The 72,089-nt window shown below is 34.5% G+C and overlaps 4 protein-coding genes across 15 annotated transcripts; 3 read left to right on the top strand and 1 right to left on the bottom strand.

Annotated features, from left to right (window-relative positions):
• Window positions 1–17,312: 17,312 nt before the first annotated feature.
• On the top strand, window positions 17,313–22,149 carry LOC139861930 (actin-related protein 2/3 complex subunit 2B-like). Of its 12 annotated transcripts, none has more exons than XR_011764008.1 (9): window positions 17,313–17,495; window positions 17,691–17,731; window positions 17,811–17,990; window positions 18,264–18,374; window positions 19,149–19,198; window positions 19,437–19,603; window positions 20,288–20,333; window positions 20,459–20,752; window positions 21,889–22,149. XR_011764008.1 is itself a non-coding variant. In XM_071850453.1 (9 exons), exons 4-8 carry the CDS (start codon window positions 19,168–19,170, stop codon window positions 20,736–20,738), a joined length of 414 nt encoding a protein of 137 aa, XP_071706554.1. In that variant the 5' UTR covers window positions 17,313–17,495; window positions 17,811–17,990; window positions 18,264–18,374; window positions 19,149–19,167; the 3' UTR covers window positions 20,739–20,752; window positions 21,889–22,149. The 12 variants fall into 12 exon arrangements, 3 of the variants coding, with proteins under 3 accessions (XP_071706554.1, XP_071706555.1, XP_071706552.1); XM_071850453.1 differs by lacking the exon at window positions 17,691–17,731 and having other exon boundaries at window positions 20,459–20,527; window positions 20,638–20,752; XM_071850454.1 differs by lacking the exons at window positions 17,691–17,731; window positions 21,889–22,149 and adding an exon at window positions 20,856–21,046 and having other exon boundaries at window positions 20,459–20,527; window positions 20,638–20,752.
• A 1,066-nt stretch (window positions 22,150–23,215) lies between these two features.
• Window positions 23,216–28,332, top strand: LOC139861962 (calcium permeable stress-gated cation channel 1-like). The gene is made up of 11 exons (XM_071850494.1): window positions 23,216–23,572; window positions 23,659–23,805; window positions 23,921–24,056; window positions 24,191–24,292; window positions 24,418–24,537; window positions 25,387–25,467; window positions 25,558–25,898; window positions 26,250–26,495; window positions 26,642–26,966; window positions 27,058–27,291; window positions 27,800–28,332. The coding sequence occupies exons 1-11, from the start codon at window positions 23,259–23,261 to the stop codon at window positions 28,082–28,084; spliced, it is 2,331 nt and encodes a 776-aa protein (XP_071706595.1). The 5' UTR covers window positions 23,216–23,258; the 3' UTR covers window positions 28,085–28,332.
• A 1,979-nt stretch (window positions 28,333–30,311) lies between these two features.
• On the top strand, window positions 30,312–36,915 carry LOC139864510 (leucine--tRNA ligase, chloroplastic/mitochondrial). Its single transcript, XM_071853091.1, has 20 exons — window positions 30,312–30,658; window positions 30,900–31,044; window positions 31,128–31,184; window positions 31,288–31,407; window positions 31,493–31,597; window positions 31,718–31,941; window positions 32,033–32,099; window positions 32,190–32,344; window positions 32,603–32,864; window positions 32,937–33,131; window positions 33,557–33,636; window positions 34,032–34,094; window positions 34,173–34,254; window positions 34,355–34,432; window positions 34,503–34,604; window positions 34,686–34,858; window positions 34,958–35,135; window positions 36,015–36,092; window positions 36,244–36,375; window positions 36,450–36,915. The coding sequence occupies exons 1-20, from the start codon at window positions 30,312–30,314 to the stop codon at window positions 36,690–36,692; spliced, it is 2,886 nt and encodes a 961-aa protein (XP_071709192.1). The 3' UTR covers window positions 36,693–36,915.
• A 10-nt stretch (window positions 36,916–36,925) lies between these two features.
• LOC139864509 (uncharacterized) lies at window positions 36,926–38,406 on the bottom strand. The gene is made up of 3 exons (XM_071853090.1): window positions 37,620–38,406; window positions 37,382–37,420; window positions 36,926–37,107 (listed from the first exon to the last, which is right to left on the bottom strand). The coding sequence occupies exons 1-3, from the start codon at window positions 38,404–38,406 to the stop codon at window positions 36,980–36,982; spliced, it is 954 nt and encodes a 317-aa protein (XP_071709191.1). The 3' UTR covers window positions 36,926–36,979.
• Between the last annotated feature and the right edge of the window lie 33,683 nt (window positions 38,407–72,089).

The following is a 72,089-nucleotide window of genomic DNA, read 5'->3' as shown; positions in this document are numbered from 1 at the left end:
ACCGCGCGGCGCGCAACAGGCCAGTTCCAGCTTCTTTTGCCTTTTAACTAATACAAATAGCCAACGCAACCAAAACCCGAATGTTATAAGTACATAAGTACGTAATATAAATATTTGGGTCTTACAATATTACAGAAAGAAAGAGAGAAAATATATTGAAGAAGGTGTACATTTATCTGTGTGCATGTGTTGCTTTTATAGGCACAAATAATTCACTATTTTGAGTTTGAAAATTGGTTGAGAAGTTTGTTGATACCAGCTGCCGACGTCCATTCAATTAATATACAGAGCACTTATTTGATTTATTATTTTATTATATTATATTTATTATTATATTATATTATTATTATTATGAATTATATATATTATATTATATTCTTGTGCATAGTTGACTTGTAATTTTAGCTCCGTTGACTCGTACGTTGATAGTTGGTTCATGTCTCGGTTCCAGATTTTCGAACGTCTTTTCGTATGCTTAGATATCTTGTACTTTGCGTTTCGCGGCTTGTACTCTTGTCATTTTTAGACGTTAATCATCAATAAATTGAACCACTTGGATTGTATCTTGTACATTTGAGCTTTTTGGACGTTTGCGTCTTCAAATCTTCCTTTTTATTCTTTTGTCTTCACACTTATTTATTTAAACGAATATTACTTGAAAATAGAACAATTGCAACTGAAAACTTTACATATCGGAAGGATATTGATACTAAATATATGTTCATTTGGAGCACTATCAAGAATCTCGATCCGAGACGAGGTACATTTCCTTAAGGTATATTGAACAAGTTTTCATTTCTCAAGAATTTCGCGCCGCGGAAGATTTATCGGTTTCTAAAAATGTTTGTTAGAGCAAGTTTCTTATCGGTTTCTGAAAATGTTCGTTAAAACTATTCACCCTCGAGGCGAATACTTAGTATAACGTGAAGAGTCTATCTCTCCATTGGGAATTTAGATAAAAGATTTCCTTATACGGAAGTACGAGTTTAATGCGAGAGAAGTTTCCGCCTCGATGTGAGCATATCAAGCATATTGTAGTTCGTCGATAAAACTATGCGAAAACGAGATAGTATACACGTGTAATATATGTTTTGAAGTTGAAAGAGTTTGTTATTCATTCAGAAGCATAAATATGATTCGAAAATAATCGAAGGTGTGTCCTTGGTAGGGTTGTTATCAATATTCTCGGAGTTTTCGGATGGCAACAAGGAAAAACGAAATCATGTACATGGCACATGGTGGTGATTAGGTTGATCGAGTCCAATCACCATCACGTGTCATTAGAACTTTGGTATGACTTACCATAATATAACCACATTGATCGAGTGTCGTTATATTACGCTAACTCATACCTCCATTCCCACATCACTCCATAGAACTAAGTTTGTGCAATCGTGAAGTTTTAAAATGAACAAAGTGTAACGACGTCTCTAACGTGACTCGTATTTAATCGAAAGAATTAGTGCAACTCTGAAGATGCGTTCCCCGAGGGAAGTGTATAACTGGTTGTTCACGTCAATGCGGTTCAAGTCAAACAATAATGTCTTTAGGTACAAAAGGAGTAACGAATTGTGATAACGAGTAGTACGCAACCGTAGTGATAAGTAGTGATGACGATACTCACCTAGAGTAGTGATGGTAGTAACAAGAAGTGATAGATAGTGAAGGGCACTGGCGTAACATCGCTAGTGGTTAGTGATTGCCATAGTGGTGGAAACTTTATAGTACTTGTGGATAGTAAGCTAGGACGGTGGAACATGGGAGACAAAGTTCCCGAACTAGTGTGACTAATAAAGTCGTCGTCCTCCTTACACGTATGAATCATGAGTTTACGTGTGTTACCAGAAAGTGGTAGAATGGATTCGTATGATGAAAGTTTGGTACCATTATGGAGTTCTCCTAAGAAAGATTCAAGTATAAATGAACAAGTAGTCAAGTAAGTGCTATCTATATCAAATGCAAGTCAAAATGCAATGATTAACAATCCGGTTGTAGTCTAGATTCACTAATGCATACTAACGACTCTGTCAGACAAACTAATGTATATCCTAGTTCCCTACAACCAACACTCTGATACCATCTGTAACGACCCGACAAAATCTTCATTGACGGCGCCGTTAACTTAGGTCCCGTTACGTGGCCGTAGTCTCTAAATGAGACGCGTTTGACCAAAATTATGTCGCATTCATTTGAAACGTGTAAGACTTGCAAAGTTTTAAGTTTACCCACATGATCGACAACAAGTTTAAGTTTACATAAGCTGTAAAGTATAAATGAAAATAATTTGCGACATAATATAAGTTGTAAATCTCGAATGCTATCAATAGCGTATGTATGTATGTATGTATGTATGTATGCTTGACCCCAAGCAAGTAATCAAAGTGTGCGCATGTATGCTTAACCCCAAGAAAGTATAAGTGTACGCAGAAGCACATATCAAGTAGCCAAGTATGAACCTGAGAAACATATAGAAAACTGTCAACGAAAAACGTTGGTGAAATCATAGGTGTATTTGTAAATGTTGTTTTTGAACCACAAGATTTTGTATAGTTGATTATCCAAATCGTTTGCATTCCAAAGATGTTGTACATTTGCGAGCACCTAATTATCAAGACTTAACTGTATACGAATCCCATTGAATTAGTGTTAGAACCTACACTATACCCGAAAATATATTTCATCAGCTAACGGTAGCGAATCGTCCGAATGAGGGCTCGTCAAGCCCATGTGATCACATAACATAAGTTCACGTTTACACCCTGCAAGTGTAACTAATGATAATTGAATTGAGGCTTTTTGTTCTAACTCGCATGGAATGTTGTTTTCGTACTTGTGTTCAAAGCATAAAAGTATAAACCGTATATGTTTCTCATCCCATGATTTAAAGTATAAAAGTTGTTAAAAAGATGGGACTATGATGTCACCTTGATTGCACGAATATAAATGTACTTCACAAAGTAACGTGTGCAAGAACGAATGCTAGTCTTGACCTAAACAAATAGGTTGTATCAATATCGGTAAACACGGTCGGTCAAAGTTGTTCAATTAGTCTTATGGCTCGTTACGACTCAATTATGTAGCATGTGAATCACGTTGTCAAGTTTCATGCAAGATATAAGTATAAAAGACGGTTAGAACGATTGCATAAGTATTTGGTTAAGTTTGACTAAAAGTAAAACTTTGGTCAAAGTCAATGAAAAAGTCAACGTGTTCGGGTCGGGTCTCGAACTATTTTTCTGAGCTAATAATTCATATATAAGCATGTTAGAACAAGTTACATGTTAATCGGAGGTGCGTAGCATAGTTAGAATTTTTCGTATAATTGTCAAGTTGATCAGTCCCTGAACACGGCCATTGTTGCACCGCGACAAATGAGGGCCGCGCCGCGACATTAAACGTGAGCTGGTGCCTGGGCTGTTTTAATTGTTCAAGTCTCATCCAAACTTCAATTTATCATAACTAATGAACCGTAAACACCTAAAATGCATACCATACATCGTTGGAAAGGTAATTTAACGAGGAATACAATTAAAAACATTTCATTAAACAAAAATATCATTTACAAAAACCGAAGTCTCGCCGAATGATCATTATTTAACGTTTCAAGCTCAAAAATGCAATTGGTGATTCGGGAATCTAATTTACACATACGATATGCCGTTTCGAAGTTAATTAAACATACAATGCAACTAAACACTTATCAACAACATTAACAAGTATTCAATGCATCAAAAGTTCATTTTAAGTCTATCAAACCCTAACCAAAAATCATAAAATCAACAATCATGCTAACGAAGTTTTTTGAAATCAACCTACATACCAAAACGAAGCTAACAATGCTAGTAACACATTTCATACATGAACTTTAACATTTAAATAACATTTAATCATCCAAAACTCAAGATTAAACACACCCATTTTAAGTTCATGCTAGTTTATGCAAAATAACAGGATCGAGCAAATAATTCACATATTCATGCTAGACTCGAGCCATTGACACTAATTAACACACTTTTAAGTTTAAAGGTCTAATTTATGAAAATTAGAGATTTTGAAAAGCTTACCCCAAGCTATGAAATTGGTACCAAAATGAAGAAGATGATGAGAGGATCACGAATATGTAATTTGTTTTGATGCTTGCTTGCTTGAATTGATTTAGATGATGAATCTTTGAAGTTGGGTGAAATGGTGTTTCTTGAACTAGAGAGAAAAGGGAAGTGGGAGATGGATGGAAATGAATGGTGGGGAAGAGTGGGTTGACTAGTTGACCTAGTCAACTAGTTTGCCCACTTGACAACTTCGGTCCCTCAAGTTTAAAGCGGGTGAGTGAATTAACCAAACGAATAAATTTAAATACCCGAGAATAAACGGGAGATGTTATAATTGAATAACAGAAATATTAAGAACGTTAGTTAACGAAAGACACGAATTTAGATAACGAAAGATATTATATAAAAAAAAGACGGCGTTAAAATAAATTTAACAAAAAAATGCGGGATGTTACATCAAGTGCCGCCAAATTCCTTGGCGCAAGTCACAGATTTAACATGCATAAGCATAGGTCTGTCATATATTCTGTTAGCGAGAGATTTGGCGTAAGTCACAACCTGAAAAAGTGAATCTATGTTTTCTTATTTTGTACTTTGTGTATAATATGTTATACCATACTATATTTAGGAGTATATTTGTGGGTACTATTTAACCTTGTGTTGTAGCTCATGTGGTAGTGGTCTGCCTCTCTTGGCGAGAGGTCAGAAGTTCGACTTTCGTGGGGTGCAACATTGCACACAAGGTTTCCCCTTAACCATTGAGTTCCACCTAAGGGTGCACTTCGCACATCGCGTTGCGGGGGCAGTGGGGAAAGGGGGCCATGCTCTTGGATTTGGTCGAGTTTCCTCCTAGGTAGCCGTTGAGGGCGGATTATGTAACTGCGGGAGATGAACGTGTGTGTGGTTTAGTCCCTTAGGTGATCCCGAACTGTTGTTCAAAAGAAAAATAATACGCTTATTTTCTTTTTCGAGATGTCCCAATTTAATTGTCAACTCCAAAAATATATAAGAATAATAAGGTAAAGTTTATTTATATCTCTACTTTATTTATAAAAAAAAAATAGGTAAAAAGTAAGGGGTAAAACTGAAAATTGAACAAAAATATACAAAAAATATGATATTTTTTAAATCGTATGTTTTTTTCGAGACTATTAAATTGAGACAAAGAAAGCAAAAGATATAGAGAATTTAGTTTGAGGACTCCCAATGGAGCCGTTAATCCATTTCCAATAATTAGAAAATATTAGACAAACAGTCAACAATAAAAAGTTGGTCAAAGTTGAAAAAAGTCGGTTAAAGTTGGAAAAGGTCATAAAAGTCGATCAAAGGTGATCAAAGTCGGTCTAAGTAGAAAATATTATATTTTGCATTTTGTAATGTTGTTAATAATTATTAATTGTTCATGTTTATTGTGAAGATGGTTTATATTTTAAGATTCGATTTGTATATAACATTATATAAATATACATTTAATGAAACTATTTTAAAAAATAAGCGTTGGTCAACGCCCGACGCGTTCCTGTTGTGTCCCCGTCTCGACCGACTCGTCCCTCCAAGATCCCAACCGAAGCGCCCCCGACTCGCGTCATTTACAACCTTGTTTGTGCCAATCATTCCACACCAATATTTTTCTGAATATCTGGTATAAATCATCACAGAGTGTATTGTTTTAATTGATTGTATATTTGACTTTAAAATTTGTATTTTGGTGGTGAGGAAATGTGTGATGGTTAGAAATGAAATGTGATTAGTTATTGATAAGAAGGAAATGATGATGTGACGCTAATGTAATAGTTTGTTAATTCGAAGAAGGTCGTCGTAATTGAGAATGCATTTAAAAGAATTTTAAAAGTTATTTATGGTGCTGTGAAAAAAAGACTTTTAGTTTAAAAAAAAAAAGTATACCATAGGAAATCATATAAGGAATTTGAATTGATCAATAAAAAATAATTTTATAAATGAGGAATATTCAAATGAATTCAACTTTAAAATTGAGATCCATGGGACCAATCAGGGTGCGACATGTGGCGCGCAATCACATGTGATTGAATTTTTTTTTCAAAAAATGGTTTTGTTTCGAAAAATAATTTTTTTTCAATTTTTTTTCCGAATTTTTTTTTTCAAACACATGTGATTGGATTTGACATGCAGTAAATCACATGTGATTCTGCATGTCAATCACATGTGACTGTAAAACTCAATCACATGTGATTCCGCGTGTCAAAAAATTTTGAAATTTTTTTGACAATCACATATGATTGGATTACCATTCAAAATCACATGTGATTGGATTTAACAATCAAGTGTAATTGGATTTAACATGCTAAATTTTTTTTTTAAAATAAAAAAGTTAAACAAAAATATTTTATTGAAAAAATATTAATTTTTCTTTTTTTCAATCACATGTGATTATCGAGCCACATGTCGTATTCTAATTGGTCTGTTAAATTTTTAGCAAATTGTTGAATTCAGGGGATTATCATATAAATTTTTTTTTTCTTTTTCAAAAGGAAAGAGTAAAAGCACACTATTTTAACGATAAGCCAATAAAGTTTCTGCCACTTGATGAGTTCATGATATGGCACATGTGTAGATAACATTTGCGTCAATACACGCGATCATCTAGGAGCGTGAGATTCAAGTTGGTAAACTATTTTGAGTAGCCGTTGAGACGCAATTTATTTAAGAAAACTAGTGAAATGACCCGTAGAATTACGGGTTTGTTAACAAGAAACAGTTTAATGATATGTTTTAGGTATTAAGTGAACGTAAATGCTAAAGTTATTTAGTTTAATGACCCGTGGAATCACAGAGTCCGACTAAAAACAACGTCAGCTGAACATTCCATCAAACACCTAAAATGCATATTAAACAATCCACATCCAATCATAAGAGATAATATAGGTTGTCATCTTATTTTAAAAGTGTAAATTAAAATATAAATTTAGAATTGGTATCCTTATGTCTAGCTTTTATATTTTCTCGTACTCAATTCAAAATTATTTAATTTTAATAATTAAAATAATTATTAATAAAATTTAATAATAATAAGTAGTAATTAATAAGATTTAATTTTAATTCAAAATTATTTAGATTAATGACATCACCCACCATGCTTAGATTTTTTTCTTTTTTACTTTTTTTTAACAAAGGAATTAGCCTAATTATAACATCATCATTTTAGAATTTTAATAGAAACTATAGATTGCGTTAAATGTCATGAACCTTTTTATAAAATTAATGTAAAACGTATATGTGTATATGTATTATTATTTTTTTGACAAAAATATTAATATGTATATATATAAAAGAACCGAGGTTCCGGTGGTACAACATTTAAATAGATCGTAACGATCTCTAGAGAAACTATGTTCGTTTTAAACAATATGAACGACACATAGGCACTACAAGTATTACAATTGAAAAATTACACAAACACAACCCACCAAACCTAAGCCTAAAACACACACACATAAACCTGATCCCGTATTTAACCCCGCAACAGAACTTCTCAGAACCGCAAATTCAATCCATTCACCGGGCAACCCAAGAACACCTAACCCGAGGCCTATTTACCGAAGTTAACTAAGTCAACAACGCCGGCAACAACATCGGACCCGAAAAAGACCCGGCGACAAATAAAATGGAATGAGTGAACCAAACCCGCAACTACCGATCAGAACCAAGAGCCGAATCAAACCATAAAGGAACCAGTCATCTTTCCCCATTTTCTAAACGACATTTACAAACCCCCGGTCCCAAAAGGACGGATAAACAGTGACCGATTACAACAAGCAAACCCTAGCACCACCTAGAGTATACCAATCGCAACCCACCACCATAAGCCACCGCCCCGGCCACCTGGAAACCAGCCGCTACCGTGACAGCCACCTAAAGCCACCAACAGTAGCCACTACCACCTATCACCGCCGACAGCAGAAGACCACCGGAAACCACCGAATTTCTCACAAAACACACGCACCACCGTCACCACCTCCAACAACCTCCAAACCCCCTCTAAACACAACCTCCAACCAAACAAAAAGGGAAGTAGAGTTCCACCGGAACTCGCCGCCTACCACCCCAACGGAGGAGACACCACGACGGCGAGGGAAGGAGGGAGTATCAGACGATGTAAGCAACACCATCCAATCCAAACACACCCGAAACCCAGAACCCGAGCAAGAAAAGCTCAGATTCGTCGCCTGAATGTCGGAGATGTAGCCTAAGAAGACTGTGTCACCCACAAAACGTCGGAAAAGGAAGAAGGACAGAAAGTACCTTATTAAGAACGAAAAGCAAGAAAAAACCAAACCACCGGCGAGATGCCGGTGGTCGGAGAGAGTAGCAGCAGAGGACTACAAACCTGCGTCACATATCGGAGAAGAAAAGAAACGACGGCTGTAGTGACCCTAACTTTTCCATGTTTATATATATTAAATAAAATTGATATTTACATGATTAAATGTTTCCAACATGTTAAGCAATCAAACTTGTTAATACTTGATTAATTGAAATAGGTTTCATGTAGACAAATTGACCACCCAAGTTGACCGACGATTCATGAACGTTAAAAACTTGTAAAAACTATATGATATATATATATATATATATATATATATATATAACATGAGATTATAATAAGTAAGTATCTCACTGAGTATATTAACAATGAGTTATATACATAAAAATGAGGCTATTGAATTAAGAAACTCGAAACGATATATATAACGATTATCGTTATGACAACGTCTTACTAAATACATATGAATCATATTAAGATATTGATACACTATGTTTAACATGATAAAATGATAATTATATATATCATTAAGTATGTTAACAATGAACTACATAGGTAAAACAAGACTACTAACTTAAGAATTTCGAAACGAGACATATATGTAACGATTATCGTTGTAACGACATTTTAATGTATATATATATCATATTAAGATATATTCATACATCATAATATCATGATAATGTAATAATTTAACATCTCATTAGATATAATAAATAATGGGTTAACAACATTAAATGAGATCGTTAACTTAAAGGTTTCAAAACAACACTTACATGTAACGACTAACGATGACTTAACGACTCAGTTAAAATGTATATATATGTATTGTATTAATATATATTGGTACACTTTTGAAAGACTTCATGACACATATCAAAGTACTTCTACTTAACAAAAATGCTTACAATTACATTCTCATTAATTTTCATCAACAATTCTACTCGTATGCACTCGTATTTGTACTCGTACAATACACAGCTTCTAGATGTATTTACTATTGGTATATACACTCCAATGATCAGCTATTAGCAGCCCTTGTGAGTCACCAAGACATGTGGGAACCATCCTTTATCATCTAGCATGAAATATCTAACAAAATTACAAACTAATGGAGCCTATATGGTCAATCAAAGTTCACGTGAAATGCTACTCACACTAACACTTTCATTTTTCAATTTTCATGCATCAAACTCACCTCTCTCAAGTGTTATCTCATTGTTCTAAGTGTTCTTCATCATCTTCAATAAAATCTAGCTAGTTCATAAATCCTAACCTAGATCAACTTTCAAAATAACTACTCAAGAACACATCAAGAACACTTTCAAGTTTACTAGCTTACTTTCAATCTTGCAAATCCATTTCAAGTGATCATCCAATCTCAAGAAATCTTTCTTATTTACAGTAATATATCTTTCTAATTCAAGGTAATACTCATATTCAAACTTTGATTCAATTTCTATAACTATAACAATCTTATTTCGAGTGGAAATCTTACTTGAACTTGTTTACGTGTCATGATTCTACTTCAAGAACTTCCAAGCCATCGAAGATCCTTTGAAGCTCAAGTTTATTTTTCATCATTTCTAGTAGGATTACCTACTACACTTGAGGTAGTAATGATGTTCATAACATCATTCGATTCATATATATATATAACTATCTTATTCGAAGATTTAAACTTGTAATCACTAGAACATAGTTTAGTTAATTCTAAACTTGTCCGCAAACAAAGTTAATCCTTCTAACTTAACTTTTAAAATCAACTAAACACATGTTATATATCTATATGATATGCTAATTTAATGATTTAAAACCTGAAAACACGAAGAACACCGTAAAATCGGACATACGCCGTCGTAGTGAAACCGGGAGCTGTTTTGGGTTAGATAATTAAAAACTATGATAAACTTTGATTTAAAATTTGTTCTTCTGGGAAAATGATTTTTCTCATGAACATGAAACTATATCCAAAAATCATGATTAAACTCAAAGTGGAAGTATGTTTTTCAAAATGGTCATCAAGATGTCGTTCTTTCGACTGAAATGACTACCTCTTACAAAAACGAATTGTAAATTATATTTCCGACTATAAACCTATACGTTTTCTGTTTATATTAGCAATCTTTGGTTCGATATGAAACCATAGCAATTCGATTCACTCAAAATGGATTTAAAACGAAGAAGTTATGGGTAAAACAAAATTGGATATTTTTGCTTGTTGTAGCTACGTGAAATATGTAACAAATCTATACTAACCATGACATAACTAACTTATATTGTATTATACATGTATTCTAACATATATTATGTAACCTTGATAGACCATAGACACGTATACAATGTTTTGACATATCATATCGACGTCATCTATATATATTATTTGGAACAACCATAGACACTCTATATGCAGTAATGCTCGAGTTAGCTATACATGGTTGAGGTTGATTCCAAAATAATATATATACTTTGAGTTGTGATCTAGCCTGAGACTTGTATACACTGGGTCGTGGATTGATTCGAGATGATATATATTGATTTATTTCTGTACTACTAACTGTGGACAACTAGTTGTAGATTACTAACGTTGGACTGTTAACTTAACAAACTTAAATCATTAAAATGTAATAAAAAATGTTGTGAATATATTTCGATCATACTTTGATATATATGTATATATTTGTTATAGGTTCGTGAATCAACCCGTGGCCAAGTCTTATTTACCGACGAAGTAAAAATCTGTGAAAGTGAGTTATAGTCCCATTTTTACTATCGAATATTTTTGGGATGAGAATACATGCAGTTTTATAAATGATTTACAAAATAGACACAAGTACTTGAAAATTACATTCTATGATTGAATTATCTTATTGAATATCACCCTTTTGCTTGGTAACCTAAGAATTAGTGAACGCCACTAATTGACGCGAATCCTGAAGATAGATCTATGGGCCTAACGAACCCCATTCAGGTTATGGATGCTTTAGTACTTCGATTATTATGTACAGATGAGTGTACCTGTATATTTGGGGATATTCTATATGCATTTGTTAGTGTCGGTTACCAGGTGTTCTTCATATGAATGATTTTTATACAGATGAGTGTTCCTGTATTATATTCTTTTGCAGATGAGTGTTCCTGCAGTTAACTATGAAAAATGAAATTTTGTGGTCTATTAATATAATTTGATATACAGGTTAAACCTATAACTCATCAACATTTTTGTTGACGTTTAAAGCATGTTTATTCTCAGGTGATTATTAAGAGCTTCCGCTGTTGCATGCTAAATAAAGACAAGATTGGAGTCTGCATGCTTGTATAATATTGTTTAAAAACTGCATTCGAAGACTTAAGTTGATGTGTAATATTATTGTAAACCATTATGTAATGGTCGTGTGAAAACGCTATATTTTATATTATCATTATTTGATAATCGCCGTAATATTTTTAAACCTTTATCGATAAAATAAAGGTTATGGTTTGTTTTAAAAATCGAATGCAGTCTTTGAAAAACGTCTCATATAGAGGTCAAAACCTCGCAACGAAATCAATTAATATGAAACGTTTATAATCAATATGAACGGGACATTTCAACGGCAGAAGGGAGATCTGAGAAAAACACTTGGCGGCGCCGGAGATCACAAGAAAATTAGGGTTCCGGTTGGGTTTTTTAAGAGAGAAGGTGGAAAAACTTTTTTAAGAGAGAAGACTTGGAACTCCTTGTTGGTCACATGTATATGTGTATATGTATATTTGCACTTTGGGGCTCGTAATCATAACAATATGTATAGTTACCCCTCTTTGACATTAAAACATCCATTTTGGCTCTTTTTCTTAAAGTTGCACTTTAAAAACGTAATTTTCTGTCTTTCAAATCGCTATATTTTTTTTTTATTTTTTGTAATTTTGTATAATTTGAATTTGAATGGAGACACTTATTAAGGGTGTGTTTGGCGCGTAGCTTATTGGAGCTTATGGAAGCTTATGGGAGCTTGAGCTTATGATTTTAATAAGCTCCAAATCATAAGCTTCGTTTGGTACACAAAAAAAGTAGAGCTTATGAAAATCATAAGCTCTGAAAAAAATAAGCTACTTGTAGTAGCTTATGAAAAAAAGTAGAGCTTATGAACTGAAAAATAAGTTCCGGCTAGTTTACCAAACATTTATAAAAAATAATAAGCTCCAGCTACCAGCTTCAAAAATAAGCTCCAGCTCCAGCTCCAGCTCCTACTCATAAGCTCCAGCTACAGCTCCAGCTACTTTCGTCCAAACACACCCTAAGAAAAGAAAAACGAGAAGGATATGTTTATATAATGACACATTATTACATTTTTGTTTATTTTTTTTTACTTTCTTTTGTACTTTTCTAAAGCATTGATTATTATATAATATATATATAAGTCCTTTACAAGAGAAATTAACTAATAATGTATTTATAGTGTAATATCATGCTATCAATATAATATAAATATATAGATTCTAAATAATTAGACTACATATAACTATAATCAAACATCAACAAAAAACTTCAATTTCACTAGCTTTCACATATTATTTACTAAAATTAATAATTACATGTCTAAAAACTTAATTCGAAGTTTATCAGAAAGCTTTGTTTACTACGTTTACATATGTTTTTGTTTATATAATATCTTCGCATCGACGATTAGATGATAGGCGATATGATATTGGTAATTTTAATGCCATCTAACATTCATTTAGTTAATTGAGATTTACTTGAATGCAAGTGTTAACTAGTTATACATAACAACGAGTTCGGAGATGTGTGAAGTACACGCTCGTAAGACTTGGATACTAACTTTAACGTAAATTGCGGGGTTCAAGTCGCGCCCCCTTGCGGAAAAGTGTCTCCCAATAGATTTTGACTTTTTTGTGCCGTTGGTCCCTCCATTATACACCAAATAGTGAACAGCGTCCCTTTCGTTTTTTTCTGCTTACATCATCCCTTTATTTTACAAATTTGTGTTTCAGTGTCCCTCCGTCTAACTTCTGTTAAATAAGTCCGTTAAGTCATGACATGTGCTTCACATGTGAGGGTAGAATCGTCTTTTTAACCTTTTTACCCATCATTTCATCTTCTTCGCTAAAACCTGATGAACCCTAATATAATTAACAATTTTACTTTTAAGAAATTGGAGCTTCAAATCGATTGAAATAGCATCCTTATGCATTGATTAAGGCTTTTTGTGAAGCATTTCTATTCAAAACAGCATCTTCGTGAAAAATTCGATGAACGAGTTCTTCATTCGAGCTTAAAACTTGAAATCAGTCAATCACAATTGAATGATTTTTAGAATATGGTTTCTTCACAAAAGCTGTAGCAAATCTACTACTGAACGCTCGAAAATCATTAATAGATCCTGAAACAAAACATCCAATTCAAATTTGAACAAAATCAATTCGGTTGACTTTTTACTCAGAAGTTTGACTTCGAAATTCGATCTCGATACTTCGAATTAGGATCTGAAAATTAACAGATAGTTTCACGAGATGATTTGAAAGGGATATGCAATTTTACTTTTCTGAAAATGATCCTCAAATGATTCCGAGACCAAAACAGATTGTGTTTTCGAACAAAGACGAACACGAGATGAAGTAGGTGACAATGAAGATGCTCAAGTGAAGAATGCATACCAACTGAAGAATCAAAATCAAAACAAATTAAATTTTAAATTTGGGCTAAATAAGATGATCAATTGAAGAATGCATACCAACTGATCAATTAAATTTTAACACTTTTCTACAACAATTAAGTACGAAGTTCTAAACAATACAGAGCTACTAATCTATCATAAAAAACTGCAAATCCCTGATAAACACAACTTCAATAAGTTCTGTAACCTAATAATAAGCAGAAGGTGCATAGCACGTATATAATTAATATGCGATCATGAATTTTGAGTTGAACTGAGGTTAATTAATAAAGAGCAATGCAAATCATAAACCCTAATTTAATACGTACCGGAGGATAATCGGTCGGTCAATTAAGCATCCATCGATGAACGAGTGTTCCTATCAGTGAGGGTGAATGGGCAGATGATAGTTGTGAAGGCTTAAAAAGATAGGGTTTAATTATTAACTATTTAATTTATTTGATTAATTGAGTAATTAGTAGTGATGGAAAGTTTGTGATGATTCATTTGATACCATTTTAATTAGGGATTGATTTTATTATGGTTTTGGGTATGGGAGTCACGAAGGGGTAATAAGGTGATCTATGGCTTGGGGTTACGTAGTTTTCAGGCAAACATAATTAGAGATTTAAGAAATACGAGAAGAAAAAAAAAGACTTTTTTTGTGCCGAAATTACCCTCACATGCAAGGCAAATGTCATGACTTAACATCCAAAGTTAACGTTTGGTTGACGGAGGGACACTGAAACACAAATTTGTAAAATAGAGGGATGCTGTAAGCAGAAAAAAACGAAAGGGATGCTGTTCACTATTTGGTGTATAATTGAGGGACCAACGACACAAAAAAGTCATAGATTTTTAGCCAAAAGTTATACATTTTTATATGGTAGTTTTTTCCGCCAAAATGAAGAGTTGCACCCTTTTCATTTTACAACTGTCAATTAAATAATTTTCATAATTCGTTCTTGGCATTCTTGCATACAGACACACAACTTATGGAATACACATTCTCTTTGATAATCTGATTTGTGATTTCATTCCCAAAAACAGAATTTGCGTTATTGTTTTATCTCTGTAAAGATTTCGTGAAACCAAGACAATAATTGAGTCGAAATACTTAAGTGACTACCCGATTCAAGGATCAATCCAGACATTCAAATCATACCATGTTTCTAATATATGAATGATTTGGAGATATCGTAGTCCGGGGCGAACCTAGAGTATGAAGGGTGGGGTCCTATGACCCCACTAGTGTGCATTTTTTTTCATAATGTATACTTTAAATTATATAGGATGCCACTAAATTTAAGGATAGGACTCCATATATTTTTATAGTTCAAGGTTTTTTTGAGGTAAACAACCACTAAGTGTCTATCAAATATCAGTAGTGTTGAATTTATTTCTACCACACCATTGGAATTTCATCCCGGATTCACCACTGATCGTAGTACTGTGTTTTTTAATCCTACCTCAATTAAGAATGAATTGATTTTCGATAGTATCTGTAATTTCTCTTTTTTTTTTTTTCCTTCGAAAGCAAGATATGTATTAACTTCAAATTGAAATTATCCATATATACTAACCACCACTAGACTTTTGGTCGTTTTACCCCACCCCCACCCAAAATCTGCCCAAAACGACAACAGGAAAAAAAGGGAAAAAAAAACCAAATCACTCCCTAAAAAATGTGTCAACTTACCCCCAAACCCTCAAACCAAGGGTACAAAGCGTAAAATCAAAATTTTAATAACAAAATCTTAATCAAACTTCACCCATATTTTCAACGAGAAAATATCTTTCCGCTCGCCTCGCGTTAAATCACCCATATATACTAACCACCACTAGACTTTTGGTCGTTTTACCCCACCCCCACCCAAAATCTGCCCAAAACGACAACAGGAAAAAAAGGGGGAAAAACCAAATCACCCCCTAAAAAATGTGTCAACTTACCCCCAACCCTCAAACCAAGGGTACAAAGTGTAAAATCAAAATTTTAATAAAAAAATCTTAATCAAACTTCACCCATATTTTCAACGGGAAATATCTTTCCGCTCGCCTCGCGTTAAATTTTTTCGAACTCACCGTTCAACTCAGAAAATTTAACGAACACAACGGGACTAATTATACGCGAAAAGGACACTTCTAAAAAAATGCTAAATACCTCGGACTACATTTAATACTCAACAGGACATATCTTTCCGCTCGCCTCGCGTTAATTTTTTCCGAACCTACCGTTCAACTAAAAAAAATCTAACGAACACAATGAGACTAACTATACGCGAAACGGACACTTCTAAAAAAACGATAAATACCTCAGACTATATTCAATACATACACACATCTATAATAGACTCCCCAAACTAAGTACATCATATCGATAATTCTGTTTCCCTTTTTTTTACGCGATCTTACTGCCTTAAAAAACGCATAGGCCATTAGGTACATTAGATACTAACTACGTGTATTTAAAAACACCCGTAGCAAAACGTTTTTACTTCTGTAAATACATAACGCTCCATTAACTATGAATACGCAACCCAAAAGGTCCCGCGGCATCGCGCGGGCTCATTTTACTAGTTGATAATACATGACAGGCTTGTTTATGAGGGTAAGAAAGCAATTAGAAGAAACTTCTAGCTTTGTTCTCTTTTGTAATTTTATCCCTCTTATAGCTACTTGCTAGAATAAAAACTTCATCGGATAAAAAGAAACTAGTGATAAACTATTACTAAATCAAAACCCTCTTTATAAATCTAAAATCTTTTTCTTTTGACCTTTTAAACACTATGAAATACTACAAAGGGGTCCATTTTAATATATTTTAAACATCAAGGGCAAATAAGCATATTTTTTCTCATATATAGAAAATACAGTACTTACTCGTAATTATTACCAATACCATTTTAATTGTTTATACATTAAATTAAATAAATACATTATTACAAATTTCAAGGGACAACTCACATCAGTTTTTATTTATTCTTTTTCCATTTTTCTATTTTTTAATTTACAAAAAACAAAATAAAACACCCTTTGTCTTTATTTCACTGTAAATCTTTTATCTTTATAAATCTCATACATAAATCCGCCACTTGTCGCATCATTATTCAACCTCACAAAACAACTTTTTGTCAGAATTTTGAATTAAAAAATTCATAAAATTCATACATCTGACGCGTGTCCCAAAATTCTTCTATTTCCTGCTAATTAAATCGCCGTTCGTCAACCTTAATTACGCAACGATGTTAATTGCGATTGATTTGGGGTTTTTTCAGCTAATAGATCTTAGTTTTCTAATTTCAGGTATCTTTGTTGACAATTTTTCCAATAATTAATATTCAATGTTTGCACCACCGGCTATGGCAGGACCTGATTATGATTACTCAAGGTTAATTTTTCCAATAATTAATATTCAATGTTTGCACCACCGGCTATGGCAGGACCTGATTATGATTACTCAGGGTTAGCTCCTATTGATTGGCGATAGCGGTTAGTTCCTAAATTTTCAATTTTGTTACTTTTTGATTTAATTTAATTTAATTTAATTTCATGATCAGGTTATTTTGGTTCTGTGTATATATTTATTTATTAAAAAAATCACGCCGTATTACAGTTGTTTTTATTGGAATATGAAAACTGACGATGTATGTTTCTGATGTGTGGGATCTTTTTGTGACTGTAAAGAAATTTTTCAACTGCATCTTCATATTTGCATCAGCCCAAAAGTATGTTTTGGTGTTTCTTTTTGTTTTCAATTTTGCATTCATATTGACATAATTCGTTTTAACATCTGTATATGATCAGGTATACTACCAATTAGACGGATTTGAGATATACAATATTAAAGGCGTAGGTTGCAACTGTCTTATTCATGATCTTCATCAAGACGATACGATGTCGAGGATTTGCATTCAACGTTACCGAAATTGATCATATAAGATGACTAGAATGTTGACGAGTTGCAATCAACCGTTACTGAAATTGGTAAAAAAAAAATTATTGAAATTTGGTTCATTTTTTTGGTTGCAAATGTTCTCAGAGGTGCAAATGCTAACTCTTTTACATTAAAAGTAAACTAATTTGGAATGCTGTGTTCAAATGGGTCAATTGTCACTCGAAAAAACTATGTACACCTAAGGATTCTAAGTTGGATCCTTAGATGAACTCTTTATTTGAAAACATGTAACTAATGAACTATGTTTATTTTCATAAATTGGAAATCTTTATAATGTGCTGTTTCGACTTTGTTGTAAACAGAAATATCTACCCCTTGGAGTAGGTCTTTCAACCAACAAATAAATCAAACACAAGGTACACAAAATGAGCTCACAAGAGAAGAGTATCACCCCTCCACTGGATCCAATAAAAGTAAGCCTTACGATCCACATCGTAGTTGAGCCTTTCTCAAAATGTGATTAGAGTGACAAAATGGGCGGGTATAGATCAAATAAAAGGTCAAGATAGGTTTTGCTAGGTAGTTGCAAGCCACAAACATTATACATTCATCTACGTACATAGCTCTTTACCCCTCTGATGTTAATGTTATTCTTCTTTTGATCATTGTCATTGAATCTACCATGGCCATTGGACGTACTGAATATTGGGAAAGTTAGCAGTATGTATATTCATTCTCATGTTATATCCATTTTTCATAGTTTGCCTCTTTTAGATTTGCTATTATTTATTAAGCTTGAACGTTTATTTTTTGGTATGATTAGGATTCATTTTTTAAGTTTGACTCTTTGTTGTATTTGATAAATCTTTAAAAGTTTTAAGTATTTAGTTATTATAAGTAGTTGGATTTAAACGAGTTTTTGGAACTTATGGGGACCAATATGGATTATGTGCTATATGAATGATACATATGTATATTCCATCTGGTTAATTATGGATATATCTATTTTGAAATGTTTTCTGTAAAAAGTATTTGCTTAAGAATCTTTTTTATTATGTTATTTTCTTATTTTGTTATAGGATCATGAGGTCGATAATCGAAAGTCAAAGTTCATTAAGGTCAAGGCGTTTTCGAAACCAAATCTCGAAAAAAAAAAATTAAGAGTATGATATGTAGTGGAGGTAGAAAAAAGATGAGGTCATCCATGTTGAAATCGATTATTAATTGTTTGATTGTGTTGTTTTTAGGTGCATCTTGAACTTGATTATGCCTTGTGAAGTCTTTTTTATGCTGAAAGGTAATCTGAGACTATGCTTAGCTATTTACAATTGTAATACTTAGCTATTTATTTTATTGAAAGTTATCAATTTGGTGTCCTTATAATGTGGTTTATTTTACTAATTCTTATCGTTTTGAATACTACTTGCACATTATAATATAACAACCCCTACTATAAAAATCACAAACTTTTATATGACAAGTTACGTTTTAATAATATAATGCGTTCTCTATAAAAGCATGTTTTTATAATGTAGATGCAGAGAAGATAATTACAGAGATTTCATCGGTACAAGCTGCAATACTTAGCTCTAAGCTAAAAGAAATTTTAACGAGAATTAGCACCCACGAGATAACTGAAGGGACATGCAAGCCAATCAAACTTGTCTATCATCCTAACGTGCCTTTTTATTTCGTTAAACATGTAAGCTTAAAACAATCACAAAAAAACTCATTGTAAGAATGTACAAAACTGTTAAGTAAGTTCTAAGGAATTTGATTCATATGTTTAACATCCAACATAATTGATTCCATTGTTTCCGAACCAATTGAAAGAGGATTCATATGTAGTTATCGCGAAAGCTTTCTTTCAGGTTTATGTACTTTCAGTTACTACGGGTTAAACGGGTCTTACGCTTTGTAAGTATCCCGCGGTCTAAACTGACTCAAGTCACACCCCTTCACATATACTCAGTTCGCCAGGTGAATATAGAGAACAATTACAATGCCAGTTACAGCTTGGTTCTGACATGTATGTTATCTTATTTACATTCTAACATTCAAATTGAACTTACAGCCATATAACTTGAGTTATTATTTTATATAACTTGTGTTTATACCAAGTAGTCTGAATATCAACATCCAGCTTCTTGCATTCTAATTTATATTTACATACTATGATAGTTTCATATATGATTTGGTACAATGGTCTAATTTATACAAGTAACTCATTCTTTTATTAATATTTTATATCCATTAATCGTTGTGTTTTGTGCATAGCTTCGTTATTCATGTATCTCTTCAGCCGCATATGTACAGTTCTAAATTGGTTAATTGCTCATTAAGCATTATGTTGTTATTTAATAATAGGAGATATGCTTTGTTTCAGGTTGTCGACAGTTTCGCAACACTCTTTTCTGTATCGCTAAAGTCAGGTTCAACATTTGAAGTGTAATTTTGGTGCTTTTTTCATTCCTAGGGGTAGATCTTTGGATGTTTATTTGAATGGCGGGCTCTCTTGAATAAATATTAAATAAGGGTCTCCTGCTTGATTTATTAGGTGGTGGACATAACATAAACATGATGACCATGCTCATGAACAAATTGCTTAAAATGGGGGCGGCTGTTGGTATTTCGTACATGTTTTGGCTCCATTACATTTATTTTTGTGATGTTGCATCTGCTTCTACCACTCCAATGTCGTTACAAATATCAGTTCCATCATCTGTTGGTCACCAGGTTGCAGGATTTTCAGTATTGCTTCTGTATATGTGGGTTGTGTTGAATGCATAATCATCAGTGTTGTGGTCTGTTGGAACCGTTGCACGCTTTCGGGATGATACTTCTAATACTGGTATTAGTCTTTAAGGTTTTTAAAGTCTTCTTTTTATTGTTTTTGCTAGCATCTAAGTTGTTTTATTTTGTAAATTTGTTGTATATTGTTTGGTTGCATCTAGGTAATGGTTGTTAAGGGTGTAGGAATATGGGTTTTTTGCGACTATGTGCTTTAGAAAGCTGTACATATAATTGAGGTTTGAAGCATTGAAACTTCTAAAATATTAACTGGTGCTTCGACTGTCGTTAATATTGGGACTAACTTCTACTCCTTGCTGTCGTTAATATTTTCTATGTGTTTTCAATATTAACGGGTCTGGTGCTCCAGCTGAAGAACCATTTGTGTCCAACTGTCCATTGCATGATCCGATCCACATTCGTGAATAGATGATGTCTCTAATCACTTTCGGTAGGAAGATATATACATGGAGGGTTGTTTATTTGTTCATTCTAATAGTCTTGAACTGTATAATTCTTTACGATGCACCTACATATATATGCCTATTTAATTCTCTTATCTTCTTCGTAATTTATTATTGGGAGGGGCAACTAAGTTTGGTTTATAGGCAATCGTTTTCCATTGGGCTTATATATACTATTATTCTATAGCACTTCTATCCAAAAGTTATTATCATTTAATTTAGTTTCTTTATTTTTTCAACACCCTTAACAACCATTACCTAAACTTTGTATCATTATATATTTATTGTTTTTATTGTTTGCTTGCATCTAAGATGTTTTATTTTGTAAATTTGTTGTATATTGTTTGGTTGCATCTAGGTAATGGTTGTTAAGGGTCTAGGTAATGGTTGTTAAGGGTGTTTTGTCTACAAGTTATCAAACTCTTGGTTATGTGTTTTGTGTAAAAAAAAATAAAAAAATACTTAAGGAATCTACCCACATAAGTACCTATGACACTAACAATCATGTGATGCTTGCAATGGTTCAACCATATGAACTACAACAAGAAGTTAGTGATTCGAATTACGAAATATTAATACCAAGGGGTAATGTTTGGTGAATCTAATTACTTAATTTAATATCACTTTATTTTTATTAATATCTATTATTAGATAATAATGTGTGTGCTTAATGTAATAAAATTAATTGTTGTTCCTATAATTAGATTTCTCTAATTGTATTTTTTGTTTGTAGCGCCTGCCAAACAAATTGATGTTACTTCCGGGTCTACGAAGTGGTAAAAGAGTTTCATGCTTCAATATGGAGAAAGTTAAGTACAAATGGAAGTTGAAACAAGATAAGTCGAAAAGAAAAAAGAAAAAAACTAAATCTATGTGTGTATTATGGATTCAAGCAATTCGAACAAGAAAATCGACTAAAGCCAGGCACAAACTGCGTATTCAAGTACAAGTACAAGGAACGTGGTTTTTATCTTTTAAATGTTTTTAGTTAACATTAACGAAAACTTGTGTTATGAACATTTATATGATAAACATATTTGAAACGTTTTTGTTATATTTATTCTTTGTCCTCTTCAAATTATACATACACCTTTTATTTAGAAAATGTCCGGAAAAAATACATAATTTTTTCGGATGAGTACCCGTCCGTCGGGCTCATAAATCTAGTAAATGAATAAAACGTAAGCATCATACTCATTCATCTACTGTCCATTATCACTTTCCTTTTCAGTTTTCGTTCCTTTCAATTCATCCAAAAAAATATATCAATCACCTGAAATTACTGTTATTATTTTATTATTATTATATTAAGCTCACATATTAAGCATGCTGCATTCACGAATGTTCTTCATACATTTGATTCTACTCTGAAGCTAATTTGGGGTTTATTATTCTCATATTTTTCTTAAAAGGGTAAAGTTATTTTCTTCTTTCTTAAACCTTTGTTTATTTTACCTTAAATTATATGTAAACTCTTTGTTGAATTTTGTTTGAATAAGTCTATATTAAGCATAAATAAGCAGGCACTTGTAGTTTTTTTTTATTATTTATTTTTTGATTTGAAAATAGTTTGAAACTTTATGTGGAATCTTCAACTTTATGTCTTTTTTGTTCATCCTTTTTTGGGTGGGTTTGAACATAATTGAATTGAAGTAAAAATGATTTTTTTTTTTTTAAGATCTGAAATAATGAACTAATTTCATGAATTAGGTGAATGTATGAATTCAATTTTCTTTGATTTGTTCACCAACATATCATCTTCAAAGATCATTGATTTAAGTAATGGCCATATGTTAATGTTTTAATTAATCAACAATAAGCTGAAAACAAATTTGTATGCTTACTCTCATCATACAAATTGAAGTAAACAGGGTTTTGTGTATTGAGGATCTGAAAGCTACAATTTTTTTTTAATAATATTTTATTTTATTAGAATATATGTCTTTCACTTTAAGCAATAATTTAAAATTTAATGTTAACAATTACAGTTTTTTAACATATAGCAGAATTAGTTTATTCAAATTACATTTACAAGGAATTTAATTTTGTTTATTTTTTATTATTTGTTTATTCTTGAACAGGAAAATCTGAAATTGAAGATAAATGGCTACACTAAGTGATATTGGGCTTTCAGCAGCCATTAATATCCTCACAGCTCTTATTTTCTTGATAGCTTTTGCTATCTTAAGACTTCAACCTTTTAATGATAGGGTATACTTTCCTAAATGGTATCTTAAGGGTTTAAGGTCAAGCCCTGCAACATCTGGTGCATTTGTAGGCAAGTTTATAAATTTGGATTATCGGTCGTATATTCGGTTCCTTAATTGGATGCCGGATGCACTTCGAATGCCTGAACCCGAGCTCATTGATCATGCTGGTTTAGACTCTGCTGTTTATTTGAGGATTTACTTGCTCGGGTATGCTACTTTTTCCAAAATTGTTATCATATAATACAATAATTTGTGATAAATGTTATGTTTATTTTCGACTTGTACATGTGCAGGCTAAAAATATTTGTTCCCATACTTTTACTTACTTGGGCTATTTTGGTGCCGGTTAATTACACAAATAAGTGGCTCGAGGACTCGAAAACAACTTATAGTGACATCGATAAGCTTTCTATATCGAACATCCCGCAAGGCTCTCACAGGCATCGAAATTATATTCTCATAGTTTATGAATTTTATTACTTGTTTCTATTTGTAGCATTTCGTTTGGTTGTACTAATCATAGTGATTTTCGTGCAACATGTTTGATGGTTACAGGTTTTATACTCATGTAGTAATGGCATATGTTGTTACATTTTGGACATGTTTTGCTTTGAAGAAGGAATATGAGACTATTGCAAATATGAGGTTGCATTTTATGCAATCAGAAAAACGTCGCCCTGATCAGTTTACAGTAAGTTAATTTGTTTTACCAAGGGCACCTGCACCTGCACCTGCACCTGCACCTGCATATGCAACAAGCATTATATTTTATTTTGTAGTAATTATTTTATTATTTTATGTTAATTTCTAAATTTAATTTCACAGGTTCTTGTGAAGAATGTTCCACCAGATGCAGATGAATCTGTTAGTGAGGCTGTTGAGCATTTTTTCCTAGTCAACCATCCCGATAACTATCTCACTCATCAGGTTAAGTTATTTGTTAAATATTGAATTTGTTAACAATTTTCGTTAACTTACGAGCAAATAATAACTTGGAATTTGAAGGGTTCTATATGTGGTGTTTTTTGTTCATATTTAATCGTAATTTGCAGGTAGTGTTAAATGCAAATAAGCTTGCAGACTTAGTTGAGGAGAAGAAGAGTAAGCAAAACTGGCTAGTATACTACCAGAATAAACATGCAAGAAATCAAGCTAAACGACCCATGATGAAGGTACTCTTCAGAGGGTTTTAGTTGCGTAGTGAAACAATATGTTCATTAGAAGCAAATTGATTCGATATATTTGTTATATTTATTCACAATTTTCTATATCTGAGTGGATTCACTTAATTGTGATTCAAAGTTACAAAATTAGTGGATATATAGGGGAGGGTTCGAAAGGGAAGTGAGTTTTTGGTTGAAGGGGTACGTAAAAGGTTATTTACAAATAATATTGATTTCTAGGCAAAAATTAGTGAAAATTTATCAAAAATATTAAATTTCTGTGAAAAAATCAACATTCATAAAAATAAAAAATAATATATCATTTTACAATAAAAATGTTAACATTTTTGACAAAATCATTAACATGTATTAAAAATAATGTTTTCTGAGCAAAAAAAAATATTTATTATTCATCAGTAAGAATTTTGAAAACATTCATTGGGAATAATGTTATTCTTATTATAGATCTTTGATCAAAATAATATATTTTTTGTGTGTAAAAATATTTTTCACATACATCATGAATTGGTATATAAATACAACGTTAATACAACGTTAAATATATATATATATGAATGGTCAAAAAATAATATTATTTATATAGAACGTTTCCCTTCCTCTCAAAAATCAGCTTCCTTTGGATCTTTTTCCTATATATTTGATTATATAGGTAAATTATAGGTTTTATCAAACTTCTTTATCTTCAATCTTACTCTCCATCAACATATGAATTCAATCTACTCACATAAAAAAATCCTTGTAATTAAAGTTCTCGCAGTTCTGCACCTATTTTTGGTTCTCATTTGAACTTTTGCCTATATATTTCGATCTATAATAGCTTATCTTGTACATGAACAGACTGGCTTTCTTGGACTTTGGGGAGAAAGAGTGGATGCTATTGAATATCACATATCTGCAATTGAAAAACTCAAGACTGAGGTAGTTTTTTTAGGAATTATATAAAATGAAATATATGGAATTATATAATATGAATTATATTTTTTAATTAGTGAACGATTACCAATACAGATAGCCGAAGAGAAAGAAAATGTTATGAATAGTCCGAAGGCGATAATGCCAGCAGCATTTGTGTCATTCAAAACCCGTTGGGGAGCTGCTGTTGCTGCACAAACACAACAGGCCAGGAACCCGACTCTCTGGTTGACGGAGTGGGCCCCAGAACCACGTGATGTTTTCTGGCCAAACTTGGCAATTCCTTACGTCTCGTTGACTGTTCGAAGGCTTCTAATGGCGGTTGCCTTCTTTTTCCTCACTTTCTTTTTCATAATTCCCATCGCGTTTGTGCAGTCGCTTGCAAACATTGAAGGCATTGAAAAAGCTGCACCCTTTCTCAAACCTATCATTGAAGTGTAAGTTTCTCCTATATAGAGATGTGTGTGTGTATGTATATATGTGTGTGTATGTATGTATGTATGTATGTATGTATGTATGTATGTATGTATGTATGTATGTATGTATGTATGTATGTGTGTATGTATGTATATATGTATATATATGTGTGTGTAACTTTATATATGTGTGTGTGTGTGTGTGCGCGCGCGCGCGTGTGTTCATTTTCTCTTGTTATTTGAGGTGTATTAGATTTTGTTTTAAACGTTTTCATTAATTATATTTAATAATCATATGTTGTTTTTATTGTTTACATTTGAAACATGTTTTTTTTTTTTTTTTTTTTTTTTTTTTTTGTAATATATATGCAGCAAAACAATCAAGTCATTTATTCAAGGTTTTCTACCCGGAATTGCATTAAAGATCTTCCTCATTCTTCTACCCACAATCTTGATGATGATGTCAAAATTTGAAGGATTTTTATGCATATCACGTCTCGAGCGTAGATCGGCATCAAGATATTATCTTTTCAACTTCGTTAACGTTTTTCTAGCAAGCGTGATCGCCGGAACCGTTTTGGAACAACTAAACACATTTATAAAGGAGTCCGTTAACCAGTAAGTTTCACTTAACAAATCATTGCTCTCTGCATTTAACTTTATCTTATACCAATAATCATCTCAATACTAACTACAACAAAAGTACTTCTCAAATATAACATTTGCACCCACTTAATTTTTATTTTATTTTTGGTTTTTTTTAGGATCCCCACGATTATTGGAGTGGCTATACCAATGAAAGCTACATTCTTTATAACATATATAATGGTTGACGGTTGGAGTGGTACAGCTGGAGAGATTTTGAGGTTAAAACCGTTAATAATTTATCATTTGAAGAACTTTTTTTTAGTTAAAACCGAAAAGGATCGAGAAGAAGCTATGGACCCCGGAAGCATCGGTTTTAACACAGGGGAACCTCAAATACAATTCTATTTTCTAATCGGACTTATATATGCTGTGGTCACCCCTCTTTTAACCCCTTTTATCCTCGTTTTCTTCGCCCTTGCATACGTTGTTTATCGTCATCAGGTAATAGATTGTCTAATCTTTTCAATTTGTTACAAATGAACATGTTTGAATTGTGTAGTAATAATATATATTGAGTTTGTGTTGGGTGCAGATTATAAATGTTTATAATCAAGAATATGAAAGCAGTGCAGCGTTTTGGCCAGATGTTCATGGACGTATAATTGCGGCGTTGATTATATCGCAGCTACTATTGATGGGTTTATTGAGCACAAAAGCAGCGGCGTCTTCGACTCCGTTTCTTCTCGCACTTCCAATTATGACGATTGGGTTTCATATGTATTGTAAAGGTCGGTTTGAGCCTGCGTTTATCAGATACCCGCTACAGGTACGTGCCAATAATACAAACAAAGTGTTATAAAGTTTTGCTTTTTTGTTGTTGTCTTTTTCGGTTTATTTATGGTGTGCTTAGAAATATGAAAATGTGATATATATGTTGGTTTCTAGAGATTGAAATTTGGTGGTTGTTCAAATAGGTTTTAGTTAAGAATGGGTAATTTTCTTAACGCGAAACACTTGCTTTGCGACCTCGCGTATAAATTTTAAATAATTTTGGTTGTAAATAGTGTCAGACTTGTAATCAGGTTTAGGCCACATCTTCTCTACAGACATGGTCCGCATGGTCCGCAGATCTTGAGACAAAAACATCTTAAAAAATAAAATTAGGTGTTTTTTGTTTTTTAAGATGCTGTTGATTGTATTAAACTAGTGTCAAATACCATCACATAAATTATTTTGTTCTAGCAATTATATATTTAGAGTATGGTGGATTTGGATATTTTATACATTTTAATCTTTCTTTCGGGGCGACTTAATGGTATGCGTACTGTTTTCAGGAAGCAATGATGAAAGACACGCTAGAACGAGCAAGAGAACCGCATTTGAACCTAAAAGGGTACCTTCAAAACGCGTACGTCCCTCCCATTTTTAAGGAAGCAGAATCGGATTCAGACGAAGAGGATGATGACAATGACGGTGAAATAAGTGGCAAGAAATGGGAAAAGGACAACGTGTTGGTCGCCACCAAAAGACAGTCCCGTAAAAATACACCTGTACCTAGCAAAATGAGCGCCGGTTCATCACCAAACCTTCAAGAGATCCATGAAAAAGATAAGCCATAAATAAGCTGAAGTTGTTTCATGAGTCATCATTATTGTAAATTACTTGAGCATATAAGATTTTAGCTCTATTTCCTTGTTATAGCTAGCTAGTACTAGTAAGAGAGATTCAAGGAATGGAAGCCTATGGTTAATTTTTAAGTGTCAAAAGCCTAAATTGTTTAGCTTTTGCATTTGCATTGCATATAAGGAGATACAAGGCATATATGATATGCTTACTTTACTAATGTGACCTTTTGTGTTGATTTTTCTTTCCATCTTTTTCTCGTTATCAATTAATCGAATAGGGGCCGTTCTCCATTACATACTTTAATCCTTGTTCCGCGGTGAACTTAAAAAGAAAAAGAATCCTTTTGAAATTATCATTACCTTCTCGATATCAAATTTCCACCATACATTCACGACAGAAAAAGCTAATCGTATGTTATATACTTCTAAGTGAGAGGTGAAAGGCACGTGAGTATCAAGCACATGGATGGCACATGACAATTACCCAATTCAAATACATTAGCAACGGTATTCTGTGTTCATTGAGGAGATTATCACCTAAATGCCCATTTTGCCTAGTCTTTTTTGCCTCAGAACCCTTAAATTTTTTTTTTTTTGACAATTTGCCCGCACAAGACGCAAGGGTGCAAGGTGCCTTTTTGCGACCTTGCTTCCCGATAGACGCAAGTACGCAAGGTGCCTCTTGCGACCTTGCTCCGCGGGGACGCAAGGTGCATCTTGCTCTTGCCAGCATGTCACAATCAATATTTTCTTTCAGACATTTCATCAAACACCTTACGTAGTTACGTGCACCTTTCGTTATGTATATCAAATATGTTGGAGCCATTGTAAGTAAATGTACACCAAATATGTTGGAGCCATTGACTAATAATAATAATAACTTTCCGCAAATGTTACAACAGGAAAGCAGACAGCAAAAAGAGTAAAGATGTGAGCCTGAAACTTCCAACAACAAGAAGAAAGAAAACACACGTTGTTGATATAAAAGCTCCAAGAAACATCATCAAAAGCATGTCAAAGAATATAAGCATCAAAATAACAAAGATTATCAACTGAGGTACATCATGCCCATGGCAGCTTAAAGTTAATCATCAAAATATATATCATTATATTAATTGTAAGACATATTAATAATACTCATACAAGACATAAGTTTGCATTTCAAGTATAGAATAATCAATAAGGTTGTGCATACATCTCGCGTATTTATTATTTAGAGGTATATAGCATGCACTAATAATATGTTTTCTCTCGTTGCAAGCATTTAATGTATGTACACCAAATAAGTTGGAGCAATTATACGTAAAACGGGAATTGCACAAAAGGTGTTTGATAAAATGTCTGAAAGAAAACTTTGATTATGATATGCTGGTAGGAGCAAGATGCACTTTGCGTCCTTGCGTCTCCGGGAAGCAAGGTCGCAAGAGGCACCATGCGTCCTTGCGTCCCCGGGAAGCAAGGTCACAAGAGGCACCTTGCGTCCTTGCGTCCACCGGGAAGCAAGGTCGCAAAAAGGCACCTTGCGCCCTTGCGTCTTGCGCGGGCAGATTGTCAAAAAAAATAAAAAAAATAAATAAATTTAAGGTTTCCGAGGCAAAAAGACTAGACAAAATGGGCATTTAGGTGATAATCCCTTCATTGAGCTCAATTAGGGCAAACCGTTAATCTGTTAGTTGTTAGAATCAGTTAGCTGAGATCAATAAGTATTTAGTTCTTGTATTCAGTAGTTGATTTTTGGATCAATAGTCATTTGTGACTCTTCTCAATCTCTCAATTCTTGTAATTACAATTTTGATCAATAAACACTTGTTCCCATCTCTATTTCTCGGTCTCGATTTGTGTCAATTGTTCGTAAACGAACGTTCCATCGTAGAGTGTGTTCTTGTACCCCTGTTGTTTCAATAAGTCAAAAGTCCCATCTTTTTGTTGCCATGGTTAATAAACCAGTTGTGTATAGATTAATCAATGAGATTCACAAGAGCAACAAAAATCGAACGAGTTTGGATTTCAGATCGCCATAATCTCCCAGCCGATATGTTTTCTTAATTGGGCCTGTATCCTATATAAGCCCAAATAAAAAGCCCAAACTCCTTTAGCGCCAATAACATTCTATTAATCTATTCTATTTCTATTTTATCTTCAATAGATCAATCTATCCCTGCATACTTGGAACACTCATCACACACACAAAAACAAACTCATTTCTTTCAGCTAACTTAACATGTTGATTCAAATTCAATGGCTACTGCCACCACAACCACTCACTCCACCTCCCTACCACCGCCGGAATCTTTTCTTCTTCTCCCGCCGGCGGTCTCCGCCACGTAAACACTCTTCCAGAAACAACTTATCTTTCCAACCGTGCAATTGTATTATCAGTAGTATTAATAATAAAAATAGTATCAGTGAAGAATCAAAGGAACAGGTAAAAGTTAGGGCTTATCCGTTTCATGAAATTGAACCGCGCTGGCAGCAATTTTGGGATAAAAATCAAACTTTCCGTACACCTGATGACGTTGATACTTCTAAACCTAAATTTTATGTTCTTGATATGTTTCCCTATCCAAGGTATGGATAATTGAATGTTTTATGATATCAATTATTATTTGATTAAGGATATTTTAACTTCGTTTTAATGATTTATTACTTCTGATATTGTGTGAATTAAATTAAATTAAATATGCAGAAACTAATACTTAACACCTAATAAAATTGGAAAATTTATAGAAGTAATTGTTAAGTTTGTTACATAATTAATTGCAATTAAAATGTAGAGACATTATAAGTTTGTTACTTATATTTGTTGCAGTGGAGCTGGTTTACATGTGGGCCATCCTCTTGGATACACTGCAACTGATATTCTTGCTAGATTTAAACGTATGCAAGGTTTCAACGTTCTTCATCCGATGGGATGGGATGCATTTGGGCTGCCTGCTGAGCAATATGCCATTGAGGTTTTGTTATTCGTTTAAATTAATAAAGTTTATAACTTGCTCATCGGTGTTATTGAATAGCACTGCTTGACGGTGTTGTGCAGACAGGTACTCATCCAAAGGCCACAACCATAAGAAACATTGACCGCTTTCGTACACAGGTTTCTCACTATTAACCGTCATTGATTTTATTGTCTTGTTAAAACTAACTACTGAAGTTTTCATATTTATGAACACATTTATGGTCATGTTTGTTCGTTTCAGCTTAAATCTTTAGGCTTTTCATATGACTGGGATCGGGAAATTTCTACCACAGAACCAGACTATTATAAATGGACCCAATGGATCTTTTTACAACTTCTCAAAAGAGGACTCGCATATCAGGTCAGACACTTTGTTCATCTTTCAAAATTATTATTCAATGTTTCATAAATTGTTTACTTATCATGTTTTTATCGTTCATGTTTAGGCTGAGGTACCTGTCAACTGGTGTCCTGCTCTTGGTACTGTGTTGGCAAATGAAGAAGTGGTGGATGGTGTGAGTGAACGTGGTGGTCATCCAGTTGTAAGAAAGGTTTGATGTGCTCTGCATAATGATATTTTCTCACCGTTTGATATTTTTCTTAAATACTTTCTTATTCATCTTTATTGGATGTTTTTATAATTTTACAGTTCATTGTTTATGACCAAGCAGCCGATGAAGCAATGGATGCTCAAGATAACTGCATATGCAGACCGTCTTCTTAAGGATTTGGATGATCTCGATTGGCCTGAAAGTATTAAGGAAATGCAGAGAAATTGGATTGGAAAATCAGAAGGGGCAGAAGTGGAATTTTGTGTTTTGACTAGAGATGGTCAAGAAACAGATGCAAAAATTACTGTCTATACGACCAGGCCTGATACTATATTTGGAGTAACGTATTATCTTTGTGCTCCTTTTTCTTGATCTTAGCTCATTCAATAGTCAAAGTAAAAAAAAAATTCATATTACATGAATTTTTTTTTGCAGATATTTAGTACTAGCACCGGAACATCCCTTGTTGTCATCCGTGGTATCAGAGGCCCAACAAAATATTGTAAATACATTTACAACTTCTTTTTTATGCTAAACAGTTGCATTACTTACATAATTATAAATCTTAAGAGGATAACTATCTCGTTAACAGGTGAAAGAATATCAAGATATTGCCTCTAGAAAGAGTGATCTTGAGCGAACTGAGCTTCAAAAGGACAAATCTGGAGTCTTTAGTGGCTGTTATGCCAAAAATCCAGTTAATGGTGAACCTATCCCAATATGGGTAGCTGATTATGTTTTAGGAAGGTGTGTGTGTTTTTTTTTTAATTCTATTGACCAGGCTATCTTATATAAACCAAAATGTAATTTAAATGCATACAACTTTCTTAATCATTATATTCAAAAAGTTGTATTATTGTTATAGAGTTTTGGGCAAAAGGTGTTTAGGTTCAACTGAATTTGGCATCTTTCGACCCGTACCAAATTCGCCCGTTTTGATCCGTTACCCATTTGGTCCAATCTTCCCATTATGCTGCCTCATGGGTTGATCAATGTCTTTTGCAGCTATGGGACAGGAGCTATAATGGCTGTTCCTGCTCATGATACTCGTGACCATGAGTTTGCATTAAAGTATAGTATTCCGATACGGTGGGTGGTAACCGCAGATGAATGTTGTGATGATTTTGAAAAGCCTTATGCTGGAGAAGGTGATGTCATAAATTCATCATGTTCCACATCCGGGCTCAACATTAATGGGTTACGCAGTAAAGAAGCTGCTATTAAAGTCATTGAATGGGTCGAGAAGACCGGAAATGGAAATAGAAAGGTAATATATAATATATAATACTTTTTCCTGTCTGGTGTATAGTAAAATAATATTATATGTATATCTTGTCAGGTAAATTACAAGTTGAGAGACTGGCTATTTGCAAGACAACGTTATTGGGGAGAACCGATTCCTGTTGTATTTTTGGATGAAAATGGTGAAACGGTTCCCGTTCCTGAAACGGAACTTCCTCTTACGCTTCCCGAGCTTGATGATTTCACGCCAACTGGAACAGGGGATCCACCACTTTCAAAAGCAGTGTCTTGGGTAATATTTCTTTTTATATAATTTGTTTATGTTTTGTATAAGATTTAGGTTCTATTTGTTCAAGCCACTTGACATTTTTTTTATGTGTGCCTATTTACTTATGTGCGTTTCGGTTCCATCAGTTGAATAATGAAAAAATGAAAGATAGGCTTTTGGTCAATAATCACTCAGTTGTTCTGGTGTATCTAAAATAACTAACCATTTAATCTCATTAACCTATTATTGTAAATCATTATTTTTCATTTCTCTTTCTCAAAGGTAGGTCAATAACCAACCATTTAATCTCATCAACCTATTATTAATAATCAACTCAAAGAATATAAATTTATTTTTTGCCATTATTATATGAACCCTTTATTGATAATCAAATCATCAACTAATCTCATCAACTGCAGTCATCAGTATAATGATTTACCGATTTTCAGGTTAAGACCGTAGATTCTTCTTCTGGAAAATCAGCTAGGCGTGAAACAAACACTATGCCACAATGGGCTGGTTCTTGTTGGTAACAATTTTACTTGTCGCTACCTCAAATGTGAATTTGTTTTACAAGAAATTGTCATAAATCAACCTAAATACTAACAATGAGGATTGACTAAAGTTTCCTTACACAAATATTGCAAACTAATCATTACAACATTATTACAGTTGTTTTTGTTTTTGCAAGTAACTTATGGATACCTTATTATATTGGTGATATTACAAAATATCCCACCTTTCATTTTGGGTTCAGGGTTTTGTTATTATCTTTTTATAATTTTTTTTGGCATTTCATTATATTAATGAACCCATCATCATCAGGACCTTGTGTTTTTTATGTGATACAACCAGTAATTTAATTATTTAAGCACCTTCTTTAACTACATCATTAACCTTCACAGATTGTTTACTTATGGGCAGGTATTATTTAAGATTTATGGATCCTAAAAATTCAGCTGAGTTAGTTGACAAGAAGAAGGAAATGTAAGATTAATCATATTTCCCTATAATTATGAGCTGTTAGTAATCGAATAAACCGTTTTATGATCGAAAAACCTGCAGGTATTGGGGCCCAGTTGACGTATATGTCGGTGGTGCTGAACATGCTGTTCTTCACTTACTCTACTCAAGATTTTGGCACAAGGTTTGTTATTATCTTGGACGGTTTTTGATATTACTTAATGTTTATTCAAATCTTATGCATTATTATTGTTTCATTGATGACGTCTTGCATACATTTTCAGGTTCTTTACGATATTGGTATTGTATCGACACGAGAACCATTTAAATGTGTCATAAATCAAGGGATCATTCTTGGAGAAGTAAGTCAAACCTGTTGCATCGATGTGTTGACTTTTATTGTTGTTTGGTTTATAACAAGATGAACTGCAGGTACAATACATGGCTTGCAAAGATCAAAACGGGAATCTTGTGTCTGCAGATTCAGTTGATTCATTGGGAGAGCATAAACAAGAAATCATACCCGATGAAAAGGTATTCTTCTTAAACGGTGTTTAAGGCTTTTATGATCTTAAATTCTTGCTAATGTATATATATGTTTAACTACTTTTGTAGGTTATAAAGTCTGGTAGTTCGTTTGTACTGAAAGATGATCCTAGTATCCGATTGGTTGCTCGGGCCCACAAAATGAGTAAAAGTAGAGGAAATGTGGTTAATCCTGATGATGTTGTAGCAGAGTACGGTGCAGACTCTCTTAGATTATACGAAATGTTTATGGGCCCACTAAGGTAGTAGCCAATGAGTTGTGAATATGAGGTTGAAACACACTTATATTGGTGTTGACTTTTTTTTTTTTTTTGAAAATAATGCAATTAAATTATTTTCAGGGACTCAAAAACATGGAATACAAGTGGTATTGAAGGCGTACATCGATTTTTAGGGAGATCATGGAGATTGATTGTCGGGTCACCGTTATCTGACGGGACGTATCGAAATCAAACGGTGGTAGTTGACGAAATCCCTTCTTTGGACCAACTGAAATCCTTACATAGATGTATAGAGAAGGTAACGATACAAACTTGATTGAAGTTGATAAGTCGGACGTTGACTAAGGTTGACTTTTAGTAATATATATTTATCATATATATTACACATAAATATATCAAACATAAATATTTTAAACAAATGTATAGGTTACAAAATCTTAGTATAAAAATATATATTTTTTTTACATAACTTTGACCAAACTTGACTTTGACCGATTATGACAGACCAAGACCTGACTGAGATAGATTTGACCGACTATGACCTAACCTTGACTTCCAACGATTTGGTTGGAACTTTGACCTGACCACCGACTAATTAGACATTTTTGGGAGAAACAGGACGGGCTAGCCACTAAACCGACTAGTCGGCCTAGACGGCCGCCATTTACAACACTTGCTATACACTTATATTTCTGTTTTCGCTTTTTTACTTTTACCATTTTCATACATTGAGGGCTACAAAACCTTGATTGACTCATTCATAAGTAAACTGTTCTAAATTGTCACCTCGATCGTTATGCGTCTAACATTTTTTTTTTTTTTTTTTTTTTTTTGAACGGCAAGATTGCATCAGTCCGGACCGAAGCCTAGTCATCATTTGCACGCACACACGTTCGGGCAGGAAACCCGAACCACGATCACAGGGATCCGAACCCTTAAACCATCCCGAGGGGCAGACGGGTCGGACCTTAGTCCCGGATCGGGTCGGTAAAACCTTCCCTTTGGGCTGACCTCAATGGAGCCTATTTCAGTCCATGTTTAATTTAGTCATTCAGAAGCCAGGTTCGAACCCTGGACCTCTTACCCGGCGAGGGTGTTAAACACCACCGCGATACCACTCAGGCAAATGCCTCGGTGGTTGCGTCTAACATTAACATGGATTTGTTGAACGTTGCAGGTTACTGACGAAATTGAAGCAACACGGTTCAATACTGGGATTTCTGCAATGATGGAGTTTGTAAACTCTGCATATAAGGTGCCTTAATTTTTTTCTCATTAAACTATAGTAACTCACTTTTTGGCGAACCATTAATAAAATCCATTTAAGTATTAGTTTATCTTTTACTGTTGATAGCTCAAAATCTAGGTGTTGTAACAATTGCCTGTATACTTTTGTCTTGTTTTAGTGGGATAAACTTCCAAAATCAATTGTCGAGCCATTCATATTGTTGCTATCTCCATACGCACCACACATGGCTGAGGAACTCTGGTTTCGGTTAGGACACTCAACCACATTGGCATACGAGCCTTTTCCTAAGGTACCTTTTTTTTCAATTGAAACCGAATCCAATAAAAACTGAACTTACAAAATTCAATAATTTTATATCTCCAGGCTAATCCGGCTTACTTAAAAGACACCACCGTAACATTACCAGTTCAGATTAATGGTAAAACAAGGGGAACGGTACAAGTTGAAGTAACTTGCACAGAAGATGAAGCTTTCAAACTGGCTTCACTTGATCAAAAACTATCTAAATATCTGGACGGTAAAACCGTCAAGAAAAGGGTTTACGTTCCTGGCAAGATTTTGAACGTCATACTGGAGCGTGAAAACACTAAAGTTGGTTCTCGATAACTTATTCAGTATATCCATTTTTTGTTCTCAATTATTCAGCTACTGATCCTGCAGCCTGCTGGAGGAGTGCGTGATGGCGTTATTCATTTACAGTGAACTCAGGTGCGAGATAGTTATGTAAATTTATTGAACCATTTTGTTTGTTATTGTTATTACTCTATGTGGAAAACAGGCCTGATAAATGTCGATTCGAATGAAAGAAATAGAAATTAAACATTTCAAATTAACCGTTAATTAACCACCATTTAACCAAAAAGTATTAAAATAAAATAAAGAGAATATTATAATCAAAAAAGCCTATTCTCGTTGGTTTGAACTCCATGTGTGACTGGTGCAGCCCCTTTAACCTTTCTAAAGTACCATACCCCTGCCCCTATTCCGATTGCTCCTGCTACCGAAACAGCCGTTGCTGTACCTGCATACATACATACATACATACATATATATATATACATATATATATATATATATATATATATATATATATATATATATATATATATATATATATATATATATATATATATATATATATATATATATATATATATATATATATATAGCATTAAAATCAAATCTATTATTATTTAAAATAATAATATCAAGTTGTTAAATCAATCTTATACTCAAAGAAGATATCAAAAAGAAGACTTTAAGACGTAATATATTGAGAGATGTATGTTCCTTACCAGCAACAACTCGAGAACTCTTCCGGTGTTGAGAGGGATCTGCAAGAACGAAATCGGCGTTGAAAATTAATATCGATTAATGAAAATTCGTAACTGAACATCTCCTTAGCTAGTACTATTATTTAACAACCCGTCTCACATCGGATGTCATTGTAAACTTAAAATAATGACTAACTAATATCATTGACATAAATTTTTGGTGAAATCATTCACATAATACTGTTTTCTTTAATCGTACCTTTGCAATAAGTTGTTACGTTTCCTTTGTCACATAAGCATGAAAACTCACGTGTTTCGACTTCAAATCCGCACGTACCACCTCCCTTACTCCCATCCTGACATTGCAGACACCGTGACGTTACAGGAATATCGAAATCAATCCTAATGCCGTACTCTGGGGCTGTGCTATAAGTTTGGGACCCCCCTAAATTTTTCCAATACACACTTGTGTAAGTGTCGCAATACTTTAGCATCGATCTGAGCGACTCAGTTGCTTTCGGGTAATACGAGCAACACGAAGTGCTAACACCTAAAGCGTGCGGGCACTCGGGTAAGTGCCTACATAAATAGCTAGCACTATCACACGTTGAGTCGCATTGATCCGGGAACCGTTCACAAAATATTGGTTTAGGCTCAATGATGACATCTTTTTCGCTACAATTGAAAAAAAGATAGTCATTTCGTGGTGATAGTGAGAAATGGATACTTGTGTCTAGGATAAATGGACGAGGGGGTCGAAAATGGGCCCCGTCTTGGCAGTTCCACATGTTCGGATCAATCACGAGAATGTGAGGGTCCGAGTAATCGATCTGACGAACGGGGTATCTGCCAGACGGGGTTCGTAGTTCGAGGATGTTGGATTCGGTGCATACTAGGATGTTTCTATAATATGGGCTGCCACATCCATCATCTATGCCAAAAGGATAGTTGATATGTATGTCACCACAAGATGTTCTACAAAGTCTTGATTTTGAATTTACAAGTGAACAAAATGTAAATATTAAAAAAATGACATAAGAATCCATTAGAGAGATTTGAGTAGGAAATTGAAGAAGAAAATGATGTAAAAACATGACTGAAGTAAGAATTTAGGAAGAGACATTCAAGACTCTTTAAGGTTGTGTTTGTGAATTTTATTGTCTTTTGCTTTTAGCTTTTTCTTTTTCATTACTTACATTAGTGATCTTTTACCCTTTATTCCCTTTATACTATACTAAATTCGTTTATGTCTTAAGGCAAGGATATATATGTTGTATATTTATATATGGATATATGGATGTAACATATATTTTAATCTTTTTCACACAATCTTTAGTTTAGCTTACAATTTGTATGGTGCTTTTGTCTCTTAGAAGTTGCTTACAATTTATAGATTACACTTCAATTAAAAAGAAGAAAAGTATCAACAAGTAGAAAAGGAAATCAGTGCGTGAAAACGCACTTAACTTTTTCTAAACTCTACAGTACGTATTTAATTTCATTTGGTTATTTAATATATGTAACGGCATCTTATTTCATGACTACAAGATCAAAAAATGCCACATGACTAATAGTGTCTAGCTCGTTTAATTGGTTTTCAAGTAGACTACATCATCGTGAATTAAACTAGACATTGTGGTTGCAAAACTTTATGTTTTCTTAGTAATATTCTAGCTCTTCGCTAGCTCTCTTTTAAAAAATGTTTTAAATAAAATTGTAATGTAATATGCTCTCCTATAATTCTCATCAGATATAATTGTATAAATCATCACTTTGTTTTCACTTTTTTCTCAAAGAACAAGATAAAAACAATGTCATTTGAGCTGTTTTCCTTCAACAATACATTTCTAGGGTAATTGCCTCAAATACACTTTTTTTTTTTTTAAGTTTTATTCGAAAATACACTTTTTAGAAAAAAATTGTCTATTTACACCATTAGGTCGACCACCCTTTGGGTCGACTACCCCATAACATGGTCGACCACCACTTTTTCAAGGTGATCGACCAACTATTTTCAAAGGCTCGGTCGACCACAATACAAGCTTGGTCGACTACATAGTCGACCATCCTTATATTGTGGTCAACCAAGTTTTTGGTCGACCACCCCTAAGTTATTCACTCAGCTCGTGCAAATTCAACACACAATTATGGGTTTGATGGTCTTCGTCTTTTTGTTGGTAATATAAATAAAACCAAAACAATTTCTTTTTAACTTTTCAATTGAATCAGATACCATTTTGAACATGTTTTTAAGCTGTTTTGAACATGCAAAAGGAAGAAGCAGAGTAAGAGTGAGAGCCGACTGCCGAGTGTAGACTTTACAGTTGTTTTAAGAAAAATAACTCCCGAAGAAGAAGCGGAAATAGCTCAATTAAAAGTTCACAATTTAACTCACTAAGCGTGAAAGACGGCTTGTTCCTCACCAGCTTATTGAGACGACCCCAAATTGGAACCGCAAAAGGTAAAGCTAGAGATCATGGAGAAGAAGTTGATGCTATGGCTGCTTGAGGTTTTAATCCTAATCCCTTAAAGAATAACATGTTAGGATCTTAAAAGAATTGGTTTCTGTTATGATGTTTTTAATCTAAGTAGGTGAAATTGTAAAAAACAAAATGCTATTATAATCGAAGTGAGTAAGTTATAAGTTTGGTTGGATGATGTTAAAGTTAGTTGTTGAATCTGAATAATAAGTAACCTTGAAACGAAATGTGTTTGATTTTGGTCAACCATAATACTTATGAGTTTGGTTTTGGTCGACCATAGTAGCTCAATAAAGCACAACTTCATGCAAACATCACACTCTAAAAATGGATTTAGAGGTAGTCGACCAAAAATATGGTCGACCACAATGTAAGGACGGTCGACTATGTAGTCGACCAAGCTTGTATTGTAGTCGACCAGGCCTTTGAAAATAGTTGGTCGACCACCTTGAAAAAGAGGTGGTCGACCATGTTATGAGGTAGTCGACCAAAAACTTGGTCGACCTAATGGTGTAAAAAGACAATTTTTTTTAAAAAAGTGTATTTTGAACGAAAATATTGAAAAAAGTGTATTTTGGCGAATTTCCCTACATTTCTATGCCCAGGCCCAATACAAGCACAAAACTAAAACAAGCCCATGACCAAAATCCAAACTGACTTCATCTTTAGGGAAATTGCCAAATGCCCCTAAATCTCAAAGTGTTTAACGATATGCCCTTAAATTTTCGTAATTGCAAAACTCCTCTCGCACCACGAAAGGTGTCCGTGGTGCTTTGTGATTGGTGTGTGCTATCGAGATAATCACCGAGACAACCTATTTTTTCGCAACACGTTCCAAGCACCACATACCGTGCATGGTACGTGTTGCGCTAGAACATTGAATGATGGTATCTTTTGATTCCTTGCTCCGATTTGGTCACCGTGTTTTTAAATCGTGCATTTTCCCGAGATCTAACCGTTGGAAAACTCCCGAAGTGAAAATAATTTTAAAATTAGACTTGATATTGCGATTTGCGTCAATCGTAGAAAATTTTTGATTTACGAAATGTGCCGTTTATTCAAATTGATTGAAGGATTTCGTGTACTTTTAGTCAATATTGGTGATAACTTTTACTCATTACAAATTAAATTGCTCTATAGCAACTTATAAGCGGTCAAAGTATGTTTAAAAGTCAAAATTAACGAAAACGTAAAGTTTGAAGGTCTTCGAGTCCGAATATCGAAAAAATCTTAGGATAAACCGCCTACACCTGTTTGTCAACGGATAGATCTGAAAAAATACACGATTTTTAAAAAAAGTTGACTAAGTCGGAGGAAGGAATCAAAAGATACGAGCATTCAAAATTATGGTGCAATTCACACCACGCACCACGCTCCGCGCACATGTATAGTGCGAGTTGCGAGGATAATAGGGAGTCTCGATGAATATTTCGGTAACACGGACAACACACGAGCTATCATGCACCGTGCGTGGTCAGAGAGCATTTTTGTATTTACGATATTTTGAGGATATATAGTTAAACACTTTGAGAAATGAATTCATTTATGCTCTTGTGATTTTTTATTTTTTTTTTATTTTTTTTAGGGCATTATCTTTTTCGTGCAAATGGGTTATCCTATTTTTTTTTCTTAGTATATTTTTTATTTTGGGGTGTTCAAATATTCAGAGTTTATTTGATTTGATAAGGCATAAAAGAACCTTATATATTGGGCATGAAGTTAAATACTATAATATAATACTAGCTTAGTGCCCGCGAATTCGTGGGGCTACTTTATTGGAATAAGCAGGTATTGGTTTTACGTGAATAAATGTGAATAATTTTTTTATTTTGCATGTGTTGTAGTAATCTCGACATTCGGATAATATTTCTATGTAGTTATTGAGCAAAGTAGAACCAAAAAATGCATATCTCCGGGTACAAAAAATTCGTGGTATAGTAATTTAAAACTTAGGTCAATATTTCAAGTAAAGGAGATTGAACAAAGATATATCTATGTCTTAAAAGGATATTGAAACACAAAAGTCAATATTTCAAGTAAGTATTCAAAGCACAACAGAACAGTATACAAAGTTACACAGTTTTTATTCATTGAACAGCTAAAAAGGTCCACAATTTGCATGACATCTATTGAACAATCCTAATGTCAAACATTGCTACTACAACATCTTCAAAAAGGATAAGTTCTAGTCCTAAGGAATTAGCTATGTAAGAAACATTGAAATGACTTGGCTTGGCTTCTTATTTTCGTATAAATTACGAAAAATCTATTAAATTGCATACCTATATCTATGTCTTATATATATAATAAATATAAAAAAATATTAATATTAACTAAAACAATATAATAAATGTAAAAAAAATAAATTTAAAACTATATGACCCGTTTGGACCTATTTGACCCATTTGACCCATTACCCGTTTAGACTTGTTACCCAAACCGACTCAACTTGACCCGTTCGGACCCATTAATTTTTTTTACCCGTTTGACCCATGACCCGTTTCAACCCAAAACCGTTTCGACCCGTTACCCAAACTGACCCAACATGACCCGTTTTCCAGGTATAGTACATGTGCAAACGAATATGTTGGGATTTGTGGATTTCCACGTACCTTGGATAGGTCTTTTATAACTGTTGTGCTATAAATCATGAGTAGACTTTTTAATGGATTATTACAAAGTAGCAACGCGAGTTACCTTCAGGACAATTTATAGCCAATCCATTTCTTACCTAGGCGTTAGAGATCAAACACAACCATATAGAACCATTAATGGATATACGTGTCGTGTATACATAGCATTACTTCAGAGACGTTTCTATAACAAAAAAAATAAATACAAATAAATAGATAATGCTAACAATGTTAGCATCTGAAGTAGACCAAACACAAAAACAGAGGCTGAGACCATTGATTTCAAGCCAACAATACAAAATCAATTACAAATACAGTAAGCCTACTATCAAACTCAGTTTTATATAAATATATAGAAAGAAGATAGATATGTAGATTGACTTTTGAATTAGAAAATCCCAACTTGATGTCCATCGTCATTGTGTCATGCTAATTGGTTTCACTAATTTCTCATCCAATGGCTTTAGGAATTCCCCCAATCCTACTATAACGATCAGGCTTTTTCGACTTGCTTTTGTGCTTTGTGTTTTCACGAAACTGCGTATATGTGCGTACTGAGCTAGTTTATGCTCTGGGATCTTATTTAATGATTAATTACTTTCATTAATGCCTTACAACATGCTATTAAGTGTGTAATCACTTAACTTGATCCCCGAAAGCTTTTACGACCGTTGGTGTCACTTGACGTTTGAAACGAGTTATGTACTTGGTACACGTTTAACTTTGGTCATGATCGGAATATTATGACTACGTAATACTAGTTATTTTATAATAACAATTACTTGGGCTTTTGGATGCTTAATTACGCTTAGTAATTTACTAGAACACACTAGTTAGTCTTGTTGGACTTTCTACCTTGTTGGACCTTAGCCCACCCTACACTAGCTAGTGGACTATTTAATTAGCCCAATTATAATAAGTTAGTGACCCATAATAATGAAAGACAAATGCCCATTTATTAGAGGGAACATACTAGCATTTTTGTTAAGCATTATCCTTAATGTTGCATGAGATCCTAACATAAGCACCAACTTTAGATAACCATTAACCAAAAAGCAAAAGTTGGTCCCCCTTGTCCCCTCCCAAAGGCTACGGTTTTGGAGCCTCCCCACCACCCTCATTTCCTATAAATACCAAGCTATTTCCTCACAATTCACACTTGCTCTCATTTACAAATTACACACACTTACTCTCTAATTCTCTCTCTAGTCTTTCTCACTCTAAAAAGTGTAAGTTTTAAATTTTCTTCTTCTTCTTTTCTTCTTCATAAAGTCGACATCATCATCATCATTTAATGGATCTAGCTTTTAGCTTTTGATCTTGTTATATCTTGTAGATTCAAACTTGGGTTTGAATCCTTCAAGAATATGAAAGATTCAAGCTTTCTAGCTTGGAATCTTCATTTACTTGTTAGATCTAGCTTGTGATTTCTTTGTTTTGTTATAAAGATCAAAACTTGTATTTATGATCTTCATGTATCTTAAAGATCCAAGCTTTATGCTTCAAGATCTTCAAGAACACTAAAGATCCAAGCTTTCTAGCCTAGGGTTTCATTATTATGTTAAAGATCTTAGCTTTTTAGCTTATGGTCTCATTACTTTCATTATTTTGTTAAAGATCTTAGCTTTCTAGCTTATGGTCTCATTAATCTTGTAAAGATCCAAGCTTTCTAGCTTAGGGTTTTCTTAATACTTGAGATCTAAGTTATTATTATAGGTCTCACTTACTTGGAACCTTTTTGTGTTTGTTGTGATAATAAAGATCAAGTCTTCATCATCATATATGATGGAGATGCATAAACTTGTGTAAAATGGACAAAGGTTGAAGCTTTATTGGATCTATGCAATAAAGAGGCAATCTTGATGTTCAAAACTTGTAGAATGATAGATTTTACTCTTAGTTGTGTATTGATGGTTGAACCTTGTTCAAAGTGATGCTAAAACATCAACGAGTTGTACACTTGAAGCTTACAAGCATCAAGGATGAGAACCGTGATGAGCATCAAGCACCAAGAATCTCACCGGAGCACTTGTTTTCTATTTTTCGGGGTCTGATCAGACTCCTGGGCTTCTGGAAAATTGATTTTTAGATAGTTCGTTTCGAGTAGATGACTTTCCGTTTAGGCCTCGACTTAATCTGATACACGGTTTAGGATTTATAGCCTTCCGAAAATCACTACGCCTTTGTAACGTTGTGCTGAAATTTCTGACCTACTCACACTTAAACCGTCGCCACGGTCAAACAAAGACGAGTTAGGTTCTGAAAATTGGTCAGCGGTTAGAGGACTCACATACGGAGCCATGGCCACAGACTACACGTCTTTTTGATTTGTATAAAGGTCGTAAAAGCTGTCCGAAGTCAGCCTTTTGTTTCGATCTCTATTCTTGTTAAACTTACCTTAGTGTTGATGAATGATGATGATAATGATGATGTTGATGATGACACTTAAACTTAATTTATTCACTTTTAAACTTTTGGGACAACATACTGACCTAGTGACCTTTGACTTAGGTTGACGACCTTTCGGACCGACTTACTACTTGCATACATTTCATATCGACTTTACTGCTTATTCACTGTGAGTTAAAGCTTCCCTTTTTTACTTATACTATTTTTGGGACTGAGAATACATGCGCTTTTTATTTTTTACTTACTTGACACGAGAACTTAAACTTTATATATATGTGGGTTATATAACGGCTTAAACATTCCCCTTAGCACGGTAACCTTTAATCATTGGTTTTTGAACCGGTGAACGCGAATATTAGATATGGATCCATAGGGTTTGACATCCCCACTCGGGCTAGTCGCGCTAGCATTTAATGGATGTTTGATACTTCGAGGACATACGCACTCACCAAGTGTACTTTTAGGGGGTATTACTATTACGTTAAGTTAGTTACCGGGTGCCTAAGGATAAGCATATACTTTATCATACTGATTCGAATTACTGATTTAAACTGCTTGTTGAAGCACTGAAATCTCGTGGTCTACATTACTGATTACAAACAAACTATAGCTCACCAACATTCGTGTTGACTTTTTAAGCATGTATTTCTCAGGTGCTTAGACGTTGTTGCTTCCGCTGTTAGACTTGCTGTCTTGGTGTTATAGACTTGCTGTTACGGACCTACTGTGTTAGATTTCCGCTGCATTACTTAAAGATGTCTCAATCATGGAACTTTTCTTTTGCATTCGTAACTTACGTTATTTTTCAAACAATGGCTTTGTAACGACCTTTATGTCACATACTTATGTTAATGCTTCTATTCATAGGAAGTACGTTATCTTTTGTAAAACGCTATCATTTTATGAATGCAAAACTGGTTTTCAAACAGCATATAGTGTTTGACCTTGTAATGATCCTGTTGTTGATGAACCGTACACGATGATTTTGTACTGGGCGTCACACCTACCATTGCAGGTATCTGCAACTAACAAAGTCACCAAATAAACATAAGTGTTTCAATCCTACCATCTCAGGTATCAACAGAGAGGAAACGTTTACCACGTGGTATGACACAATGACTTGACCTTCACCATGACTCCTTGGTATATCAACTAAATACATTGTAACTAAACAATCCTTGATCAAATATACATGTCATAAATTTCAAATATACTGAAGTTAAATTTAACAACAAAAAGAAGTTAAGATTCAAAAGATACAGTTAAAAGCGAGAAGAGCCCATCAATATCATTTTCTAACCAATGAGATAACTATGAACAGATCAGGTGTCATTACCAAGGTTGCCACATCATTTATCCGGTGACACAAAGCAAATCATTTTCCAAACGGGAGGAAACACCTAAATGGATAACTTCACAAAAACTAACCCAACTTATACAATACACAACAAATATAACATTGATCAAGGATACAAACTCATAAGCGAACATACACCTTTCTGAACTTAACTCAAAAGCGAACAAAACTAACCTTAGTTTGCTATATGTTGATGAGGATTTTTGAGCATTATAAGCTTCATTTAGCATATTAGTGTAGTCATGAACCTGTCCTCCAATCTTCGCCACATCATAAAAATGTTAAACAAATTAAAGGTCTTACACTTGAGTAATCTGTCGGCTCTCATGATTCCCTCTAAGAATCGTAAGTCTGCCTATTTAATCAACTTTTGAGCACCCACTAATAGCGACACAGTATCCACTAAATAGTACCCAAAATCTGCATTACCCACTAATAGCTTCTGGAGGTTTTGTGCATAGCAATATCAGAATAGTATCAAAATCACTAAGGATCATCAGATTTATGCAGCTAAATAGAAGTCAATCTCCTTTAGTCAATAAGGTAATTTTTAGCGGCTAATCAGCCCATTCACAATTATGTAACTTAAAAAAAAGGAAAAAGGAAAAAACATTTTAATAACTAACATAAATCGCAATCAAATTCTCATTCTGATAAAAGGCATTAACTTTATAACGCATAAAATAAAAACAATTAAGCAATTAGCCTAGAATACTCTTCCCTACCCAATAATGTCATTAGCAGAACAATTCGTATCTACCAAATATAACTATGATGATATGAGTTCAAAAATAAGTCTAGAATACTATTCCCACCCAATAATGTCTTATAAGGCTTTAAGACATTAGGTAAGCAAACCTTAAAAAAAATGGCCATGAAAGCTGAAAGTTTTGAAGTTCAACATACTTGGTTGAGAATGGTGAGTTGGAAGAGATCTTGTGACTATTTCAAATATCAGCTCCGTGCTACAAATCAGAAGACAAACATATTACATATATAACCATCAACGGTTGTAACTACAGTGGAATAGAGCCCACATCGCATCGTCAACGTATTCGAGTAATGATTACAGTTATTGATTGTTCCATCTATTCAGCCTCAAGTCATGCCATTTTCACTTACTAATAACTCTTTCATTATTTTCCTCAGTCAATGAACTAACTTTCTATTTCAATGCAATGTATATAGTTGAATGGAGGTTACCTAAAAACGACATTCCTTAAAATATTATTTATAATAATATTGTTGCTTACACTAATTACACATTTATTGATATTACTTTAAAATATTATTTCGGTTTATTTTATTTTCTAATTTAAAATATAAATTATATTTCAGTATTTGCCAGAATTTCAATTCTGCAATATCCATATTACCTTAAGATACTTTAAGTTTTGAAATAATTTTTTTGCTCTATAGGTTAATAGTCCTATGTAAAATATAGTCACCTATATTACACATTTATTACTCTTATTACAATTCTAAAATTGAATGTATATTTGAATAATTTGATTTGCATGGATATGGTACATAGTCAAATGGGCGGGTCATAAGTAAGTTTCCCACTCTAATGTATTTGAAGTTGACCACCAGGACAAATTCAATACATTTAAAGATCTTGATTTCTTTATACATTAGTATTTTGGTTGGTGTATAACAAAATTCGGGATGGCAGTTTTTAGAACAAAGTGATGGGCACCTATGATAAGCAACGAAGATTGGTACCAAAAGGATAAACATAAACAGCAACATACCTGCATCTTAGTAGTGTTCCTCAACAGCAGCAATAAGCTTGTTCCATACATTTTAAACTCATAATTTCATGACAAGGCTGCCACTGAGTTTGAAATAGCGATAACCTATGCTAATTTTTTCTTCTGAAATGCACATACCAAACAAATATATTTCGAGCCATAATAAATGCAAAAAAAAAAGTCTTTAATAAAATAAAATTTGTCAAAAAGATTTTTGACAAAGAGAACAGTGTATTTCAAATGTCACAAAATACAAAAAGAACGACAGTTTAGTGACATATACATGTCTCAAAATAGCCTGCACACATACACTAATATATACTTTATCCTATATGTATCAAAATACAAAAATAATAGCAATTTAATACCATGCACATATTACATCTCAAGTGACAACTTACCTTGGAATGAGCAATATGCACGTATCCATTCTTAATCGATGGAAAACGGGTAGGAACTTTCCCTCCCCTTGTGCATGCATGTTTAAAAAGGTATTGCATAAAAACATCAAAGACAGAATATTACTGATATAAAATTGAATAAAGAATTCGAAACGCAGAAGCATAAGCAGGAACTTTGTTAAAGATCGTTACTATTTTGACACCAAAAGTTAGCTTAATACTTAATTAACATAATCAGTTAGGCTACTCACCATATCCCAACAGCCTCAAACTTTGTCATGCACGGTTCTTTTCGTTATAACGAACGATTAATTGTCTGCATGAAAAATAGTTGCACATGTAAACTAAGCATAAAAAATCCTAAGGATCTCAAATTACAAAAAAGAAGTTTAAATACATGCGCATCTTTTAATTATTAAACTACAATGGCAACTTACTTGGCATCACCTATACGCATATCCATTTGGTCCTGGTGGAAAACGGGTAAGAACTTTCTCTCTAGTTCTCTTCAAATGCTTTTATAGTAGCGCTTTGGAGTTGCAAGCTAGGATCACTCGTCCCTCACTGAAAGTAACTTTAGTGAGCACCGGCAAGACGACAATTTAAAAATTAGAACTTTCTAAATTTGTGCATCAATATAAAGGTGAGGAACTAAAATTATTGAACACAACCTTACAATTATGATTGTGGTCAAGCAGCAGTCTGTAGTTATTACTTACAAAATAGGATCAAGCTTCTTTTTAGTTGTTTACTTAAGAAAAGAGAATAACGATATTTGTATTAAAGAATGAAAATCATCCACCCAAGACACCTTGTAAATGACTAACCAATGATCATACAACTTCGAATTTACACCATTAGGAAAACTCTTGCAGGAATCCTGCAATCTTCATCATAATCATCATCATCATCATCATAAAAATATATACAAATAAAAGGAAAATTCAGAGCTTAATCGGAAGTTACTTTTTGGTCATATTATTTAAAGTCATTAATTAAAAAAAACTTCAGCCTTTTTCTGATATAATAATAATTCTAATCTAAATTACACACAAATTCAGGAACAATATGGAAAAACTATAAGTTGCAGTGTACCTCAACATTGCCTATAAAAATCACTTGAGGTCTTCATCTTTTAAAGCCACTCTGCAGGAAAAGAACAATTTAGTATAAACAACTTCATTAAAAATTCTACTATCAACAATATAGTATTACTACAACAATTAGGAAAAAGAACAATTTATATTTGTTCAAAATACGTGACCAATTCCTTGCCTTCTATTGTTCCGTGTATCTTATTCCCATGTACACATTGAGAAGATAGTTATACAACATATAATTTCTTAAAACTACACAAGGCACAATGAAGTTGAATAGAATACACATAACTATATAACTTGTCACTTGTATAAACTACATATGATGAATTTTTGCAATCTGATTCACACATAGAATTTACTTTTGCAATCAAAATCAAAGGTGAAGAGAATACACAATTAACAAAAAAAAAAAAAAATCAATTTGATTCAATGTTAAATCAAAGGTGAAGAGAATACACAATTAACAGAAAAAAATCAATTTGATTCAATGTTATCAGGGTTTTTTATATGCAAAAAATACTATCCAAAGAAAGCATACAATTAAAAGAATTACAAAATTGATAATGAAAAAGTTTAGGGTTTTTGATAAAATGAAATAGAATAGAAACTTACACGGTTAATGTGTGAAATTGATTCGCTCATCGATTTATTCATCAATCTGTGATGTGCATCGACCTGTGACATCTACATCGTGATGATTTCTTCATCGATTTGTTTGACATCGATCTAAAAATGCTTAAACTTTCGGATTTGGGTATGAAACCTTTAGAGTTGAAGTTGATTTAAGACTTGTGTTTTAGGGAGAAACTTAGGGTTTTTTTGTTGTCTGACCTCGCGAATGAACGTAATCGATTGATCATTTGACAATCGATTAGGGTGACGAATCATAAACCCTTCATATTGATAGACTTTAGAATTGAAACATCAAAGGACTTTTCAGTAGCGACGATTTCGGAGAATTTTTTTGGAGGAGGACGATATCTGAGTGAAAAAATGAGGTGATCCATAGAACCCTAATTTTCTTTGCCCATCCGTATTTTTTTTTGTCTTTGAGGGTATATGTGTAATCAAACAATTGAAGATTGGGATTATCAATGGTTTAGATCAATGGTTTAGATCAAACATCGGATGATGTATGTTTTAAATGCTAAGGTATGAGAGATGTTTTTTTAATGATAAACCGATGGATTGGTATTTCACTCCCTGCTTTTTGACTATGTGTTGTTGTTGTTGTTGTTGTTGTTGTTGTTGTGGTAGTGGTGGTGGTGGTGATGGAGTTGGTGGTGTTGTTGATTTTGATGTTGTTGTTGTTGATGATGATGATGATGTCGGCGACGATGATGATGATGATGATGATGTTTAAGCAACAACAACAACAGAACTCAATCCCATATAAGTGGAGTATGAGGATGTTTAAGGTTTAGCCTTTTGCCTATACATAGTACATTTGTGAACTCATTATTTGTACTCTTAGAATTTGTCACACAATATACAATTTCTTTCTCACATGGTGTTTCTCTTTTCAGAATTTAATACAAGTATACAACTCTTATTTCGGACTCAAATCTTATTTGATCCACATATCGATTATTTTGTCACCCTTTGTCGAATTTCCATATTGCAATCAGGGTTTGCACGTTTAATGTCGAGTGAACAATCGATCAAAACTACAGTCCCCAAAGAGATTCTTTACTCTGTGCACTCAATTTTATTCACCTGACCGAAATACTGCTGATAAAGGATATTGCACCGGATTGATCTTAGGGAGAGATGAATGGTTTATAATCTGAATGACTCAAAAGTTGTGACTGAACTTGATTCTGAATTACAATAATCCATTTGAACCATTCAACATATTATGTTGAACTATTCAACATATTATGTCATTTAGATGTCAGATTCAAACGTATTGAATATTATAAAGTTCAACATTCAACGTTGAACTGGTACACAAACACACCTTGAGTAAATTGCGTGGAGATTCATTTAAGCCCTTTGTACCAAATGGTTTATAATCTAGCGATATTCTAGGAACCTTTAAACTAAATAAGTTGTTAGGGGTTCAAGCCTCGTTGTGACATTCTATGAATAAATTCGTGTTAAGTGTGAGACTTATCTATAAAAGAATTGTGGCTACTTTGTTATATATGTTATGTCACTAAATCAAATTTCCATTCACATCTTTTTGTAGTATTCTTTTTTCATGAGGTTAGGTTGAAAGCTAGATAATTCACCTAACTTTTTGTTGTTAGCATAAGTAAGAAGACCCTAAAGAATTATTGACCCAAAATTTGTAAGGTCCCAACATTTTCAATGTCGTGTATTAGTATAGGTAATATACAAATTTTATACCATTTTTTGTACCTTTAAAGGCCTCATATTTGAGTTAGTGAATTTGAGTTGGTGTATTATCATTGACATTTCTAGTACAACACAACAACGATAACAAAACCCAATTTCACGTAAGTGGGGTATGGAGGAGGTAAGATGTAGATAATCTTTCCCTATCTTAGAATAAAGAGAAGTCATTTCTCCACTCAGAGTGAAACACGCTAAGAGTAGAAAAAGTCTTCACTCTCAATGTTCTATAATAATTGCTTCCGAATGGACCTCCCGCTATTAAGTAGGTTATAAAAAGTGTGACACGCCATGAAAATGGTAGAATCAAATTTTCAAAGGCTTTAAACCTACTTGAAATTCAATTTAGGTTGTAAGCGACTGTTAAGTCACCAATAAATCGACGGTTGTTGTTAACTCGGTTAATAGGGTCATTGTCATTGAAATTCTAGTCTAGTTCAATAAACCAAATGTAATTCTTAGTGAATTTGAGTTAGCTAGTTTCTTTATATATATTATATATTTTACATACATCAAAACCATATGCTAAATGGTAAGTCCATAAAGGACAATAGTATGTCGGCCTTTAAAAAAGGCAGCATTATTTAATTTCCACGTACCAAGCTATTTCCTATATGAACCGAACATGAACTTTTGCTGATTTATTTGTCGCATACAAGGTGATGCGTTTTCTTCGTGCACACTTTTTCAGTTGTATGAAAGTACTCTATAATAGGTAGTCCGCAGTATTTAGCAAAGTTTCAAACTCAGCTAATCCGGAAGTAATCGATCGGAACTTTGGAAACTATATTCGGTAATTCATAAATTAAACGATGATTAACCGGATTGAAGGTTTTATACATTTCAATAATTATTTTCAAATTATGTGTGTGTTTATAGAAGAGAACTATCTGTTGGTGCATGAATCCTCAGCTGTAGATTGATTCGTTGTTTGATACATTCGGTTATGTAATAATGTTTACTTGTGACTATTGATTACGTTTGTGATTGTGCGTGCTTAATTTGTTAAACAATCAATTAGTTAAACTGCACACACAGTCGACCGAGTGTGTCCACAAACTCGACCGACTGTGTTACACAGCCGACCGACTGAGAGACACACTCGACCGAGTGTGTCTGATATGCAGTATATATACGGGTTGAGACTTCTTTGTTGAGGTTACTCATCCCATTTACCCCAATCGACAGGTTTTCGTCTCTGTCGAACTCTAACACCAAATACCACCCAAATACTTCGTTTAGGCGTCGATCTAATCTAGTATTTGTCCTAGGTTTGATCTATTCGATCCCGATACAACCCATATCTCGGTTTAACCCAATTCTAGTGTATTCCGCCTCTAGGATTGTAAGCAAGCGACCTAAGATCCTTAAATCTTCGTCTACAAAGTGGTATCAGAGCTGGAGTCTCTGATTTTGCTTGATCTAAATCGTTTTTAGGTCAAAAAGTTGGTGTTTTTGGTGTTATTTGTGTTTTGAACGATTAATCCTTTTTCTTACGTTATAGTTTGTGTTTTCTTTGTCAAAAAGTGTTTCTGGAGTCATTGCAGTTGTTTTCTACGTTTCGGTTTAGAGTTTTTCATCAAAAATCGATCGAAAAATCGATTTTAGTCTAGAAAACCCTAATAGTCGACCTGTATATGTCAAGAACACACTCGACCGTGTGTGTCTTGACAATCGGTCGTGTGAGTCCCTCAATCGATCGAGCGAGCTTGTTAGTCGACCGTGTGTGTATTACCAAAGCCGTGTGAGATCAATATAGTTAGTCGGCCGTGTGTGTGTAGTCACTCGACCGTGTGAGCAATACAATCGACCGTGGGAGTTTGACAGTCGGCCGTGTGAGTTGTAATACCAAAGGCATAGTGTGTAACGAAGTGCTGCCAAAATTTTGACAGACAATCGACCGCGTGTCTTACACAATCGACCGTGTGTCTTAGTCAATCAACCGTGTGTATTAATCAATCGACCGTGTGTATTAGTCAATCGACCGTGTGTCTGTTAACCCAGAAACTTAATTTACATTTAATTCTCACATAATTAATTAGAATGTCGGACACTAATGAACAAGCGGCTAATGAACTCAATGCTATAGTGATTTCACCTGGACTTCAAAAATTAATACTTTCTGAGAATGAGTCTGGAACTTCCAATAAGGTTCCCAAGCTTGACAACCTAAAGGAATTTTTGGACTGGAAGGCACGTTTTATGATATATTTGAATGGTATAGATTATAGACTATAGGAGTTTATTGAGACTGAATTTGCATGGCCAAATGGGGCAGACGGTGAACCTAAAGAGACCGCTCAGTTCAATCCTGCTGAGCGTGAACAGTATAACTTGGAGTGTAAGTGCTACGCTCAACTTACTCAGGCACTGTCTAAGGAGATCTTCTCACAGTTCAAGAACAGAAATAAGACCTCGTATACCCTTTGGCTTGCTCTTCAATCAGCCACAGAAGGAACAGCCACTTACCGTGCCACTAAGGGTAAGGTTCTCAAAGATGAATGGAGAGTGTTTGCTGCTATTCCTTCCGAGTCTCTTGGAAAAACTTTGGAGAGAGATCGTCTACTGGTTGCTGAAATGGCAGATTATGGAATTGATTTATCTGATGAGAAAGCAGTTAGAGTTTTGAAAGACGGTCTTCTTGAGAAATGGGACAATGAAATTGAATAGATTCAGAATAGGTACATTGCATCAGGTCGTACGTTAACCTTGACGGATTTTACTTCCAAGTTGATGCAAAAAGGATATTCATGTTGAGGCAAAGAGGAAGAGACTTGGTACTGTAGGTGGTTCGTCCATTATTGGGTCATCTTCGGGAAATCATGCTCCTTTGCAAACAGCTTACATTTCAACCAATGCATCACAGACCTCAGCTTCAGCATCAGATTCTGGTTATTTCATTGCCAAATCTCAAGCACAGAAGTCAACTGCTAAACTGATTGATTCTGGCGTTATGAAACAGACTCAATCACCAGTGATCAAGACAGAAAATATCAAGAAAAGGCCTCTAGAATTGATTCAGGAGGATATGGCTTTGGCTGCTATCGTGGTTAACTCTTACAATGATATGATAAGTGGGCAGATAATTAATGGTCATCTGGAGAATGACGACTATGATCATATAGATGAGGATGAGATTGAGAGAATGGACATCCTGTATGCTATGGGCAGTGTGGTGAGATGTGCTAGAAAGTATTTGAAGAGAATAGGTCAGAGTACTTTGAGTTTGAACCGCAATACTAAGTTTGGTTTTGATATGTCCAAAGTGAGATGCCATAATTGTGATGAACTTGGTCACTTCAAGAGGACATGCACAAGACCACCTAAGCCTGGTTTTCATAATCCTTTTCATAATACTTCAATTGAAGTGACTCCTGGACATGCTGGTCCGACAGTGAACAAGGAAGCAACTTCTAGTGGTCAATCCAAGGCTTTGACTACTACTTATGCTGATGAAGTGTGTGATTGGTCGATCTCAGTTGATACTGAAAAGGCTAACGTGGTTTTTGTTGGTAAGAGTGAAGCTGAAATAGAAGAATAAAGGGTTATCAGAAGAAATGCTGGTTGTATAGGTAAAAATGATCCTGTTTGCACATGCTATGTATGCAAATGTGACGCACGTATGAAAAGGGTTGAAGCAATAATGAAGATGTGTCTTAGAAAGAGAATTAGTGATAGGTTGTATGATAAGTTCCGCAAAGCCAAGGATCTGTCTGATCTTGAATTCACAACTGACTCTTCAGATGATGATGAATCCTCGGGAATGAGTTGTCATACAAGAACCTGGTTTAGAAAAGAACTTGCACATTTGATCAAGGGTGATGTTGAAGGTACTGATGAGAAGATAGTCACGGTGACAAGTTCGGATAATCCTGCTAAAGTTGAGGGCAAAGAAGGTTATGATGCTAATTATTCAGACAGTACAAGTTCAGAGTCAAAATCAGAATCAGATACAGATTCGCAGGTCGGTAGAAAAGATTTCCCGTTCATGGCTAACACATCCAGCAATGACAAGGTATGTAATGATTCAGATTCTTTATGTTTAAAATGCACTGACCTTAAACAGGAAATAGCTAGACTTGAATGTGTGGTCTCTAAGCTTAACGAGATACCTGCTACTTGTGAAACTTGTTCGAAACTTAGACTTGAACTTAAGAACTTGAGTTTAGAAAATCAGACACATAGGAAGAACTATGATGATGCTCTTTTCTACCTTAATAAGTAGAAAGAGTATGTTGATGTTATTAAGTCCTTAGAAAATCAGGTAGGTCATTTAAAATCAACTATTGTAGATGATGAGAAAGTGATTCACCTGTATTTGAGCCAGATAGAAGCACTTAAGGCTGAAAAAGATTCATACAAATTAAAATATGAGTCAGAAAAGGCTAGGGTTGATAATTGGCAGAGAATGTCATACGTGACACAAGCTTTGAAACATCCTAAAAACTAAGGGATAGGCTATAATCAGGTTGCACCACCACTTTTGGGAGAGTTTGTAAATAAACCTGTTGAGAAAAGTGGGGATCCTATTATATAACCGAAGTATGGTAAGCCTGAGAAAAATCCTGATGAGTGTAAAAGTGAGAATGGTGATGGTAAGAAGCCATTAGATGTTGTTTATGAGACGGAGTCCGACACTGATGTCGACACCGAAAAAGACGGGAAACCTTTTGTAGTTGTGACTAAGCCCACTACTATTTTGAAGAATCCAAAGAATGAGGCAAATAGGAGTGAGAGTCAGAAGTCTGATAAAAGGAGTGTTAGAAAACCGAAACAATCTAGGAAGAAAAACACTCAGATCACCCCTGTTAAGTTTGTTAAGGATAGTAGTACTGTGAATGCTCAGGTCGTTGATTCTAAAGTTGAACTTCCACCAAAAGGTGAGAGTTCAAATTCAGGAAGCATGACAAAATATATTCCGCCTAATCGTGACAGACCATTAAACAACAATTCACGTCACCCCCTCCAGCTAGGCAACAGAATACACCCCCGAGGAGACAGTATTCAACTTCTAGGCGTCAAGTGTTTAATGCTAATGGTTTTGATAATGTTAACTGTTTCAATTGTGGGATGTTGGGACACAGGGCTATGAATTGCAAACCCATTCGACAGACACCACACAAGAAGATTGATCTTAGTCCCAAGCGTACTTTTGATAGAAGATCATCTTCACCTGTGTTTAAACCTACTTCTGTCAAATCAATTGAAACAAAAGTTTTTCAAACAAATGACTATTACAGGAAACCATTAATAAAAAATGCTGTTTGGAAACATAAATCAGAAGTGAAAAGGTGTCCAAAACTCTGAAGGTCCTTCCGGATCTAAGGGACAATGTGTGGAATTTCCAGTGGTTGGCATTGATGGGAAACCCACTGCCATTCGGGCATGGGTGGCCCTTTCTAACTAATCTCCTTTTTTTTATGTGTAGGTCGCCTACAATCCTCATTGCAGTACATGGATTGTTGATAGTGGGGCGTCCAGGCACATGACAGGGAACTTGTCCATACTTTCTAATGTAAAAACAGTGGATAAAGGACCAGTTTCTTTTGCAGGTAGTGAAGGAGGTTTTATTACTGCGCAAGGGGTGATTGCTAACGAGAATGTCAGCTTCAATGAAGTCAATTTTGTGGAGCAAATGTCGAACAATTTGCTTTCAGTTTCACAGGTTGCTGACAAAAAGTATACGGTTGCTTTTGATGATAAATTGTGTTATATCTTGAGAAAAGAATTCGTAATTCTGGAAGACATGATTTTGATGACCGTTCCAAGATGTAAGGATCTCTATATTCTTGATATGCGAAAGGCGCATGTTAAAGCAGCTACAGGCCATCAGGCTTTTGTTTCGAAAGCTACTGAACAGGAGTCCATCATTTGGCACAAGCGTATGGGTCATCTGAGTCTAAGGAAGATGAATAATCTAGTTCACAATGGACTAGTTGATGGTGTTAATCTTAAGAGCTTTCATATTTCTGAAAGGTGTCTTCCATGTAGGAAAGGGAAACAGACAAAGAAGTCTCATGTTACCAAGAAGCATCATTCTGTTAATATTCCTTTGGAGTTGTTGCTTATAGATCTCTTTGGTCCAGTTAATTCCAAGACTATCACTGGAGAATCATATTGCTTGGTGGTTACAGACGAGTATTCACGTTTCTCTTGGGTTGTGATGCTGAAGCATAAATCAGATACTTTAGAGCACATTAAAGTCTTGATTCCGAAGCTTGAAAGTTTTTATAAATTGAAGGTTAGAAAGATTCGTACCGACAATGGTACGGAGTTCAAGAATAACAACATGCTGCTGTTTTGTAATGAGAAGGGGATCCAACAACAGTTCAGTCCTGCTTATACACCTCAGTCGAATGGGGTTGCTGAAAGAAAGAATAGGACGTTAATTGAAACCACAAGAACTATGCTAGCTGATGCATGTTTACCTATTGTTTTCTGGGGAGAAGCTGTGAGCACAGCGTGTTATGTGATGAACAGAGTTCTAGTGGTGAAGAGACACAGTAAGACGTGTTATGAATTGTTGCACAAGAGAAAGCCTAACATTAAATATTTTGAACCCTTTGGTGCTCCTTGTACTATTCTAGTATGCGACACAGGGGGAAAATTCAATTCTAAGGTTATCTCAGGTATCTTCTTGGGTTATGGGAATCCAAATAAGCGAGTGTATAATACTGAGTCAAAATGCACTGAAGAACGTTTCGAGGTTGATATTCAGCGTAACGCTCCAGCTCGTGTTAGTAAAGGATTCGCATGGCAATTTGAATACGATAAACTGTTTGACTCTTTTATCTTTCCACTGGAGGCTACAGACGATGAGATACTAACTCAGATGCTGTATGATTCTCAGAACTCCACAGAGAATGTTATCTCTATTCCTAGCCATACTCATGTTCAGACTCGAAGTTCTCATCAGAGTCCGATTCAGAGTCCGCGACAAAGTACGCAGAGTGACAATCCTAATGTTGATCCTAATGTGGAAATGGTGTATGAGACAGATGAAGATAGTGATTCAGAAGAATATGAGGGTGTTAATCGAGCACGGTTGACAGAAGAGCACTTAAATCCTCTTTATAATCAACCTCCAACTGTAACAGGGTCTGAACAGCCAACTGAAGTAGGAGGAGTACGTAGGTGAAATCGTGTTATCATGCCTCCAAAACATTTAGATGACTACTATGTTGATACACGAGGCATACCACATATTGGGATTCCTCATGCCACGACTAATGAAGCATCTACGTCTGAAGCTCCTACTACATCTGAGGCTCCTGTAGTATGTGAGAGTCAATCGGCAGCAGAAGGTGTCGAATCAAAAAGTGTGAATGTGGTAACAGCTTTCTATTCCTCGTTGAATAAGACAGGGAAAGTATTTGTGCATGCTCATTCATGCTATGTGTGTCAAATTGAATCGAAAGATGCATTTGAAGCATTGAAATATGATGAGTGGGCTAGTGCTATGCAGGAAGAGCTGTTACAGTTTAAACATTTGAAAGTTTGGAGACTAGTCAATCCACCGCATGGTTGTGAACCCTATGGTCTTCGATGGGTGTTGAAGAATAAGAAAGATGAACAGGGTATCGTCATCAGAAATAAAGCTAGATTGGTGGTAAATGGATATCAACAAATCCCTGAGATTGTCTATGATGAGGTTTTTGCTCTGGTTGCTAGACTGGAAGCAATTAGAATTTTCTTGGTTTTTGCGTCCTTCATGGGTTTTAAAGTATTTCAGATGGATGTTAAAAGCGCATTTTTGTATGGAGAAATTAACGAGACAGTCTATGTTGAGCAACCACCTGGTTTCGAAGATCCGCATTTCTCAGAAAAGGTTTATCGACTTGAAAAGGCACTTTATAGTCTTCACCAAGCTCCTAGAGCGTGGTATGCCACGCTATCCAATTATATGATTGAGAACGGTTTTAGGAGAGGTGTCATTGATCAGACACTTTTCATTAAGAAAAAGGGGCAACATCTTATGTTAGTGCAGGTTTATGTTGATGATATTATCTTCGGGTCAACGGATCAGGGAATGGTTGATGAATTTGAAAGGTCATGCAGCGAAAGTTTAAAATGAGTTCCATGGGAACTATAAAGTTTTTCTTAGGCTTGCAGGTAGCTCAGACGGATAAAGGCATCTTCTTGCATCAGACCAAGTATGTTGCCGATATTCTAAAGAGATTTCAAGTGGAAGCAGAAACATCTTATATATTCGGGTGGCATGGTTGTAATTTTGGGTGAATGTTGGCTGGTAGGACCCACATGTTTCTTGTCTTGATTCTTGTTCCCCACACACAAGACTTCTAAGAAGACTAGTCCTATTCTATTTTAATTTCCGGTGGACAGAATTATTCAGCTTTTGACTTCTTAAATGGGTCTACATCCTCTTTCTTATTATTTAAATACTCACATTTTTTTTGTTTTATCATTCCCAAATCTTATCTAATGGCCGTTACAATTCATCATTAATTATTTATCTCATCGTTAATTATTTATTTTTATTTTCACACGAAACCTTTCTATCGTATTATTAACTGAAGAAATAATGTACAAATTTAATGGACAACCTCCTTATCCGTTAGATTTATTTAGTAAGTGAGTACGAAAACACTTGTTTTTGAGAAGTATTGTGGGATAGTCGGGAGCATACGACTATTTATGGGCCAACAACGTTTATTATTTCGCACTTCTCGATATTCCGCTTATGGAGGGAATATGTTTGTTCCAGTTTCGCCTAGTAGAGCGAACTGAGGTTGATGTTTCGCGATCATGAGATACAAATTTGATTTTCTTTGGTAGTTTAATGGCACTAAAGACTTATTTGAGTTATTAATTGTGGAACGGACTCCTCTACATATTTTGTATTTATAAGAAGCAAGTCAGGATGAACGTTAGTGCTACGATGTTTAATTGGATACAACTAACAGTGAGGGGGAAGATTCTACAGTTTATGAGTCTGAGAGAGTCGGTTTGTTTGAAGAGTTTATCAGAGATTTTGATAGGGATCTCAGTTCAGTCTTAGGGTAAATCTTGCTGCATTGGTACTATAGTTAACACATACGAGTGAAGTTTGAAGAAACTACAGGATGACTATTAGCATTTCGACTTCAATGCTGGAAGACTTTAATGTTCGAAGTTTGGATTTTCACGTATTCTGGAAGACTTTTGATGGAGCTTGTGATTCATAAGATTATGGTACTACTGCAGAGATTGACTGAAGATTGCAAGAGGTGTTTACAATAATTCGCTAGCAACGTCCAAGGGGGAAATTGTTGATGCATATTTTGTATGGTCGTCGCTGGGCGAATAACGTTTATTCTTACATTGTATATATATATCAATATCACATGTGTTTAGGGTTAATAGAGTAACCCTAATTGGGGTCAGGCTAGAACCCTAATTTGGAAGAGCCGTTTTGGCGATTCCCGTGCATAGGGAAGATCATGCTCGATCTCCCCTGGCCAACCGATGTTTCTCCGTTTAAATCAATTGTAAGTATAACATTTATATTAATAATATTGATTTATGTTTGATTCATCGTGTTTATCTCTCCCGTCTTTGATTTTACTCGAATATGCCATCCATCCAACATCATACATCATACGATTTCCGTTTAAGTATGAGGTTTATAGCGGCCGGTATGCGTCTTTTCAAAGTATGCAATAAATTTGAGATAAACAATGTTATCTGAAATGAAAGATATAAGTTTAAGGTAGAAGCTCATGGCTGACAGGGTTGCTAGAAACATCGTGAGATGGTTCTGTTCAATCAAATTGAAAGTACAACGATGTGATAAGAGGACATCGTCAATATATTTGTGCTCAATTGTTCTACCTGAAACATCGTGCAATCTCAAATGAGGACTGACTTTGTGATCAAAATCTAACATTGTAAGATGTGAAAGTAATTAATCTAACGTGATCATCAAAGTCTAGGGTGAAAGTTGGTAAATGTTTATTGATATATTTAGAAGTTGTTCTGTATATGTTTTATCATATACGTTATGAAGTGTGGAATAACATGTCAAAGTTCTGATCCCCGAATCAAAAGATTAAATCAATTTGATATGTCATCTCACAAAAATATGTGTTATGCTCCTCGTAGTGTGATTCATGATAAGTTGTATCACTTGTTTTCATGCTAATAACATCATTTATCTGCTTACGCTATCGTTTAATGAAATGGATGTGAGAAGGTGAATTATTACAGACCTGTAAGGTTAAATGTTATTTACTATGTCTGTCGTAATACTGTTGATCATGACACGTTGGATCTTGTACAGTTGTTCGCTTTGTAAATTTGCATGTGCATACATATCTGAAAAATCATAAATGTTTGCATTCATAAGTTAGTTGCGTGTGCATTTCTATTTTGTGTATTAAGCTTAGCAACTCAGTTCTCGGAAAGGTTTACTGTGAAAAGAATCCTATGTTTTACGTTAAACTTGAAAATAAGTTGTTCGGATCTTAAAGGAACAAAACGTGTTTGTTTTTATACTGTAGAGATCAGTCCCAGGGGGAGTGGACAGAAAAAGTCAGTGAAGAATGTTAAAGTTTTTAAGTTTTAAAGCTAAAAGACAGTCGGCCGAGTGAGTATACACACACGACTGTGTGACTCTCTCACACGACAGATTGAGTTGGTAAAATAATGTGTTTTGTTTTATAAACACACTCGGCCGAGTATGTATACTCACACGGCCGAGTGAGTGACACACTCGACCGAGTGTGTCTGAGGGTATAAAAAAGATTGAGTCACGAACGGCTCAGAACACTTGGTGATTTTGAGTCGAATTTTACCTAGTTTTTTCGTTGTTAAGGAAGGAGGTTTTGATTCAGTATTCTAGATACAACTTTCTCTTGTGATTCCAGTGCCAGTAACGAGGTAATCTAACTCGTTTTCATGTGCCCTAAATCATTGATTTTATGTTCGATGTGTAAAACTCTAATCGAGTGCTTTTTAGACTTAAACTGTTAAAATTGATGATATAAGTGTGTTAATCGGCCTATTTAGAGGCTAATGTGACCAGGAATCGAACCAAAAACAACAGATTTGATCGATTTGAAAAGTTGGGTGAACACAGATCTGAAGAACACACTCGACCGAGTGTGTGACACACTCGACCGAGTGAGTTCACACACTCGACCGTTTGTCAACACACACGACCGTGTGTGTATACACACTCGACCGAGTGTATAGAAACCCTAATTTTTTGAATTTTGCTGTTTTTGATTATTTTGTTGAGTTCATGCCATATTATTCTGAATGTTCTGTATAGTATTGTGTAAGAATGTCATGTGGTTCTTTTATTGGACAATGGATGTTTGACATTGAGCGTAGGAGAATTCTAGCTAGTAATCGATGCATTCTAGTGGAATAGAAAGTCATTGCGACTCGACAGACCTATGCTCCTTTGGAACAAATTGAGTGTCAGGCATTCCTAGATATTGGAGATTACTTTTGTCCAGTATTGGTGCGTGAATTCTATGCCAATGTGGCATTAGAAGATGGTAAGAGGAAGTTTATTCATTCCACACTGTTTGAGAAACAGTACAAATGGACCATGGAGGAATTTTTAACTTTGTTGAATGTTCCTCACACTGGTGTCAAGATACTGTATCCTAGCAAGAACATGAGAAAGATTCCCAACAAGTTCAACCTGTCTGAGCTAATTGCAAAGATATGTAAGCCAGGGAAATAAGTTAGTTTGGTAGGATTGAGATTAGTGACGACGAGGTGTTACCTCAACTTGAACTTCACCTAAGGATAATCAAGCAAAATGTCACTTTTAGGAATTATGAAGACAATCTATTGAGCGGTACTGAAGCTATGCTATTGTATTGCTTACTAGAGGGTAATCGGGTGAATATGGGTCACTTTCTCATTAATGTGATGAAAGATTTTCTTGAGATGGAAGAACCATTTTCCTATGTAGGCTTATTACATAACTTGTTTGAAAAACTTGGCGTGGTGCAATATGCCACAAGGCTGGTGCCAGAGAATCCCATTGTGGGATAAGTGATTATGAGTTTCAGTTTTTATGCTTAGTTTGGTATATTGTGTAATTTGATAAGGCTAGTCTGTTAGCCTTGGAACTATGGTTTGTAATAAACGATAACCTCTGAACGATGTATTTGTGCGTTTCTTAGTTAATGTGCTTATTATGTTTGTTTATCAACGGATGCATGAAATTAACTTGATACCCCATGATTCATGGTGGTAAATGCTTTATATTTTTATTGTTTTGAGTTTCGTACAGATTATTTGAGATGTCTCAAGAACAACATATGGAAGAGGAAGTAGAAGAACAACATATCCCGCTATCATCTGAACTACCAGGTCTAATCGGACGTGAAGATACTAATGTGCTTGCTTGTGTTGACACCAGAACAGAAGCTCCAAGAGGAGGTTTTGGTCCAATTATCGCATTTCTGAAGCGATCCAGAATCTTTAAGGCAATTACAGCTGAGTGCACTCCATACTATTCACATCAGAGAAAGTTTTGGGAAGTTGCTAGCATTGTTATTGAGAACAATCGGCAGCTGATTCTAATCTCAGTCAACAATACCATTGTTCGGATCTCTGCTCAGACTATCAGGGAAGATTTAGGGTTCCCGGATGATGATGATATGCCAACTTCTTTACCAGTTCTGAAGGTAAGAAGGTGTTTGAAGAGATGTGGTTATGCTGGTGATATAACCAAGGCTGTGAAAAGTACTAAGCTCCCAAGGCAGTACATATACTTTACGTACGTTCTTCTGAGGTGCTTGAGCCCGATGCAGGGTGGTTTCGATGAGATGACTGCAAAATATAGTTCTATGTTTGTTGTGAAATGTCCCGTTCTTATTGATTAAAAACGTTCCATATTAATTGATTTCGTTGCGAGGTTTTGACCTCTATATGAGACGTTTTTCAAAGACTGCATTCATTTTTAAAACAAACCATAACCTTTATTTCATAAATAAAGGTTTAAAAAGCTTTACGTAGATTATCAAATAATGATAATCTAAAATATCCTGTTTACACACGACCATTACATAATGGTTTACAATACAAATATGTTACATCGAAATCAGTTTCTTGAATGCAGTTTTTACACAATATCATAAAAACATGGACTCCAAATCTTGTCCTTATTTTAGTATGCAACAGCGGAAGCTCTTAGTATTCACCTGAGAATAAACATGCTTTAAACGTCAACAAAAATATTGGTGAGTTATAGGTTTAACCTATATATATCAAATCGTAACAATAGACCACAAGATTTCATATTTCAATACACATCCCATACATAGAGATAAAAATCATTCATATGGTGAACACCTGGTAACCGACATTAACAAGATGCATATATAAGAATATCCCCATCATTCCGGGACACCCTTCGGATATGATATAAATTTCGAAGTACTAAAGCATCCGGTACTTTGGATGGGGTTTGTTAGGCCCAATAGATCTATCTTTAGGATTCGCATCAATTAGGGTGTCTGTTCCCTAATTCTTAGATTAACAGACTTAATAAAAAGGGGCATATTCGATTTCGATAATTCAACCATAGAATGTAGTTTCACGTACTTGTGTCTATTTTGTAAATCATTTATAAAACCTGCATGTATTCTCATCCCAAAAATATTAGATTTTAAAAGTGGGACTATAACTCACTTTCACAGATTTTTACTTCGTCGGGAAGTAAGACTTGGCCACTGGTTGATTCACGAACCTATAACAATATATACATATATATCAAAGTATGTTCAAAATATATTTACAACACTTTTAATATATTTTGATGTTTTAAGTTTATTAAGTCAGCTGTCCTCGTTAGTAACCTACAACTACTTGTCCACAGTTAGATGTACAGAAATAAATTGATAAATATTATCTTGAATCAATCCACGACCCAGTGTATATGTATCTCAGTATTGATCACAACTCAAACTATATATATTTTGGAATCAACCTCAACCCTGTATAGCTAACTCCAACATTCACATATAGAGTGTCTATGGTTGTTCCGAAATATATATAGATGTGTCGACATGATAGGTCGAAACATTGTATACGTGTCTATGGTATCTCAAGATTACATAATATACAATACAAGTTGATTAAGTTATGGTTGGAATAGATTTGTTACCAATTTTCACGTAGCTAAAATGAGAAAAATTATCCAATCTTGTTTTACCCATAACTTCTTCATTTTAAATCCGTTTTGAGTGAATCAAATTGCTATGGTTTCATATTGAACTATATTTTATGAATCTAAATAGAAAATGTATAGGTTTATTGTCGGAAAAATAAGTTACAAGTCGTTTTTGTAAAGGTAGTCATTTTAGTCGAAAGAACGACGTCTAGATGACCATTTTAGAAAACATACTTCCACTTTGAGTTTAACCATAATTTTTGGATATAGTTTCATGTTCATAATAAAATTTTTTTTCCCAGAATAACAACTTTTAAATCAAAGTTTATCATAGTTTTTAATTAACTAACCCAAAACAGCCCGCGGTGTTACTATGACGGCGTGAATCCGGTTTTACGGTGTATTTCGTGTTTCCAGGCTTTAAATCATTAAGTTAGCATATCATATAGATATAGAAAATGTGTTTAGTTGATTTTAAAAGTCAAGTTAGAAGGATTAACTTTTATTTGCGAACAAGTTTAGAATTAACTAAACTATGTTCTAGTGATTACAAGTTTAAACCTTCGAATAAGATAGCTTTATATGTATGAATCGAATGATGTTATGAACAGAATTACTACCTCAAGTTCCTTGGATAAAGCTACTGGAAATGAGAAAAATAGATCTAGCTTCAAAGGATCCTTGGATGGCTTGAAAGTTCTTGAAGCAGAATCATGACACGAAAACAATTTCAAGTAAGATTTCCACTCGAAATAAGATTGTTATAGTTATAGAAATTGAATTAAAGTTTGAATATGATTATTACCTTGTATTAGAAATATAACCTACTGTAAGTAACAAAGGTTTCTTGATCTTGGATGATTACTTGGAATGGATTTAGAAAACTTGGAAGTAAACTTGCAATCTTGGAAGTATTCTTGATTTTATGAAACTAGAACTTTTGGAATTTATGAAGAACACTTAGAACTTGAAGATAGAACTTGAGAGAGATCAATTAGATGAATAAAATTGAAGAATGAAAGTGTTTGTAGGTGTTTTTGGTCGTTGGTGTATGGATTAGATATAAAGGATATGTAATTTTGTTTTCATGTAAATAAGTCATGAATGATTACTCATATTTTTATAATTTTATGAGATATTTCATGCTAGTTGCCAAATGATGGTTCCTACATGTGTTAGGTGACTCACATGGGCTGCTAAGAGCTGATAATTGGAGTGTATATACCAATAGTACATACATCTAAAAGCTGTGTATTGTACGAGTACGAATACGGGTGCATACGAGTAGAATTGTTGATGAAACTAAATGAGGATGTAATTGTAAGCATTTTTGTTAAGTAGAAGTATTTTGATAAGTGTCTTGAAGTCTTTCAAAAGTGTATGAATACATATTAAAACACTACATGTATATACATTTTAACTGAGTCGTTAAGTCATCGTTAGTCGTTACATGTAAATGTTGTTTTGAAACCTTTAGGTTAACGATCTTGTTGAATGTTGTTAACCCATTGTTTATTATAACAAATGAGATGTTAAATTGTTATATTATCATGATATTATGATATATAATATATCTTAGTATGAGATATATACAGTTAAATGTGGTTACAACGATAATCGTTACATATATGTCTCGTTTCGAAATCATTAAGTTAGTAGTCTTATTTTTACATATGTATTTCATTGTTAATACACTTAATAATATATTTACTTATCATTTAACATAATTAACCAAGTGTATCAATATCTTAATATGATTCATATGTACCTAGTAAGACGTTGTTATAACGATAATCGTTATATATATCGTTTTCGAGTTTCTTAAATTAATAGTCTCATTTTTATGTATATAACTCATTGTTAAAATACCTAATGAGATACATACTTATAATAAAATCATGTTAACTATATATATAACCATATATATGTCATCGTACAGTTTTTACAAGTTTTAACGTTCGTGAATCACCGGTCAACTTGGGTGGTCAATTGTCTATATGAAACCTATTTCAATTAATCAAGTCTTAACAAGTTTGATTGCTTAACATGTTGGAAACACTTAATCATGTAAATAACAATTTCATTTAATATATATATAAACATGGAAAAGTTCGGGTCACTACAGTACCTACCCGTTAAATATATTTCGTCCCGAAATTTTAAGCAGTTGGAGGTGTTGACGTATCTTCTGGAAATAAATGCGGGTATTTCTTCTTCATCTGATCTTCACACTCCCAGGTGAACTCGGGTCCTCTACGAGCATTCCATCAAACCTTAACAATCGGTATCTTGTTTTGTTTAAGTCTTTTAACCTCACGATCCATTATTTCGACGGGTTCTTCAATGAATTGAAGTTTTTCATTGATTTGGATTTCGTCCAACGGAATAGTAAGATCTTCTTTTGCAAAATATTTCTTCAAATTTGAGACGTGGAAAGTGTTATGTACAGCCGCGAGTTATTGAGGTAGCTCCAGTTGGTAAGCTACTGTCCGACACGATCTATAATCTTGAATGGTCCAATGTACCTTGGATTTAGTTTCCCCCGTTTACCAAATCGAATAACGCCTTTCCAAGGTGAAACCTTAAGCATGACCATTTCTCCAATTTCAAACTCTATATCTTTTCTTTTACTGTCCACGTAGCTCTTTTGTCGACTCTGGGCGTTTTTCAATCTTTGTTGAATTTGGATGATTTTCTCGGTAGTTTCTTGTATTATCTCCGGACCCGTAATCTGTCTATCCCCCACTTCACTCCAACAAATCGGAGACCTGCACTTTCTACCATAAAGTGCTTCAAACGGCGCCATCTCAATGCTTGAATGGTAGCTGTTGTTGTAGGAAAATTCTGCTAACGGTAGATGACGATCCCAACTATTTTCGAAATCAATAACACATGCTCGTAGCATGTCTTCAAGCGTTTGTATCGTTCTTTCGCTCTGTCCATCAGTTTGTGGATGATAGGCAGTACTCATGTCTAGACGAGTTCCTAATGCTTGCTGTAATGTCTGCCAGAATCTTGAAATAAATCTGCCATCCCTATCAGAGATAATAGAGATTGGTATTCCATGTCTGGAGACGGCTTCCTTCAAATACAGTCGTGCTAACTTCTCCATCTTGTCATCTTCTATAATTGGCAGGAAGTGTGCTGATTTGGTGAGACGATCAACTATTACCCAAATAGTATCAAAACCACTTGCAGTCCTTGGCAATTTAGTGATGAAATCCATGGTAATATTTTCCCATTTCCATTCCGGGATTTTGGGTTGTTGAAGTAGACCTGATGGTTTCTGATGCTCAGCTTTGACCTTAGAACACGTCAAACATTCTCCTACGTATTTAGCAACATCAGCTTTCATACCCGGCTACCAAAAATGTTTCTTAAGATCCTTGTACATCTTCCCCGTTCCAGGATGTATTGAGTATCTGGTTTTATGAGCTTCTCTAAGTACCATTTCTCTCATATCTCCAAATTTTGGTACCCAAATTCTTTCAGCCCTATACCGGGTTCCGTCTTCTCGAATCTTAAGATGCTTCTCCGATCCTTTGGGTATTTCATCCATTAAATTTCCCTCTTTTAAAACTCCTTGTTGCGCCTCCTTTATTTGAGTAGTAAGGTTAGTGTGAATCATTATATTCATAGATTTTACTCGAATGGGTTCTCTGTCCTTTCTGCTCAAGGTGTCGGCTACCACATTTGCCTTCCCCGGGTGGTAACGAATCTCAAAGTCGTAATCATTCAACAATTCAATCCACCTACGCTGCCTCATATTCAGTTGTTTCTGATTAAATATGTGTTGAAGACTTTTGTGGTCGGTATATATAATACTTTTGACCCCATATAAGTAGTGCCTCCAAGTCTTTAATGCAAAAACAACCGCGCCTAATTCCAAATCATGCGTCGTATAATTTTGCTCGTGAATCTTCAATTGTCTAGACGCATAAGCAATCACCTTCGTCCGTTGCATTAATACACAACCGAGACCTTGCTTTGATGTGTCACAATAAATCACAAAATCATCATTCCCTTCAGGCAATGACAATATAGGTGCCGTAGTTAGCTTTTTCTTCAATAATTGAAACGCCTTCTCTTGTTCATCCTTCCATTCAAATTTCTTCCCTTTATGCGTTAATGCAGTCAAGGGTTTTGCTATTTTGGAGAAATCTTGGATGAATCTTCTGTAGTAACCAGCCAATCCTAAAAATTGACGTATATGCTTCGGAGTTTTTGGGGTTTACCACTTTTCAACGGTTTCGATCTTTGCTGGGTCCACCTGGATACCTTCTTTGTTCACTATGTGACCGAGGAATTGAACTTCTTCCAACCAAAATGCACACTTTGAAAACTTAGCGTACAGTTTTTCTTTCCTCAATACTTCTAGAACTTTTCTCAAATGTTCTTCGTGCTCTTGATCATTCTTTGAGTAAATAAGTATGTCATCGATGAAAACAATGACAAACTTGTCAAGATATGGCCCACACACTTAGTTCATAAGGTCCATGAACACAGCTGGTGCGTTAGTCAATCCAAACGGCATAACCATAAACTCGTAATGACCATAACACGTCCTAAAAGCAGTTTTGGAATATCATCCTCCTTTACTCGCATTTGATGATATCCAGAACGTAAATCGATCTTTGAATAAACCGACGAGCCTTGTAGTTGATTAAATAAGTCGTCAATTCTCGGCAGTGGATAACGGTTTTTGATGGTAAGTTTGTTCAACTCTCTGTAGTCAATACACAACCTAAATGTACCATCCTTCTTCTTGACAAACAAAACAGGAGCTCCCCATGGTGATGTGCTTGGTCGAATGAAACCACGTTCTAATAGTTCTTGTAGTTGGCTTTGCAGTTCTTTCATCTCGCTGGGTGCGAGTCTATAAGGAGCACGAGCTATTGGTGCAGCTCCTGGTACAAGATCTATTTGAAATTCAACAGATCGATGTGGAGGTAGTCCCGGTAATTCTTTTGGAAATACATCGGGAAATTCTTTTGCGACGGGAACATCATTGATGCTCTTTTCTTCAGTTTGTACTTTCTCGACGTGTGCTAGAATAGAATAACAATCTTTTCTTATTAGTTTTTGTGCCTTCAAATTACTAATAAGATGTAGCTTCATGTTGCCCTTTTCTCCGTACACCATTAAGGGTTCTCCTTCTTCTCGTACAATGCGAATTGCATTTTTATAACATACGATCTCTGCTTTCACCTTCTTCAGCCAGTCCATGCCAACTATTACATCAAAACTCCCTAACTCTACTGGTATCAAATCAATCTTAAATATTTCGCTACCCAGTTCAATTTATCGATTCCGGCATATATTATCTGCTGAAATTAATTACCGTTTGCTAATTCGAGTAAAAATTTACTATCCAACGGCGTCAATGGACAACTTAATTTAGCACAAAAATCTCTACTCATATAGCTTCTATCCGCACCCGAATCAAATAAAACGTAAGCAGATTTATTGTCAATAAGAAACGTACCCGTAACAAGCTCCGGGTCTTCCTGTGCCTCTGATGCATTAATATTGAAAACTCTTCTGCGGCCTTGTCCATTCGTGTTCTCCTGGTTCGGGCAATTTCTAATAATGTGGCCCGGTTTTCCACATTTATAACAAACTACATTGGCATAACTTGCTCCGACACCACTTGCTCCACCATTACTCGTTCCGACACCATTTGTTCCTTTCGTTCTGTTAACCCCTGGTCCGTAGACCTCACATTTCGCCGCGCTATGACCATTTCTTTTACACTTGTTGCAAAATTTGGTGCAGAACCCCGAGTGATACTTTTCACACCTTTGGCATAGCTGCTTCTGATTGTTGTTGTTGTTGCGGTTGTTATTGTTGTTGGGATGATTGTTGTAGTTGCTACTGTTGTTGTTGTTGTTGTTGTTATTGTTGTTGTTGTTGTTGTTGTTGGGCCGTTTGTTGTAGTTGCGATTGATGTTGCGATTGTTGGGATAATTGTTGCGATTATTATTGTAATTGCTGTTGTTGTTGTATTGGTGATTCTTATCACCGTTTTCCTCCCACTTTCTTTTGACTTGCTTCACATTGGCCTCTTCAGCCGTCTGTTCTTTAATTCTTTCCTCAATCT

This window comes from Rutidosis leptorrhynchoides, chromosome 8, assembly GCF_046630445.1.
Source record: "Rutidosis leptorrhynchoides isolate AG116_Rl617_1_P2 chromosome 8, CSIRO_AGI_Rlap_v1, whole genome shotgun sequence".
Taxonomy (NCBI): Eukaryota; Viridiplantae; Streptophyta; class Magnoliopsida; order Asterales; family Asteraceae; genus Rutidosis; species Rutidosis leptorrhynchoides.
Note: the sequence above shows the minus strand (reverse complement) of the source record. Positions and strands in the feature narration are given on the sequence as shown.

Coding starts and splice junctions, on each gene's coding strand:
- LOC139861930 (XM_071850451.1), top strand. CDS start 19,168: ATGCCTTGTGAAGTCTTTTTTATGCTGAAAG. Junction 19,199..19,436: donor AGTCTTTTTTATGCTGAAAG/GTAATCTGAGAC, acceptor TTTATAATGTAG/ATGCAGAGAAGATAATTACA. Junction 20,334..20,458: donor TTCTGTATCGCTAAAGTCAG/GTTCAACATTTG, acceptor TTGATTTATTAG/GTGGTGGACATAACATAAAC.
- LOC139861962 (XM_071850494.1), top strand. CDS start 23,259: ATGGCTACACTAAGTGATATTGGGCTTTCAGCAGCCATTAATATCCTC. Junction 26,496..26,641: donor ATAAAGGAGTCCGTTAACCA/GTAAGTTTCACT, acceptor GGTTTTTTTTAG/GATCCCCACGATTATTGGAG. Junction 26,967..27,057: donor ACGTTGTTTATCGTCATCAG/GTAATAGATTGT, acceptor TGTTGGGTGCAG/ATTATAAATGTTTATAATCA.
- LOC139864510 (XM_071853091.1), top strand. CDS start 30,312: ATGTTGATTCAAATTCAATGGCTACTGCCACCACAACCACTCACTCCA. Junction 32,100..32,189: donor CAGAGGCCCAACAAAATATT/GTAAATACATTT, acceptor TCTCGTTAACAG/GTGAAAGAATATCAAGATAT. Junction 32,345..32,602: donor GCTGATTATGTTTTAGGAAG/GTGTGTGTGTTT, acceptor TGTCTTTTGCAG/CTATGGGACAGGAGCTATAA.
- LOC139864509 (XM_071853090.1), bottom strand. CDS start 38,406: ATGGATTCTTATGTCATTTTTTTAATATTTACATTTTGTTCACTTGTA. Junction 37,421..37,619: donor CGTAACAACTTATTGCAAAG/GTACGATTAAAG, acceptor TCGTTCTTGCAG/ATCCCTCTCAACACCGGAAG. Junction 37,108..37,381: donor GAGTTCTCGAGTTGTTGCTG/GTAAGGAACATA, acceptor GTATGTATGCAG/GTACAGCAACGGCTGTTTCG.